Source organism: Watersipora subatra, chromosome 4, assembly GCF_963576615.1.
Source record: "Watersipora subatra chromosome 4, tzWatSuba1.1, whole genome shotgun sequence".
NCBI lineage: Eukaryota > Metazoa > Bryozoa > Gymnolaemata > Cheilostomatida > Watersiporidae > Watersipora > Watersipora subatra.
This window is the reverse complement of record NC_088711.1, coordinates 39486400-39558488: the sequence shown is the minus strand read 5'-3', so window position 1 is coordinate 39558488 and position 72089 is coordinate 39486400. Positions and strand designations below refer to the sequence as shown.

Genomic DNA, 72089 nt, shown 5'->3' with positions numbered 1-72089 from the left:
AGAGCCTCGCATGTGATGCAGGATATTCAGCTCTCTGCTTCCGACTTCTAGGTGTTCCACTGGCACCTCTTCTCCTGTAGCAATAGCACGGTACATGATGGCCACTGGTCCTTGTCCGGTGGCCTGTGTCTTTGCCAGCTCGCCCTTTGGTCCTGTCATCTCTGGTGTGGCCAGTAGCCCCTCGGGGAAACCTCTGGCACCCAGGTTCAATCCCGTATCCCAGGGTCCCGTGCGAGTTGCCGGCTGGCCTCCTGGGATACTCGACATTGCCCAGGGTTGATCTCGCTCTGTCAAGGATGGGAGTCTCTTCCAGGCAACTGGTCAGTATCTACGTGGTAAACAGCCCTTGTTCCCTTGCCAACTCCTTCCGTGAAGGGCCCATGTCCATCTGCTCCATGCTCGCGCATTGCCGGCAGTCCTTGCAGGTTTGCCTGCTCAACCCATCTGCGTTCCCATGGCGAGTCCCTGACCGATGCTCCAGGACGTAGTGGGACTCAGCCAAGATCTCGAGCTACCGGGCTATCTGGTTAGAGGGTTCCCTCCTCCTGCATAGCCACCGGAGTGACGCATGGGCCTTTCGTAGGAGGAACTCCTGGCTATACAAATACGTACGAAAGTGCTTAACTGCCTTTACCACCACAAACAACTCCCATCGAGTGATGCAGTAATTGCATTCCAAGGGGGTGAGGGTCTTGCTGTAGTAGGCAATGACCCTCTCGGAGCCCTCCTGTACTTAGGACAGTACAGCCCTGACTCCACATCCGCTGGCTTCTGTGGCCAGGATGTACTGCCTCCGGGAATCCGGGTAACCCAAGATCGGGGCAGTGCTGATACTATCCTTCAGCGTGTTGAAGGCGATCTGTTCCCCTTCCATCCATTTCCAGGGCTTTCTTTTTGCAGTCAGCCGGTGCAAGGGATGCACTATAGTGGCGAACTCTGGGATATATTGTCAGCAGTAGACGATGGTCCTGAAGAATCTTTGGAGCTCTTTTACTCCGCAAGGGCTCGGCCATTCCATGACTGCCTTCACCTTGTCGGGGTCTGTAGAGACTCTGTCTTGGCTTACTATGTGGCCCAGGTAGCAGACCTAGGGTTGCAATAGTTTGCACTTGGACGGCTTTAACTTCGGTTCGGCCTTGTGGAGTCTCTGAAAGACCTCCTCCAGCCGATGCAGATGCGTATTGAAGTCCAGGCGATGACTATAATATCATTCAGATATAGTAGCGGCGTTCTCCATTGGAGGCCATGTATATTGTGTTCCATGAGTCTTTGGATGGTGGCGGGGCGGACGTCAGTCCGAAAGGCAACACCTTCAATTTCTATAATCCGGACCATGTCGAGAAGGCTAATTTCTCCTGCGCCTCTGCATCCAGGGGTACCTGCCATTACTCGCTCACCAGGTCGAGCGTGCCAAAATAACGGCTGCCGGACAGGGCGTCCAGCAGCCCTTAGATTAGCACAATCAATGATTGAAAAACATATTTCAATCAACCAGTCGATTAGCACAAAACAATGATTAAAAGACATTATTTACTTTTTTAAATTATTTAAATATAAATGACTCAAATGGACAGCATTTTTTGCATTTCTAGTTGTTTTAACAATTATTATAGACATATTATCGTTTGAACATAACTGTTCAATTACTTATAGTGATGATCCTATTTCTATTTTGTAGATAACCACTTCATAGCAGAGAATGGCCAATTTATCAGCAATATTAATGCACAGGTGTTGGATGATTAGGAAGTACTGTAAGTGGTAAGTATACAACTCAACGAGGCAATAATAGGATGGCTAAATGTGTGAATATGGTAATATTGCTATATAATTTATTCTAAATAGAAGTAGCTCAATATCTGTTAACCAACAAATCAGTAAGCAGAATTTTGAGAAACGATTCTACACACAATGAAGACAATGCAATGAAGATGACAGTATTGAGCAGACAAATCCAGATTACAAGGAAAATTATATTGATTGCTAAAGACAACATGGTAGAAAATGTATATCAGTACCCACCATTCCTAACATACATCCTTTATTACAGTACTGAGGGATGAATTAGCAATGATTGGAATTAAAGATTAGAGACTGCTTCCTCTGTGGAAAAGGAGAGTGTTGAGAAAAAACTTTCTAGTGAGCACCTTAAGCATTTCTGATAAGATACGACAACTTGACTGAACTTTTGAATAACTTTTCCAATTTAGTGTTTATGAAACATTTTATCCTTCTAGATGATTGATTTTATGTCCAGAACCCCAAATTTACCGTACCATATTTGATTAGAGAGTTTTTATGTGTGAATTTTGTGTAATAAATATGTGCAAGCATTGTGTGTATATTTTGGGTACACTGACAGGTGAGCTTTAGTAATAGGTGCCCTAAAATATTTCCAAAAGTGATAACTTCATCACATCTTGACATCATATGTTCGCACTAATATATATATATATATATATATATATATATATATATATATTTATTATACTTGTTTGACTGCCTGAACAACATGTCATTTCAACTGGTTGAGTGTTATTGCTTTATTAGTAACAAGTGATTTATATTTATACTTTTTTGACTACCTGCACAACTTGTCATTTGTACTGGCTGAGTATTATTGCTTTATTAGTGATGATTGGGTTATATTTATACTTGTTTGTCCACCTGCACAACTTGTCATTTGTACTGGTTGGGTGTTATTGCTTTAGCAGTTATGATTGGTTCATATTTATACTTGTTTGACTAGCTGCACAACTTGTCATTTGTACTGGTTGAGTGTTATTGCTTTACTAGTGATGATTGGTTCATATTTATACTTGTTTTTCTACCTGCAAAACTTGTCATTTGTACTAGTTGAGTGTCAATTTAAACAATTTTAATGAGATTGATTTACAAATGATAAGAGATCTTTGTTCTGTTTCCTGATGCTTCTAAGAGTATATGCATATATTGTGTAGCTGCATGTAGGTTTCATATATACATTAATTTGTATTTGAAATGCTTTTCATTTTTTTCTCGTAATAAATTGCAACTTTGAAAAATTCTTACATATTGATAGCACAGTAGCTAAGCATATATCAGATAAACAATTAAAAAGTATCTGGTTACAGGACTATTAGCTATTAGTACAAAACATGCTAATGGGCTGAGCATTGTACAACTCTATGCATATCAAATAGACCTGCACGATGTTTTGGTTTGATCCGGTGGTTGCGGTTAGTTTATATTAAATCTAGCGGAATGCTTTACTTTCTGACATCGGACAAAACCGAAAACACCGGTTAACCGGTGTGAGTTTGAGGTGCAATTTTTTGGTGCGGTTTCGGTTTCCATATCATAAAAACTGTGCCCGCGTGCTTGGGCAGTTACACAGAATCTTCCATGGAAATTGACACTATTTTCTCTTGAAAGGTTTTTAATCCTTACTTTTCATATACGTAGATATCACATCTATTCTCGAAAGCTATTTATCCCTCCCGCTGCTATTAACGCATTTATGCGTTTTCTAGGTTCCACTGCCATAGACGCATTATTGCGACATTTCCAGCAATTACGTAGTAACCTGATGTTACATGTATTATTAGTTGACAACATAACCCACGGTCTTTAAGACTTTTATGAAATTGACAATGTTGTCCGAAAACTTCTCTAGAAAAATTAGCATAAGACAAAGAAGCAATTTTAAACTTTCTAACCTAAAAACGAACATTTTTTGTGAATTCATTAAGTGCCCGCGCGAGTCAGAAAACAGGTAATTAGTTATTTTGATGACATTATAGCCAATTCAGATTTTCGTGGTTATACAGATAATTAAAGTAGAAGCATCGTCTTTGATAGTGGTGAAAGTAATAGTTTTGTAAGAGTAAGGAACATTGTGGAGAATCGTTTTAGCTTTGCATCGATCGTAGCTTCGCATAGCTTAATCAACGCACAAAGTATAGACATGCCTGCCAACTCTCACGCATTGGGCGTGAGACTCACGAAATTGCCCCATGTCTCACGCATCTCACGCCCGTGGCACGCAATTGCCCCTTTTACCCAAGCAAACCTGGTTTTTTACCCCAATCTTCAAATAGTAATCATATACTTACTACTAATAAACAACTATGTATAAACCTATTTGTGGCATTCTCATCTTAGTCATCTATCAATAACCTCCAACTCTATGACATGTCCCATGTAGTTTCCATATGGAGTTATATTATCTTTCGCTGTGGTACACCAACTAACACAACAAAGAAAGACATTGAGCATCGAGAGCTGTATAAAATACTTGGTGGCAAAGCTAAGCGTGACAGAGGGCAACACATTTAGGACTTGGTCAAGGGTAAAGAACAAGAATTGATGCACATGAGAGATCTGAACAAAGATGGTACTGTTCTGGAGAAAATGGCACCTGGGTCGTACTCATTATGCGTGGATAAAGATACAGTGCTGAGAAATCAAGCAGCTTTGATTTTCCTCATGGAGACTGATGGGACTTCAAGTGGCATAGAGAGCCTTTTCTTGACATTTTCAGAAACGGGAAAGCTACTCTACTGCAAAGTAACCCAAAATGGTCAGTACAGGCCTAGCTTAGGTGTCTGTGGCAAGAGGTTTATATGCTTACTTTGCAGTACCAAATGCCACTCAAAGGGTTTTACATAGGCCAGAGAGCCTGAAGAAGAAGGCCAAAATTGGAAGACTACAAGCATCTGGTGTGACAGAATCTTTCTGCTAACAATGACACGTTATGCACAACTGTAGAAACATTGCATCGACTTGCGCATTTGCGTTTCATGTCTGTCCAGATTTATTTTGAACATTCATTTGCTCTTGATGACAAGCGTTAGTGATAAAATATATAGCAGTCACTTGTCATGCCTTTCTGGAATACTTGCCTAAGTTGAGATTAATACTCTGAGCTTATACATCATATATTATATAATACTATAACACAAAACTTAAGCAGTGAGAGTAAAATGATAGCTTATTATTTCTTATTATTTCATTGACATCTTGAATAGTAATACTTCTCTTATTTTTGTTTCATAGATATAATTTCTATGGCAGACCCAGACAAGTGGATAAACACTACTGAAGCTCTGCTACAGAAGCATGAGAAAGCTACATCTAGTGGCAAACATAAAAACAGTAAGATAGCATTATCTGTATTATGCTATGACCAATTACTACTGTTATGGTACTGTTACTCTTACTACTGTTACTCTTACTACTGTTACTCTTACTACTGTTACTCTTACTACTGTTACTCTTATTACTGTTACTCTTACTACTGTTACTCTTACTACTGTTACTCTTACTACTGTTACTCTTATTACTGTTACTCTTACTACTGTTACTCTTACTACTGTTACTCTTACTACTGTTACTCTTACTACTGTTACTCTTACTACTGTTACTCTTACTACTGTTACGGTACTTTTTACATAGGGATGAGACTTTATTTGTTTTATTCTAGTTAGTATCTCAGTAGCAGCTCTGTCAAATTTAGCAATAGGATCAGAAAGAAGGCAAAATTTGGAAAGATAGCTCGATGTTAGATTGGATCTCCCAAAGCCATATAACAGTATGGAGTAGACAACTCTGACCTAAACAAGTCTGACCTAAACAAGATTGAATTGGTTGCTAAGGACAATATGGTTGAAAATCTACAATTGGTGTAAATTATTCCTATCATATAGTCTTTATTACAGCAATGAGTGATGAGTCAGCAAAAATGGAAATTAGAGTTTTTTTCAAAAACCACGAAGACTGAGTCTGCGTTTTTTGTGAAAAAGGATGGTGACAAGAAGAGCTTATTATCAAGTGCCTGACACATCTTCGACGAGAAACAAAAACTTAACTAAATTCTTATGCAATGTCTGAACATTGGCGTTGTTGAAGTGGTTCATAAATACATGTAGATACCTTCATAACATAATAACAACGTAACAACACGGTATTTCCTCATGAAGAGAATATCGATTCTTTCTTACCGCAATCACTCTGGTTGGTGTAGGATGTCCCCCTGCATATCAGTGTGTCGTAAGTTGACTCGATTAGCCTATCATGGATATGCACCAGCAATTGTAGTGTTGACATCAGAGTTCATCATTCATCTGAGTGTCTGATGAGCTGAGCTGTTCTTTTCGACTCACTCTGAACTCGTTTCTGCACTGCATTCTTTTATTCACAAAGATTCTCACATCTTTACCAGTCAGAGATGACTGGTAAAGATTTGATTCTTCTCATGGCATTCCATTTCAATGTTTTTTTTCTGATATGATACGATTTCAATCGGTTTTCCGTCACAAAGATTTGCAAGTCTGTGAGGTGAATTACAATCTCACTATGCAAATTGTCAGCATTTGGTGTACTTCAAATCACATAATAATCATTTTACAAAAGTCACATTTTCTTTCTTATAACACCAATGAGAACCTTCAAAATTGCATTACTCTAAAACTTGGCAGCTGATCTATCACTTGTAGATCTGAGACAAAATTGCTCAGATTTCCTTTGACCGATTGGCTTTTTTGGAGTAATCATGTTGACACTATTATATGTAATGAGGTCACTCAGCTATTGATTCTGTTTCAGTTTTGCAGTTTATTCATTAACTGAAAATTTGCCATGCATTTTATTATCAGTTTATCTTTTGCCATATTATTTATGGTATGCGCATTTATTATAATCTAGCACTAAGATGCTTCACTAACAATTTATTTCTTGTTGCAAAAAGAGTGTTTTGACTAATTGCAAATCTACATCATTTTCCAGCTTATTTTAAATGTTGTATCTCTTACTTTACCTCTACTAAATGTTTATGTTACACCAATTAAAAGTTTTAAGATATTTCTTGTTTTGGTCTTCAATTTTTACATGACAGTTACAGGTTTTTAACTCTATGTAAGTTTTGTGATATGAACAAACTACATACAACATCTAACAATTATTTTGAAAATATTATTGCTAGCTGCTTGACTAATCTTCCACTTTATATCTATTCTCTTGGCAGAAAAATATATTTTAACCATTATTATATTAATATGACAAACTATTTATTCGATTTTAGCGGCTAACTACTGCCCTTTTTAGTTTTTCATTGTTTTTTTTATGAGAAATTTGAAAAACATTTCTGTTTGAAATGAAATTATTGCCAATAAAGTAATAAATATACATATATGTGTATTTTTGAGACAGCCCTTGAACCGCTTCTTCTGAGTTGTGATTGGTTCATACTTGTACTTGTTTGACTACCCGCACAACTTGTCATTTGAGCTGGTTGTGTGTCAACCTGAACCATTTTATTGTGATTGACAGACAAATGATTTGAAGCTTCCGTTTTATCTTTTTAATCCTTGTAGCCCCATATTCAAGTCTTGTGCATCTGCCAAGCTTCATAAATCCACTAAAATCATAAATTTGTGGTTGAGATGCTTTTCCTACTTTTTCGACTAATAAAATACATATGACTCATTTTAATTCAGAGTTAATTTAAGCAGTAAGCCATGCTGAGTATTTCTGTTACTACCTTCACCTCTGAACTTGAACATCCCAAAATTTATATTAGATTGTCTCTAATATGAAATACAAATAATAATATAACTTTATACTGCTTCATGAATTTAACATCCCTATTCATTTAAACATTTCTTTTCAATTCATTTCTATTCACATTCAATAGTTTTTCCTATTTTTATATATCACATTTATATCAAGCATTTGTTTTAACGCTACATCTAGTATTTATCAGAGGTTCATAGCCTACGGAGAAATTTAGATAACTTACTCAGTATTTTTAATGAACTCTGTGCCACCACATACAACTGTTTTATGATACAAAAGAAAAATTGGGAATAAAATAACTTTGCATGTAGATGACAGCCTGATAGCCCATGATGGCCAGCCCTAGATGCTCTCTGTGAGCAAATCTGTCGATCAACGAATTCGGCCCAAACCTTGTGTTGTCATCATCTCTACATAACATTTTGTTTACATTAATCTGTGCAAAGGTTTGACTCAACATAAAAAGTAATCTCCAACATAATTATGATGTTTAAAACATTTTTAAAGCATCACCATCTGCTGATTAAAAATAGAAAACTGATAGAAACTACAATATAACATTAAAATAATAGTAAATATATAGATTAAATTAATGTAAGATAAATATAGTAACAGTTTTGATGAATATTTTTATCCTATACTAAACCTCAATAAACCTATGCAATGCCAAGGTTGTACTTCTGTTGATGTTTCCGCTAAGGCAACATAACAATAGCAATTTTTTTATTAATTTATATTATATATATATACTGGTATATGTATATATATATAAATGCTATATATATATAAATGCTATATATATAAATGCTATATATATATATATATATAAATTATATATATATATATATATATACATTTAATATATTTAATATTTATTATTATTTAATATTATTATTTAATATTTAGTATATATATACATTTAATTGTTTTATGACGTTTTATATACTGCATTATTTTTTGTTTCATATAATTGAAGAGTTTATATTTGTTTTTTTTGTTTTTAAATGAATTAAACAAAATACAATGTACTTTGATAATAATATTTGCTACAATATACAACAGGTATGACGTCCATACTACAATAGATCACCTTCATATTTCGAAGTTTGACTGTACATATAAATTGCATGAGATTAATTATGAGAAAAGTGTATCTGATAAAATATCCAGACTATTACCAATAGTAGTCATATGGTCATATCTCATAGTCATATGTACATAATACTTTCCTAGCCTTGGGTACATGTATAGCTATAGTGTTCTTTAATTTAAATGAGAATACAAACGCCTAAAAATATTTCTTTAGATGGTTGGGGCCAGCGATTGTTTATACAAGATAAATATAAACAGATAATGCAAATACTATGTATGTACATAGTTAATGATTGTTAAGGAAGTGTATATAGAAATAGGCTCATAAGGTTAGGGAACCATCACTGCTAATAGATCATGTGACCTCAACTGGCTCTCACTGCAGAGGTATTAATTTGTCTATACACAGAACTTTTTAAAAGGTAGCTTTGATCAGCTAAGAGGTATGTTTTGTGTTATCATTAGCATGAGTGAGGCTCTCGTCTCCACATGACTTATACACTGTTCGCTAATTCAGTTAATTGTTGAGTTCACATAGTGTAGATCTATGTTGTTGCTGGTATTCAGATATCTTAACATGGTCAGCTATAAAATACTTCACTGTATACTTTGTTATACAGTGAAACCTCAGTGCTTGACTATAGTTTGTTCTGATTTGATTCTCGAAAACCAGTTTGTTCAGAAGCTGAAACCCATTTTTCTATAAAAATAAACAATGATAAGTATTTTAATTTGATTTCACTCCTAATAAATACCTAAAATATTATAAAATCATGGGTCTTTTTTACCCAGTATTAAGGATTAAAACAACACAAAAATTCCAAAACACACAACAAAAATAATCAAAAGTACTTTGAATGCCTTACTCCACTAAGTCGGAGTCAATTAGGCGCTTACCAATTGGTCAAGAACCGAAAAGTGTGTTTGGTTTGAATGGTTTGTTTTCGTTCTTACTCGGCATTGTCTGGCTCAGCTAATTTGACTTTCAAATCTGTTTGAACTTAGATGCATTTTTTACTGGAATATTTTAGTTGTGCACCAAATTATTCGACTAAGGAAGAAAATGAGTACTGAGGTTCAACTGTATTGAGCTATATTATATAATGTTGTATTGTAAAGGGCACTGCCTGATCTTTCACATCACACTAGCTAATTCCCATTTTTCAAGGTTCCAAATAATCACTCTTGATAGTAAAGTGCTTTAGTGTATATTTTCATATAACTCGCACAGTCGCGGCCAAGGGCTACTCTGCCATCGCCAAAAGTTGCCAGCCTTTTATATGGTTGGTTAATAAAAACAAGTATTCCTTAATTTAGTGTGATCAAACTCGTGATGGCAATTACATAAGTCGTGGTAAGATTTTATCTAATGTACACTGAAAATTATAGAATTACATACATGGTGACAAGATTTTATCTACTACACAAGGAAGACAATAATAAACGACTATATACACACAGCTACTGCTACGAGAATTATTAAAATAAAGTATAACTTTGTTTTTTAAAATGTAGACGGCAATGTCTACATTACTATGGCCACCATAGTATCACATATAAATATTGTGTTATATTAATTATTAATATTTTATTATTTATCCTATTATATTATTTATATTATGATTAGCTATTCAGTGTCAAATTTTGGTTTTCATCTCTCACAAGCAACCTTTATTCTCCGACTGGTACAATTATTCCGAGGTGATGGAAGGTGCTGATTACCTCAGTTTGTGAAGCATCGGTCCAATAAGCTAAACGCTATAAAGTTGACCTCAATATTTTCCAAGTTTCCAATCATTTCATTTGTTGAATACCTGGGCATAATGTTTTGATTGAGTTTGGAAAAAACCACTGCTATAGTTAAACAAAGTTAAAAGACTCTGACATCCATACTGCAATTTATCATTTCTGACATTTGCTGACAACAAATCTGTGAGTCTTCTTAAACAAATATCTGATATAACGAAGCTGATATTAAATAGAAAGAATTATAATGTGCACGAAGATTGTAATCGGTTCAAAGTGAACCCCTTATTTCAATAAATCGAATGTATATAAAATTATTCTTCCTTCATCAATTAAGAACTTTTGTTCACAATCGTAAGTAGACACAAACATTAATAGCCATGTCTGGTAATATGGTTTGACCTGCTCTGGGGTGTCGATAAACCATATCTAATCCTCCAGACCTAAATTTATCCTTCATAGTTGAACCGCACTGCAAATCAATAAGCCCGAGTACAACCTCAGCCGGCATATTAAAACGCTTCACTACAAATGGCGATGAAAAGAAGTCAAATTTGTTCTCAAGTTCACTGACTGTCTACTTGAAACCTCTGCTCAACATATCCGCAAATATGTCATGTTGTCTGTATTTTTGTTCTAATTAAGACTGGAATGATCAGGTGCCTTTAGACAAACAGATGTGAGAGAAATGAACGCATCACAATTAGAGAGCTGCGAATCCTGTATAGTGGCATTTCCATCTTAATCAAACTTATACTCTCATAGTATTGAATGACGACTATGTTATAGCCCTACAATTTAGTTGTAAGTTTATTCAAGTGTTATTAATATCAACCGTAAATGCAAGACTCTGCATTTGTGAGACTAGAAAAATGTGTTGTGTCTCAGTTATCGGCAACTACAATAGACCGAACAGCTAGAACGGCAACTGCCACAAAACTATCATACATATGACGTAGATTCTAACATTTTAATCAAGTTGAAGATAACCCTAGCTGTTAGTATTTTATTACAAACTTCTATCATTTCATCTGTGACCTTAAACAGTCTACAGTCTAGAATAAACAGTCTAGAATAAATATATACAACCTTAGTTGAGTACTAACCTAGTCCTAACTACTTACTGTTTACAAGGTGATCTCCACATTTTATCACCTGCAATGCTTACTAATATAAATTAGACATTAGATATCAAGGTATGAAAGTTGATTAATATTTACAAGCCTATGAATAGGCTGTTGATGGAGGAAGAATAATTGTTCCACTTCACATCCCTTCGGAGCATTTCTTTTGTTACTCTTATTTACAATCCTTTTATTCACAGCAACTCAACTCGGTTACTATCTAGTTTGAATTAGGTACGGCTGAGATCACAAGATCATCCATCGATGAACCATTGAATGAGCGCCTCTTTTCACCGGTATGTGTTCACTACAACGCTTCATAAAACTCTCTCTCTTTGTAACTAATTCTAACTCTTCGGACTGTTATAGACCAGCTCTTACTTTGGAAGTGAGCTCAATAACTGTGACTGTATTGTTTTTTTAGTAACAGGATCGTCTAAGACACAGGTAAGACACATAGAGGAAGGCAGGGTAATTTGTGCCATTTTTCGGTTTTTGATGTATGTACTAGTGTCTTTTAACTTTTTCACCCAAATATTTTTATGTATATAGTTTAATATGTTCTCTAACAGGATATGTCAATCAGTTTGAATAAAACTCACAAGGTGACAAAGGGTACAATTTCTTATAAAGCCTTATTAATGGCACAACTTACCTTGCATGCGGGGTAATTTGTGCCAGCATAAAACAACAAAATTGCATAATTTCTGGTGGCTTAAATGGTGACACTACACAAGTCAGTACTTCAAACACAAAAATATCTTTTATTCAATGGTGAAATCACCCAAGTCAATACTAAACATAACTTTATTTGCAGCCTTTTTGGTCCCAGGGATAAAAATAGGCTTTCCAAGCTATAGCACCACATCATTAAATGTAATCAATTCTAGATCATCCTCATCAGGGAAAGTGAATGATACAGCCGGCCCCTTTACGCATGAATTTAACTTCAAAATTGTGTTTTACGAGAGCATCACTTTTCTGACATAGAACTTGTTATGCTGTTTATCAGTCAAATTGTTCACCAGCACAAAATTCCCCGTTCTTAACTAATGTAGGCTGATCTAGGATGCCAGTTTCACCAAACTCATCATCTGGACTGTTTGAATCTGCCTGCAGCAATTCAATTCGCATATCCTCTTCTAACAATGACTTGGGTATTGGAGCTTTTGTAACTTTGCGCTTATTTGCTGGTGCTTCACAGTTGCTTCTTTTTTTAAAAAGCTTTCTTAGTTATTTTTCATTTCAGCTCTTTTCCGAGTTTTTGAAATTTTTCTTTGCTGAGCCCATGAAAGCAATCATCTAAAGTTTTAATATGGGCAGCTATAGAGCTCTCTGTTTTCATCGGTAAAAACCCTGTGAGCAACAGTAGTTCCCTTGTAGCCTTTTTGCATATTATTAGTGATATACCCAGCCAATGTCATTCTGTTTAGACCATACGCTTTGGCAGCATTTCTGATACTGGACACCTCTTCATGAACCAATTCTAGTTCATGAAGAGGCGTCCATGTAGTCCATTAACAGCCTTTTCTAGTTGCCCTATCACCGATATTGTCAACACACATTGTCTTTCTTTTGTAATTTTGTGTCATTTTTGCTATAGCAGTGGGAGTGAGCTAAAATAATAGAAGTTCACCAGTAAAATCCATATATAAACAAAATTTTATATAAAGTTATATGTTGCAGTAAAAGCACGGTGTAAGTTGTGCCGGCACAATTTACCCCAGTGTCAGTGGCTCAAATTAACCCGAACCTCCATTTTGAACAAAAACTGAAATTATAAAAAAGTATTACATAGAATAAGTTTACACAATGATGTCATTATACCCAACAAACATATTAAAAAGGAATAAATGGTTTAGTGTAACTTTTGCAGTTCATTCTTCAAAAAAATTATTCCTAAATATCATGCATCAAAAATACTTTTTACTAAGAAAATGACTAAAGTTAGAATAAATTACTTACCATGTGCTTTGAAGAAAAAAACAGGAAACAATATGGTCACTATCCAATGCTTGTTATGTGAGAGAAAAAACAACACTGTACATACAATTGTTTTTCCAAAAAGTGCCCTGGCACAAATTACCCGGTGGCACAAATTACCTCGCCTTCCCCTACTAGGTATTTGTGAAAAGTAGTTTTGAAAATAAACTGGACACTTTAGACACTCCTGTCATCTATGCAATTTATAGATATAATAATAATAATACAATATACTAATACAATATACTAGTATCTACAATAGTTAATCAATATAGTGATAAAATAGTATTGTAAAATTTAGCAACTGCAGTTCATTTTTAGCCACTTTGATATTATGAACAGCAGATGTCGCTAACCATGTCTGAGTTGAAATAGAACAAGGTTACATATTTTGTTTAGTTTCTTAGTGTTTGTGAACCCTTAATGTGTGGCAAGTTGTAGTTTATGGTTTATTGTTCAAGCTTACGACAACAAACACTGTAAAATGTTAATCACACTCAATCAGTAATTTAAGGAAATGCACTCAGAGATCTAAATTATGTATAGATCAAGTTTTAAGGATATACATAGAGCGACTCTCTAAAATTCAATTGCCTTCTAGTTTGATGCTATAAAACATCCTTTTAAAAGCTCTCTCTTTTTCTCTCTTGCTCTCCCTCTCACTCTATCTCTCTCTTTTTCTCTCTTGCTCTCTCTCTCCCTCTCACTCTCTCTCTCTCTCTCTCTCTCTCTCTCTCTCTCTCTCTCTCTCTCTCTCTCTCTCTCTCTCTCTCTCTCTCTCTCTCTCTCTCTCTCTCTCTCTCTCTCTCTCTCTCTCCCTCTCACTCTATCTCTCTCTTTTTCTCTCTTGCTCTCTCTCTCTCCCTCTCACTCTCTCTCTCTCTCTCTCTCTCTCTCTCTCTCTCTCTCTCTCTCTCCCTCTCTCTCTCTCTCTCTCCCTCTCACTCACTCTCTCTCTCTCTCTCTCTCTATCTCTCTCTTTTTCTCTCTCGCTCTCTCTCTCCCTCTCCCTCTCACTCTCTCTCTCCCTCTCACTCTCCCTCTCACTCTCTCTCTCTCTCTCTCTCTCTCTCTCTCTCTCTCTCTCCCTCTCTCTCTCTCTCTCCCTCTCACTCACTCACTCTCTCTCTCTCTCATTCTCCCACTTTATTAGAATAGAAGGGGCAGTTGATGATGGAGCCTCAAAACCAGTAGGGGTTTTTGTGGGTGATCTCATCCCATTCGAATGGAAATTAGTCTAGTTTCAATCAGATTATCAGCATATGCTCCTCAAATCTCACTTTGCTGGTGTGGCAGTCAAGAAAAGACTGCAAAGATTCTTAAGAGGCTCTACTAAATAAGTGAATTACACGCTTGTACTATTGGTGAAGGTGGGTGTCTAACACCTTCTCAGGGTTTTTAAGATTTAGTCTAAACTCTTTTAGTTGTCTAATGGTCAAGATTCCTTTGTAGTAGCCTTGACGCTTTAAAGCCCACATCTCGTGACCCTATTGCAACCTTGACCTATAAGTTTCAGAAAATTGGCCTAACTTTTTTTCTGTCAAAAATTTTTCTAAAATTGTCTCCTTTTTTAACGAAATTCGCCTAATTTTGTCGGGAGCATTAGCGCAAGTTTACTAATAATCTTTAGGTTTAATATTATCTCAAGTTTTTTATCTCAAGTCTTATCAGAAGAATTAGATTACTTGTATTACAGTCAGTGCGCAATGGTGGAAACGACATCTAAAGAAAACATAAGAGTAGTGTGAATACAACAGGCATATGAAGATATTCATATGACACAAAAGGCATATATCGAGAACATCCCTTAAAACAAAATACGTAAACAGAATCAGATCAAACTTGACCTGGACAGACCTGGCGTACAGGCGCTGTGATGCAGGAATTTTAGAAAGCACTCGGCGGTTGTCTAAATTTTTCTACCATCAAACGTTCACAACTCGGTATTCACAAAAGCGGATTGATGTAGAGAGCAAAATGGGCAAAAAAAAGCATTTTTGTACTCATTCCAAAATTGTTCAAAAAATTAAGAAGTTGGCAAAAAGGTTATTTAAAGGCAGTTCATATCTATCAGATATTATACATACCTCAACAAACAGATACATGCGCTCACAAGCTCACACGCACGCACCTATGAGTATACACAATTGTAATTGCAAAACCAATAGTACTATAGAAAGGAATATGACGAAAAAGAAAGTTCCCTATTTTACTCACCTTTTCTAGAAGTTTTATTAGAATTCCAGAATGAGTCGTTTGGCATACTGCAAGATGCTGAAGTTAACATAGACGAGGTCATTTACTTTTACCTAAATTTGAAACTACCGGTAATTTAATAACGGAAACAATGTTGATTCGCTAAAGAAATTTGACTCAACTGGTAACAGTAATTTGCACAGAGCATACAAACCAAAACAAAACTTTATCCGATACAACCTACCATATTTTTTGGAATCAAACAGGACTTTTGAAAAGCCAGTGGAGGTTTTCAAGTGATTGTCAATGTACAAATTCTTTCTTTGATCGCCGTTGTGAGCAATTATTTTTTTAATTTTTCACGTCTCTGCCTTGGCTGACATGGTTTTATTGATCATCTCTTTTCATTCTCTTTTTTAGATTTTATCGATCGATACCGTTACAGCTATTTCCTCCCTTACTTTGAAGTGTAACTGATGGTCGTTTTTCCACGTCTTTAAGGGTGTGATTAGAAGTTATGCTGCCTATCTTACTAATGTAACTTTGCCGTCGCCTCAAGAGTACTCTTGTTGGTTTTAATATTTGGTTATCAATACGATTTTATATCATGTATAATGATGAATAGGGCAAACTCTTTATTGACTTCAAGTCCGAAAAAATGACTTTGTTATTTTGGGAAATTGACTTTATTGACTTTAAATCAAAAATACATGGTTTTCTAATTAATTACCAAGTCGAGCTGTCAAAGGGTAGTTATAAAACATAACATCAATCTATGTAGCTACATATTGGATGCATGGTAAAATACTGTCAAGTAATTAGAAATGCTTTCTAATTACTGTTGAAATTGTTGACTTTGGCCAGAAGCTTTTCTAGCATGGAAAAGCTCTTCTCTACAGATGTTAATGTGGGTTGACAGTTTTTAACAGGCTGTATAGTAACAGAGATATATCTTCCCTTGACATAGGCATTATGCTGACAATGTCAGTTTCTCGCAGCTGCTTGGCAATTTATTCTCCTATCTTACATTTGTCGTCACCGAAATTCAAGGCTTTTGCGTCTTGGTAAGCTTGAGTGACAGTGTATTCTGAGCTCGCCATTTTGTGAATAGATTAGCTAGTCATGCATATTGGAGCTGTATCTCCAACAGCTGTTGAGCTAATGCTGGATGCTTGAGCTCTCTCAACTATAATTCCACTGGCATCAAAGCTCTCCATGATGGGGACTACTTGTGGAAATCTCTATGCATAATAGTGTGCTGCATCCAATCAACTTATCCATCTCGTAACAATGAGCTCAAGAAGACTACCAATTTCCGAAAAAGAGCTGTTCTTGTTTCATTTTGTCAAAGTAGCAGCTTTGACTATTGTAATGAGTTCATCAACAGCCATGAACTGGGCTCAAACTTAGCACTTAGCACCATTATGCAGCAGGCGTGCCATACAAGTGACATGAAAGGTGCGTGGATACAGCTGCTTGAGTGTTTTGCCTGCAGCTTGCATGTATCGGGCTGCATCTGATAAGAACAAGCAAAAATTTTTTTCCTGTCAATACGTAGGGATGGAATAGCATCATCCACTGCACGGCATATCAATTGACTATTTGCTGAGCATTGAAGAAAGTGGCAATTGAACATAAATGTAACTTTTGGTTGATTTGGAAGACTCACAAGGATATTCACATACTGCTTTCCTGATGTCACTTTTATCAACTACCATGAAGATCTTTTTTCCACAAAAACATTCTTTTAGTTTCTCTGCATCTGCACTAGCTAATTCACCAACTTAGTTTCCACATGTTGTTACTGAAGGGAGACTGTGATCAATGTTTTCATATAACTTACGCAGAGCTTTATTATGTAGCTTGTACAGGGATATATTCGCAAACAAGAAAGTACTTGTTACTTCATCAGAAAAGCCTGAAACTGCTGTTGGTAACAACTTTTGATTTGACTGCTTTGACTGTTCCACTTGTTTCTTGTGTTTGACAGTTTTCTAATGGCTTTCCATAAAAAATAGTTCAGAAGACTTTACCACACAACTGTAAAGTTTACAATTCAGCTCATTGCTTATCTCGGTGAACTCGGTAGGAAACTCTCTAATAATCTGAAGAGCCTTCCTATGAGCTGGTTGCTTAGCTTTTGACATCTTTGTTAGTGTAAAATTGAATGAATACTAGTCATGTAATTGGGCAGTGCATGCTATAAATATGTACCAACCAGTGGCTTGAACAGGTTTCATCATGCCATGCTGACTCATCCTATACATCACAAATAAAGCAAGAGGGAAAAACCACTAAATTGCCCAGTAGGAAAGGGGAGCAGCTTTATAGCAAATAGCAAATACCTTAGTAAGGGGACATTCCAAATTCCCAAAATGCATAAAAAGTGAAAATTGACTTCAAAATATAAAAATTGACCGGAAAAATAAAAATTGACAATTTATTGACCTTATAACTTGGCTATTAATGTGTCTACTCTGCTCATACATGGTATTTTTGTGTTTTAATGTCATAATGGCATGTAAAAAAAGTTGACTTCATTGACAAAAGTTTGCCCTACGGATGAGATTTATAAAACAACTAGTAGTTTCTTATCGCACACCTTTCAAATAAAGAGATTTTTGCAGGCTATCCCCAAACACTATTGCTCAATCACTTTCTGCGGAGCTTCACATCTAATTTGAAGAATTAAACTCTTCACTTTACAGACCATATTTTAGGCGGTGGACTTGGATGGAAAGTGTCAAAAAAATTTATATTTACAATATTTATTTTGGTTAAGAGCAAATGGTGGAATAAAATCTGAGCTGCTGGGCATGGATTTATTCCAAGTTTCACAACAGCGATGGCTAAATATTGGTTAGAACTAATGTGTGCAATCCTTTGCATCTTCACAAAAATGGCAGATCAGTTAAAAATATTGCAAAAGAATGTGGAGTGCTTAAACAAAAGTCTTGAAAGCCATAAAGAGGGTCAAAAAGTAAGATGTAATGTATTGTGTGTTGTTACAACCAAACTTTATTTCTTTTTTTTCAACAAACCAATCAAAATGGGTTTAACTATATTGAAATTGATATATGCCTCTCAGCTCCATATACAAGAGCCTTCTAAAGTTTATTATTTATTAACAAAAATCACATCTTTTTTGGAGTTGTCTTGTCGTTCCTATATATAAACATGGATATTTTCATAGAGGGATCGCGATCTCAGAAACCATAGTTAAGTCGCAAGTCATGAAATTGAGTTATCCAAATTTATGGAGCCTTATAGTGCCCCGGGGTTGCAACCCGAGTTGATAAGCCAAGTTTTATTTACAAACACGAGTTTGTAAAAATTAGGTGCAACATATTGGTATTACGGTAGCATAACTGTAGGTCTGGTTATATTAACAATGGTACACCAAAAGGCACCCGTTAGCTAATAGAAATTAAACTATGTATGTATGTACTGTAAAACTAGAACTTATGGCGAATTAGAGTGTCTCGGGTTTGCCAGCCGAGTTGATAAACCGAGTTATATTTAAAAACTCGAGTTTGCAAATATGACTCGGTTTATCAATTCAGTTAGCAAACCCGGGACACTCTAATCCGCCATAGCACTTTAATCCGCCATATGACTTTGAAGTTGCACTAATTGAATTTCTAATATTGTTAACAATTTTTTAAACACGTGCACCCGGCCGAATCAAACAGTGATCTTTTTTAATCTAATGTCAGTTTAGCCAATAGAAATCTCCATCCCTCGAAAAAACCTCATTTAAACCGCTGCTACGCTAAACAGGAAGTATCTAAAAATGGCATCCGGTAAAAGTAATCGATTCTTGTATATCGATTTTAAAGTTAACTCTGACATTTTGAACACTTTTAATGAGCACTTTTGTATTACAACTGCATGATGTCGAAAGCAGTGACAGTGAAGAGAGTGATGATGATATTTTCTTAAAAATTCTTATAAGATTATTATAAGATTTAATTATAAGATTAACTATTCAATTTTACAAGATCGAAGTTTATAGTTTTCGATGCTGTGCGATATGTTACTGTTATGTTCTCAAAGATTTTTATAAGATTATTATAAGGCTTAATAATAAGATTAATTGTTCAATTTCATAAGATTTTATAAGATTATGATAAGATTTAATTATAAGATCAATTATTCGATTTTATAAGATCGAAGTTTATAGTTTCCGATGGTGTGCGATATACTATTATTATTCTTTCCCAAAGATTATGTTAGTGATTCTATGGCTGTGCTCAAAATCAACAATACTGCCAAGCCGTTTTTAATATCTGTTAAATAATGTGCAGGTACATACCTGGTTGCAACTCCGTAGAATAAGCGTGCGCATGAGTTGCCGCATAGTAGCTTATAGGCCAATAGTGCTGAGAAGCCAATAAAGCCGAGAATCCTATACTGTTAATCTGATAGTTTTAACACCATTGCGATACCATCACTCATCTTGACTCCTTGTAGCGTCTCACCATTGCCGTAGACACCGTTAGGCTATATAAGACCTCAAAACACAATTACACAACATGCCCCTCTCCTAGAAAGAGGCCACCCCAGAAGATCCTAATTTTATATATTATCATTTCCAATATTATCAAATCCAAACCAATAAAGTTACAAACTTCTAAAATTAAAACTGCAAATTTCCTTCTATTCCAAATAATCTGTCATCTCCTTTGCTTGTCAATGACTCTTCCTGTGCAGCTAGGTCAAGGGTCTTGGACTCTTTTTGACTAGGGAGTTTTTAGCAAAACCTACAGTTTCCACCCTGGCCTTCTCCACACTCAAGCTTTCCTCCCTGGAATTGCCCTCCAGGCTTGGATTACAAGGGTTCAGCAGCCCTTTTTGCTTAAGCATAGGCACCAGCAGAAACGCTGTCTACCGCAGGCCTAACCTTTGCAAATCTAGCAGACAAACGAGCTTTTACCTTGGCCATTTCAGTTAAGACGCATTGGAGGACAACAGAGCTCTCATACTAGTGAGTCAACCTCATTTCTTCCTTCTCTAACTTTCCCATCTGCTCCTCAAACCTGCGCTGTAACCTCTCTCCTTAATCTAATATTTTTTCTTTTCAAATTTGTTCTTATTCAAAAGGTTGTCGCTTTCTATTTTGTGTAAAAACCCATTAACTTTGTTCAATAAAGAGACTTTCTGGACTTTCCCACTGTTCTTTACTACACGGGCATTACTAGCACTAGATCAATAAATTGATCCACTAGCTGACAATATTTCTAATTTTCTTTCAACTTGATCCTTTAGACTAGCCGCAATCGGTCTGAGTGTAAATAACACTTGGGTTCCATATTTTCCTTCGGGTTAGTTTTAAAAGTACCAAGACTTGTGTCTAAACCCTGAAAAATGTCATGAAACTCCTTTATATGGCCAAAATCATCTCTGCACATACTATTAATGTCAAGCAAGTTCAGTTGATGTAACTTATGTAATCCTAGAAGATTTTTCCTAGAACCTGCTGAAACATACACGGGAGTGTCGACAGACCTAAAAGGGATTCTGATTTCAGCTGTACAAACTCCAGCTACAAATAGAGAAGATTCATCTGTGCTACATAAACTACGTTCAGGTTTACTCCAAATCAGACCAAGTATTTTCCAAGTCTCTTCTGTTACCGTAACGACTTCTGCTCCTGTATTGAATGTAAACTCAATAATTTTCCCATTTACTTTTAAAACTCTTTTAATGGCACCACTACATAGCCCATCTTTATTGCTCTTCATGAATCTGACTTTATGTGGACTCTTTCTAAAACTCCCACTTTGTCTACCAGACTTGTACCTATCTCCTAATGGGCTTTCGCTACTACTACTACTACTAGCATTTCTCTTACAGTCAGGTCTAGACTCATGTCTATCACTTTACTTGTTGCAAGGACAATCCTTAGAAATTTGACCTTTCTTTGAACAAACATAGCGCCTAGCACTCGACCAATCCCTAACATTATGTCCTTCCCTGTTACAAGCAAAGCAGATAATACTTCTAGCAGAATTACATCGCTTAGGTAATGACCTTTTATAACTTTGCCTACCTCTCCACCCAGGTAAAAAGGTGTCAGACCTATTACTACCTAAACTATCTCTTCTAGACAGACTAAAATTAGAAATCTCACCACAAGACTTCCCACTCTTCCTAGAAGCTCGGCAAATGGGTGCAACAGAATTACTGTCACTAGACTCACTCTCTACTCTCACATTGTCAACTTCTGCCTCGATATCTCTCTAAGCACCGGTGATAATAGATTCTGATTTCCTAGCTAATTGTCTAGCTTTCAATTTGTTAAATAATTGTTCCCAAATTAAGTTAACCCTTTTGCAGGCATAGCGACATTATTGTCGTTTTGCAAAACTGACGCCAATGGGCAGAGCGACTATTATGTCGCCACGCAAACATTTTTTATAAATTGATTTCTGGTTAGCTTGTTGTGTTTTTTTATTTAATTTTTTTTACTAATAGTAAACCAAACTATAATGGTCTCTGTTAGCTACCAAAAATTAGCCGTTTTGATAAAAAAACGATCGTTTTCTAAACCAACGAAAAATCTGAAATAAAAGCGTATTTGAATAAAATGGAGATTTTTGTTTGTAGTTTGTTTATGCTTCTGTTACTGTTTTCTGAATATTATCCCAGAGTGCAACAACTTTCTTTTACTGTGATGGCGTCCTCCTAAGGCTATAGGGCATAGGCAAAGGCAAAGCTATAGAGGAACAATAATAAGCACATGATGTCAAAACTGTGGTGTAGGCCTCTGCAAGGGCAAATGCTTCCAAAATTACTATAGCTAGAGAAACACTTATATAAGAATTTGGCTTATAAATGTTTATTTGTATTTACCTGTATAATAAAAACATAATACACATATACAATATCATAAATAAAAGTGTATCAAGGACTTTTTAAAAATCAATTTGGAAAAAATTAATCTGCCCAGGGGGTCTCAAATAGCCCAAAAAACTTGCCTGCGAAAGGGTTAAGGAATCACGCAAACTATTCACTGCTAAAGCTACACAAAAGCGCTACCTCAAATCATCATTACCATCACCAAAGGCCATATCTTTACTCAACTTTTTCACTCTCAACAAGTGCTTTCTCTCTTTTTCTCCCAAAGCCTGTGAAACCGTAACAAATTTCATCGTTCTCCCAAAAACACTCTTCTCTCTCTAATAATGACCTCTCAAAAGATTTAAACCAGTCTGATAAGCATCTGCTGCCTGGCTCGCAATATCAAACCCTAAGCTCTTCAGTAATTCCAATCCTTTGCTACTAATAGCGCTTAGTAAAGCTAAAAGCTTAGTCCTTCCTGCAAAGAGTGGAACACCACCTTCAGTATTATCCATACAAAATGAAGTAAGCTCACACACAACCTCAAACTCACTAAGCCAAGAACTAGAGACATTTCCACTATCTAGACTCAACTTAGGGAAGGCACTAACATCAAGCTGTCTAGCAGCCATATTCACACACAACTATAACAACAACCACTTTCACCAAACTTAGCTATAACACCTATAGCACTGCTACGAAAATGCTACTCCACTACCAATACAACATGACAACACAAACCTATAAACAACAATCACCTACCCGAACACAATAACGTTATTAATTAATATTACCAACCCTCAATGATATAATAGAACACAGTATAATAACACCCCTCAATTGATTTATGTAACAACACAGTATCCTGTCTATGATGCCATGTTAAATAACGTGCTGGTACATACCTGGTTACAACTCCGTGGAATAATAGCGTCTGTGAGTTGCCGTGTAGCTTATATGCGAACAGCACTGAGCAGCCAATAAAGCCGTGAATCCTATACTGTTAATCTGATAGCATTAACACCATTGCAATAGCATGACTCATCTTGACTCCTAGTAGTGTCTTGCCATTGCGGTAGACATCGTTGGGCAACATAAGACCTCAAAACACGATTACACACCAATATCTGCAAAATTAGGAATAATTAACACATTTTGTGATAGATATACAACTATTCCCATGACAGCCAGCTGAATCCTGTTTAGATATTCAAATTCAGCATAGTTTTTTCTATGTAAATACAGAAATCTAGATAAATATCACAATTTGTTGATATGGGTTGCTATGATGTTTTTGAAATTTAAACAAAATTGTGCATTGGTTCTCGTTTCTCAAGCTTTAACACCGGTTTTTTCGGAACTATGTTTAGCACTGCTGGTGAACATGCATTCAGTTTATTGACCATAAAATCTGCTGTAATTAAGCGAGAGTCAAAGTTTTTTTGGAAAAATTGCTGCGAAAATTTTCTTCTTCTGCTAGTGTAGATAACTCGAAATGTTAGACACCCGATTTAACCATGGTTTCTAAGATCCCATATGGAAAAGAGGCACCTATGCAAATCATGTTTAAAATACTTCTGTAGGTCTGTCAAGCACTATAATAATTGCTAAAATTAGGAGGCTCCATGGAAACCTAATTTTTCAGAGCCTGTCGACGTGGTTTTTATATTGATATGAGCCTCCTAATTGGACGATATTAATCTATATATACAGACCATTTTAACCAAATATATAATAAATACATATAATAAATACATATATAATATTATATATGTTATTATATATGTATGTCTGTATATATAATATTAAATATATACCTGCGTATGTATGATATAAAAATAAGTTATATATATGTATATATTTACACATAATTATACATAATTATACTTAGTAATAATTCTCTTGCAGACCAATGATGGAGCAGCTAGAGTCACTTCTACAAGTTTATGTACACTCAAAAGGAGAAATAAAGATAAACTTGGCTCTATTAAGAACTTTCTTGAGGAGTGTATCTGAAGACAGACTGTTGAATTATCTTACAGAGAAATGCCTTTTAAAATGGGGCGCTATGCAGTATGCTGCTATAAAAGGATATATCTCTTACAATGCTTAGTAGAAAACCGCAGCTGTGCTCTACGATGTTTGCTAGACCCAGATGAACAAAGTATCCGACCCATAGCAGCTCAAGCTAATCAGACAAATATCATAGAATATGCTTTAAAAAAGCTGAAAGCAAAACCGGAAAAGATGAAATTGTTAACACGGGTGTCAAATAAAAACCTTAACCCGCTGGGTGACGCCATTTTAAATCGCAATTTTGATGCAATCAAGGTCATTATAAACCACATGTCTCCAGAGGAGTGCAGTGTAATCATGAAGCAAAAACTCACTTCTCTTGGAACAGTCCTTCATTTGGCAGCTTCACAACGAAATATGCTTGAAGTCATCGGCCTTATGCTGCAGAAAGTACCACAAGAAGATTTCATGGAACATCTCACACAACTGAACTCGACTGGAAACACGCCATTAATGATTTCAGTTTGCTTTTTTGAAGATAATACCATCTTGTCAACAAAAAATCAAAATTTTGAAAGTACAGAATTGGAAGATGGAAACTGCTGAGAAGATTGCTGCTACAAAAGGTTACCATGAATTAGAGAGATATATCAAAAGTGAGGTCAAAGGTTAGTTTAGATGCTGATAAGCTACTTGTAAATGTTTCAAGGTGTTTTGGTTGTTTTCAAACGATTCACCTAATTCAATTTGCAAACAATCAATCAATTTTAAGTTGCCGTAAAACCTCTATTTAAATGCCATGTTTTCCACCCGTACCCTATTATTATAGTGGCAGTCGAATAGAGGGGGCTTTCAAATAGATGCTTGCGTAGTATTTTTCAAATAGCTCGTCACAATTTTGGAAAGATAAATTTAACCCTTTCCAGACAAAGCGATGTTGCCTATATTTTTCACTCTTCAGGTAGAGTGATAATAACCCTTTGTCGAGGCAGGAAATCTGCTAACTTACTTCTAACTCGTCTATAAATCTAATTATAATCTATAAAGAAATATGCATTGGGAAGCAGAGAAATATCTTTACCAGCTGGTATCTATTGCTTGTTATTAACATGCAATGATACTAGGGCCTGTGCCCTGCTTTGCAATTTGTTAGTTTTTAATTTTTATTTCATTCTGAATTTGAAGAAATATTTTTATTTTATAACCATATTTAACAAGGTTGCATAAAAGCTCATAGTACTCATTTGTAAGCTTGCTACAGTTTGCAGCCAAAACTGGCTTTTTATGCGCAATAGAGTAAGAGATACGGGCTGCAATCGATTTTAAGCCGAATTAAGATAACTGCAAATGTACTATAATATTATGCTATAAATCAGCTAATTTATAAGTTAAATAATACTAAAAATTCCCCTGTCATACAGCCCACGACCAAAGTGATAATGGAAAAAGAAAGGGTACTGCCGGTTGAAAAATGCAATATTAGCAGTCAAATGGCACTGCAGTGTAATAGGAGAACTGCAACGGTAGCTGCAAGGGTAGCTGTAATGTACTGGGTGTGGGTGTTATTATGTACAACAAACAGCAATAATGAAAAAAAAGATTATGTGCTTATATCTCTTTCCTGCACTAGGAGAAATGCCATATTAGAAGTAAAATGGCAAGCTGCTGTGTCATATACACAGGCTGGGGGCTGTACATCATTGCTCACAGCAACCAATATCAAGAGGTTGTGATATTTATCTAAATTTCTGTATTCATATCTAAAAAATATTTGTTGAATTTAAAAGTCTAAACAGATTTTAGCTGGTTGTCATAGAAATAGATGTACATCTATAAAAAAATGTAGGCCTATTACTTAATTTTGCAGATATTAAAAACAGCTTGGCAGTACCGCGATGTTGGGCATAGCCGCAGTATCATCAACAAAATCTTTAGAAAAATAATAACAGTAGCATATTGCACACCATCGGTCACTATATACTTCAATCTTATAAATTCAAATGATTATTATTATAACTAAATCTTATAATAATTTTATAAAATCAAATAATTATTCTTACAATTAAATATTGTAATAACCTTATAAGAATCGTTAGAAAAATATCATCATCATTTCCTTTACTTTCACTGCTTTGGACATCAGTTGGAATATCAAAGTACTCATTATAAGTGTCCAAAATGTCAGAGTCCGGTAGAATCGGCAAAAAAGAAACGATTACTTTTCAGTACTTTTACGTTAATTACAGAAACCTTCGGCAATTGGACAATGCCATAGACTGGTGAAATGTGCATGTATTTGTCGTGAAATGCGCACGACTTAATGGTTCTACTCTCTGTCGCCCGGCCTTATCGGCGTTTTGTTAGCCGGTCTTAATTTTGATTCAAAAAGGTTTGTCAAGTTTCAATGGCGATTTTAGGGCAAATTAATCTGTCTATTTATGTATAATCCGATCAGATGGGTTAGTTTTAGGATATTTCGACAACCTTTCAAAGACTTGGTAACATATTTAAATAGGTTTATATGTGTTTTGTATCATTATTATACTTAAACGACTCTACACAAAAATGGTTAAATCTTTTGATGGGAGTTTGGTACAAAGGTTTGGTAACGGCTGTTGACGGATAATTTTTCGGGAGTTGTGTGCGCATATGCATTTATCATAAAGCTCCCAAACAATCGCTTCGCCGTGTTTGGTCATTGGATTAATCTATTAAATGCTACAAATATATATTCAAGAACAAATGACATAATAAAGCCATACTCATAATGCATGCAGAAACAAAAATTAACATTTTTGAAACAAAAATTAACATTTTTTAAACAAAAATTAACATTTTTAAAAAAGAAGTTAACATTTTTAAAACAAAAAGGTTTGCATCATTTGCTCAGTTAGCTGCATTCTGATTGCTGCTTGTGGTCCTTTTGGCTGTTCACTACTTTCCACAATATTTTCTGATCTTAACACTTCTGAACTGCTGAACTAGTTGGTATTAAGCACCTAAATAATTATTTTGGTAGAGCAAGTTTGTTACGCATTGCAATTCACACAAATACTGATCAACTTTTAGCTGTTTGGTGCTAAGCACAGTTTTTAGCCTAAAATTAGTCGTTCAAATACCATCGTAAATGTAAACCTTTTTTCACATGCGTCGAAATATCAAGACCGCATTAAACAAGGAAGTACTATTAGCCTGCTACAGTTATTAATTATCTTATGATGTTATTTTCAAAGTTTTAATGAAGAAGACTATAAAGCATTGAAGTTGGAAAACGGACTTTAATACGAACAGCAACAATGAAAGAATTAATTGTTATTGATGTAATCGAGTTAGTATTGGTAACATTTTGTAGACACTTTTACACTGATCACTTGCTATTATGGGAGTAAAGATCACAAATGTCAAAGTGGTGGTCAAATAAAGGTGGAATTTAGATAAAGGTCGCATTCAATTAGAGGTTTTATGGAGTATTTATTTTGGCTACACAGTGGCTGGTTTGGCATTATTAGTAGAACATAAAGTAATTTTATAAAATAACGTCATCTTTAACTGTGAAAATAAGATTGTCACTTCGCAAGCTATTATCAGCGTATTACATTTTTAAAAAGCAACTTTATATGAAAAATATTAATGATTATGGTCTTCCTTATATCAAACTGAAAAAATGATGGCTCATATTAACTTTAATGCACTGCATAGTGCATACATATGGATTGATATACATGTAGTGTAATACATATGGTTTGATATACATATAATATATTACAGTGGAACCTTGGTTCTTGAACGCTTCGGTTTTCAACCAAAAAAATTAAGATTTGTTCGTCTCGGATCTCGAACATAAATTCGGTTCTCGATCAAACCGCAGCATGCCCATTACAATTGAGTGTTCAGAACAGCTCTAGAAACAACATGGAAACACTCTGAAAAGCAAAGTGAAAAGCAAGTTACACTTTATAAATTCGTTACAAAAAAGAAGGAACCATCTGGGACAACGTCCCTCTACCGAAGAGATTTGCTAGAGAGAAAATTCCTCCAGTCGAGTTACCCTAAATTCTATTGGAAGAGGATTGTCCTTCAAAGTTGTGAAGTAAACATGCCATTGTTGTTTATAGTTCCTTTGTCACACAATATTTGATGTAACTGATCTGTTGTATTTTTCGCTGTTTCGTGATCTCTGCAATTTTTAGTATTGTATCTTAAAGTAAAATGTTTTCAATGTTTTAAGAGCAAAACGTACAAAATGTTTACTTTTTTTCTTTTTTATCATCGAAGATAGAAAATATTTTATTAAAATTAAACACAATCGATATCTACCCATTTTTATTTATATTATGTAGTATACAGTACAGTTTATGGTGTAAAAAATACTTTACAGAAGTTTGTTTTCTCGACTTGGAATGGATCAAAAGATACATACATGAAACAATTATACCCGAAACAATTATTCCCATTAATTCTAATGCGAATAATTGTTTCGGGTCTCAAACAACTCGGTTTTCAAACAAGCTTTTAGAACGGATTATGTCATATGACATACATATATGCCTTAAGAAGATCTGATTCATGGGTCATAGTCTCATACTTTTTAAGCATTGTTATTACATCATTCCATTTTATGACATTTTAGTTGTTAAATTTTGCTAAATAAATTGTTAATTTAGTTGTTGGAAAACATGAAACATAAACATACATTTTAGAAGAGCCGAATGAAGCCCAAGCAATCTTTACCAAACAAGAACATAGTTTGAAAAACCAGAGAAGTCAAACTAATCAAATTAGAACAGGATATACAACAAGCTGAGGCTAAGACAATAGATCAGCTGACCAGAGTGGAAGAGGAATGTGATTCAACTTTGCAAAAGATAGATTCTATCTGTAAAAAAGATGAGGATGTGAAGCGCAAATATGATCACTTGTTGAGTAAACATCAAGAAACAACCAACAAACTAGAACAGACAAACCAACAAATCCAAAGGAATAAAGAATCGCGAACAACTAGCACAAATTCAGATTATCTCGAAGGTTGGTTGTTAAACATCCACATTCGCCATTGTCAACAACTATGATCAAAATTACACATTTAAAGAGGCTACTACTTGTATAAAATATTTAAAATTAAAATTTGTATCATTGCTTTGTGCAGAATACTACCGATTGAGGACAGAGCCGGATGAGCTGAAGAGAAAATTAAAAATTGAGGAGAAGGAGCTGAAGAAGCTCGAGAACGATAAAACGAGATGCGAGCATGAGCTGAAAGCGTTAAGCCAAAGAGTAAATGTCATAACACAGGAACAAAATAGGCTGGAGAGAAAACTTGAAGAGTACAGAGACTTCATTGATGAGGTGGAAATAAAACTGGTGAAGACAAGACAAAAGATCAGGCGTTGTGAGGAAAAAATAATCAACATAAGAGACTCTCATTATAAACAGTCAAGCAGCAAAAAATCTTCTCAAGAAAATACTGACAGGGAAACTCAGGGTAATTTTTCTTGTATTAGGGTACATTATAATAATGTATGAATAGGGTTAGCAAAAAGATATAACTTACATTATGGTAAGTTAAGAGATGCATGCTATCAGTAGAGTAAGGAAAGGTATATTGGCTATCATTACGGTAGGTAAAAATATATAGCCTATCATTAGCATAAGTAAAAACAAATGCTATTAATGGGGTAAGTAAAGATATATAATTATGATGTCATCAGATGAAGGAAAGGTATATAGCAAGTTATTAGAGTAGGTAAAAATTCTTAGTCTGTCATTACAGTGAGTAGAGATGTATAGGCTATCAAAAGGAAAAAATCTACAGGGTGTCATTTATGTCAGTTAAATTATCTTGGCTATTATTAGGGTAAGTGAAGATATATAGGTGATCATAAAAAATGTAGATATATGTTGGCTATCACAAAAGTAAGTTAAGGTATATGGACTACACACAAGGTGAGTAAAAATATGTTAGATATAATCACAGCGAATAACTGCATATTGGCTATAAAAAGTGTAAGTAAACATATATAAAATATTACTTTAATATGTAAATACGTATAGATTGTTATTAGCTAATGTATAGATACATGTATACAGTTATGCATTAAAATAAGTAATGATATATAACTTATCATCAACTGATGAAAAGATATATAGACTATTATTATGATAAGTAAATATATATAAGTTATCATCAGCTTATATAAAGATATATGGACTATTATTATGATAAGTAAAGGTATATAGGTTATCATCAGCTTATATAAAGATATATAGACTATTATTATGATAAGTAAATATATATAGGTTATCATCAGCTTATATAAAGATATATAGACGATTATTATGATAAGTACAGATATATAGGTTATTATCAGCTTATATAAAGATATATAGACTATTATTATGATAAGTAAATATATATAGGTTATCATCAGCCTATATAAAGATATAGACTATTATTATGATAAGTAAATATATATAGGTTATCATCAGCTTATATAAAGATATATAGACTATTATTATGATAAGTACAGATATATAAGTTATTATCAGCTTATATAAAGATATATAGACTATTATTATGATAAGTAAATATATATAAGTTATTATCAGCTTATATAAAGATATATAGACTATTATTATGATAAGTAAATATATATAGGTTATCATCAGCTTATATAAAGATATATAGACTAGTATTATGATAAGTATATATATATATATATATATATATATATATATATATATATATATATATATATATATATATATATATATATGTTATCATCAGCTTATATAAAGATATATAGACTATTATTTTGATAAGTATATACCCTAGGACACTTATGTATTCGCGTCATCTAACTATCACATTTTCGCGGAGTCATTCATCTCGCGAAAATTTCATGAGCGAAACTAAACTATCATAACGAACGAGCAAAAACGCTAAATTAAATAGCTTTGCTCATTGATATCCACAATAAAATCGTCGTATTGGAAGTGCAGGTAACCTTTGTGTGTGGTTGGGCTCATTGGGCAATTTCTGCTAAACTCATTATAGCTATTACGCCGACTGAGCAGCGTGGCAAAGCAAATTGAGATAACAAGTTCTTTTGGAAAAGCAGGCCTGTATTCCCTGGTTGCAAATTGGGGCGGCTAATGTTAGGCGACTAGTTATGAGCATCTGGGGGTTTGGAGGGGCGGTATCAGCCCCCTCAACAGGTTTCTTTCATGTAGGGCCTCAACTGGGCATCTCACGTAAAGTTTTAAAGATTTTATCGGAAAGTATAAACATTTTTTTCTATCATTTGATATTTGTTTGTTTTAGGTGATGTGACTGCTAGGACGTTTTCAGATTAACATTGGCTAATCTTGACCGCAGTTGAAACGCTCAGCAAAAAGACATCTTTTTTCTTTTGAGTGTTTCAACAAAGATCAATTTTGCCGATTGTATTTTTAGGTCATCCGAAGGTTTTTTGCGTTTTTGTTGGGCCATTGCCAAATGGATGTTTGGTACAACTTGATCTTTTGCAAACCTTTATAAAAGTCGTTAACAAAAATATTTTGCCAATCATTATAATAATGACGCCCAAGAACTATTAAAAGTTAACGTTTATCTCTCTGGCTTGGAATAAAGTGATATTCTACAGCGATAAAAACTGTTCCCGTAGCCGTTGGGCAAATAACTGTTCGAGTTAATGATGTTGAGGTCGAGTTATCTAAAGCTGTTTACCATTACGTGGGAACGGATTAAACAAATCCGTTCGAGTTAACCAAGTGTTCGTGATAAAATTTTACATTTTATTCGAAGGCGAGTTCTCCGAGTTTGACTATACTTGACCGCCAAAAAATTCCTAAAAAGTTGGGGCGGCTCCGGCCAGCTGTCCCAGGGAATACGGGCCTGTAAAAAAGCCAAGACAGACGAGGAAAATGATGATATTAGTTTAGTCACTGAATTTGTAACTGATGAGAATGAAAGTCTGGTAGGGAAAGTCATAAAATTGAATACTAATTATTGTAGCGATGAAATTTATTACCAACCAAAAACAATAACAACCTTGAGCCATGGCCACCGCGTGCTATAAATACTTGAGATATAATATTGGTGCCACATTAGTCACGGCGGCAAGGGCAAGGAACTAGACATCATTGATAGTCCAAGAAATAAATAGCAGCAAGCGATCAAGTTGCATTGTCGATCTCGCCCACACATTTCTACCCGCGGTTCACAAATACAAACTAGTCCCAAATTGAAAAAGTTTTTTACTAGTGAACTGGATCTGAGTAATCCAAATATGTTTGTTCTACTGCATTTATTTTCACATCACTATAGTTTCGCACTCATCAGATCCGCGAAATTAAGTTGCAGCAAAATTTTACTCTGTGTGCTACTCACGAAACTAAATACTAGCGAAATATAAGTGTCCTAGGGTATTAAGATATATAGGTTATCATCGGCTTATGTGGAGGTATATAAACTAAAAGTTTCCCTGTCATACAGCCCATGACCAAAGTGATAATGGAAAAAAGAAAGAGTACTGCTGGTTGTTGAAAAAGTAGTTACAAAAGGTCAGAATTCTACAAAAGTAGAATTTTTCAGTTAGATGTTGTAGGCGAAGCCTACAACATCTACTAAAGAATTCTCTGAATCAGATTAATTGTTGTTATTATTTTGAGCAGCGTGTTGTTGAACATTAGCATTTGATGCTGATGGTTTCCACGAGGACCTTCTATTCTTCCTCCTCCGCAACAATTGGGAGACACATGGACGGCCAGTGCGACAACGTGGTGTCCTGGGAGGTTGTATGTCCATGATAGTTGTCAAATGGTTTTTAAATGAACTTCAAAAGGTCAATTATGCAAAACAAAAAGTTGTATAAAAATAAACTTATGTTTTACAACAATAGAATATATATTAATTCAAGCTGTAGGCCTAACCTACTGTACGTAATTTAACTAACAACAGCAATAATGAAATATGTTTATTATATCTCTGAAATGCAATATTAAAAGTAAAATGGTAACCTGCTGTATAATATACACGATTTGAAAGTTGTGTTGGAAAGTGGAAAGTTGGTTGTGTTGAATGTAGAATGGTTTTGCCAGCGATATGTAACAGAAAGCAAGAATTAGCATTAACGCGTCTGGAAGTTTTCTGCAAACTGGAGTAAAATAAAGAAATATTTTTGTCACAAAGGGGCATTGTAGTTCAGCCCTAGCTTGTAGATAAGATGTAAAAATATTTGGCTAATATTCTAGATAATTTAATGAAACCTTCGGTAATTGGACAAAAAACATAGGCTGATAAACTGTGTAACACATTGTCGTACCTGTAAATCGGCCCACGCCTCAAATGGTCTACGTTAATTAAAGAAACTTTTGGCAAGTAGACAACGCAATCATTATGTACGGCACTTCGATGCTGTAAATTCCAATGATTATTTTTATAATTAAATATTATAATAATTTTTTTATAAAATCAAATAATTAATTTGAATAATAAAATCGGCAAAAAAGAAACAATCACTTTTCAGTACTTCTAAGTTAATTACAGAAACCTTCGGCAATTGAACAATTCCTTAGACTGGTGAAATGTGCATGTTTTTCTCGTGAAATTTGGACGGCTTAATAGTTATACTATCTGTCGCACGGTCTTATTGGCGTTTTGTTGGCTGGTCTTAATTTTGATTAAAAATGGCTTCTCAAGTTTCTATTTCAATTTTAGGCCAAATTAATCTGTCTATTAATGTATCATCCGATCAGATGGGTTAGTTTTGGGATTTTGCGGTAACCATTCAAAGACTTGGTAATACATTTAAATAGGTTTATATTTGTTTTGTATTATTATTATACTTGAGCGACTCTAGACAAAAATGGTTAAATTTGTTGAAGAAATGTTGTTGCAAAGGTTTGGTAACGCCGTTAACGGATAATTTTTCAAGAGTTGTGTGCACATATGCGTTTATCATAAATCTCCCAACCAATCTCTTCGCTTTTGTTTGGTCGTGGCAATATTATCATAGTAAGTAAAGATTTCTAGGCTATCGCAAACCTGCTTAGATGTAAATTAAAAAACCAGATGCTTGATATTGAAGAATATGATTTCTTTCAAATTTTGAAACAGAAAGTAGTGAAATGCCATCAGCTAAAGCAGCAGATGGCGCAAAATCTGTTTCAAATATTTGGGTTATAAACGTCGGGGAGAAAAAATGTGACTATTATTCATGACAAATAGATTAATTTTGAGTTTTAAATTGTGAGTTTTAAAATAAACTTTTAGTCTAAATGTATGACAGACAATAAGATGCAATCGACCTTTTTTATGTTGCTGCTGCTAGAGAACTGTATAACTGGACTTTGTCATTTTATTATGCCAAAGCGTTCCATTATCAATTCTGATGGTTGCTTACATGACCATTAACGGTTGACTTGCAACAAAATTCACATTACAATTATTTGGTATCAAAAGATTCCTCATGTCTTACTCTGCTGTGTTGTAGGGGCAAAATATGTGGAAATGTGATTACAAGCTTTTAAAAGCTAACAACGAGCAGTTAATTGTAGCCATCTTGCAAACGCCATAGTTTTGAATCTTTTTATTTTGATGACGTTCTCAAACATTTTGACTATTGTTTAGACACGTGATAGGTATTATCACGTGAAATTAAAAGCCAATAAAAGGCTTGATATAAAATATATCTCGTAGCACTAGTTTATGACAAATACTTCGGGTTTTACTGAAAAACCCATGTCAAGTATAAATGCTCGCTACTTAACAGTTTTGTTTCGGCTTGGTCTAATCGTCTAGTCGTAATCTGATAATGTGACCCCTACTTCCTGCCAAACAGTGCAAATAATTTCTGCAAAATTTTTCAACTATCACAGTTGACCAACCGGCTCGGCATGTTTATCAGAGGATGATATGCAATCCTTCAAGCTAAAGTTAAAAAATTAAAATTTTTACGGTAGCTTTTGAGATATCAGTACTCAAAGTGCCAGCGTTATAATGACGATAAAACAGACACATAAAGACAATAGACATGGTTTTATTGAATGCGTGAAATACATTTGTGAAAATATTTCGACAAATGAGATTGCATGAAAATGTAAACAAAAGCCGTCATGTTCAATTATGTCCAATTTGAGCCGTCTTGAAAAGAGATTCTGATCTACGGCATTTTCGTGATGGCTGCGATGAGCTGTTCATTTTTTTAGCTTTCAAGAGCTTGTAATCTCCTTTCCACATATTTTGCACCTACAACACAACAGAGTAAGACATGGTAAATCTTTTGATACCGAATAACTGTAATGTGAATTTTGTTGCAAGTCAACCTGGTCTATATGGGTTAGCAAAGTCATTCTGAGATGATCATTAATGCTTTCAATTTTACCAGTGGCAGTTTTCCTAAAAAGTGGTATTGCCTTGACTTTACCAATCACATCACGCTTATCTGGAAAAAGTGTTTCCATAGCCTCAACCATGCATTCTTTTACAATCTCAGCATAAGAATAAGGAAGCAATGCCTTTGCTAGAATCTTTGAGGCTCATAGAGAAGCTTCTGTAGCGCGTTTATCAGTAGCTGTGAAAGAAACTAGCATATTTTCTGAAGAAGTTAGTGATATTTGAAGTTTATATCTATTCTGTTTACTTTGTGAGGCTTCCATTGTAACTTTGGGAATGGTTCGTTTTGTTGAAGATGCCATTGCTACCTCCAGTGCATTAATTGGCTCAATTGCAAATGGCATGTTCAACTAAGGCACAGCATCTTACATGTATATAAGCCAGTATAATGAAATCATGATGAAATGACTTCCTGATGAACCTTTCTGGAGCATTCTATTTTTGTCCTCATTAGGTAAGCAAAGGACGTTATTACGTCAAAAAAGCTACATGTACATGATGTCATGAATTATGACCCATGATGCATGTGTAGGCTATATATATAACGCAGTAGGAGTGCACTTGTAGATAAGCCTAATATGCCACAATGCATGTAGTTTTGTACAGCATATTATAAGGATATTTTTATATATGTCAAAAGATTTTGAATTTTCACAGAGTTGAAAGAGCTGCAACAAAATTTGCAAAGAGCCGCATGCGGCTCTAGAGCCGCACTTTGCCCAGCCCTGTTCTACATTATTAGTTATGGTGTACACTTTTTTTGGTAGCTGCAGTAGAAGTCCTTCAAATTAGTTTGGTGTTAGCTTGAATTATTTTAATGGGATTAACTTACAAACTAAAGGAGACCTTTGTTTCATCTTTTATTGTTTGTAACACAGTATGCATGTTGGAGTTGTTTTTCCTTCTTTTTTTAACACAAGTACAATTTCTAGCCAGTCCTACATATTGATAGTGCAAAAGCCCAGCTTATATCAAGTAAACAATCATATGTGATATAAACAGGCAGAGAAATCTCAACCAATAAAAACATACTATTGCTTTGAGCTTAGTACAACTCTATGCACTTCAAATATTTCAGTTAAGACTTAGTACAACTTTATGCACTTCAAACATTTCAGTTAAGGATATGTATAACTCTATGCATTTCAAACATTTCAGTTAAGACTTAGTACAACTCTAAGCACTTCAAACATTTCAGTTAAGGCTTTGTACAACTCTATGCATGTCAAACATTTCAGTTAAGGCTATGTATAACTCTATGCATTTCAAACATTCTAGTTAAGGCTATGTATAACTCTATGCATGTCAAACATTTCAGTTAAGGCTTTGTACAACTCTATACATGTCAAACATGTCAGTTGAGGCTTTGTACAACTCTATACACTTCAAACATGTCAGTTAAGGTTTTTTACAACTCTATACTCCTCAAATATTTCAGTCAAGCCGATGTACAACTCTACATGACAACAAAACAGCAACAGAGCATCAAACACATTATATATCCTCATTCAACAAAATAGGTAATAAATTAATAACACTTTGAGTGCAAAAAATCATGATTGCATAGCAGCATTTAACTCAATGAAATCAATCTGGAAACAGAGCTATATTTTTTACCTTGGACAAAGGAATAATTTCACAACTATACTAGTAACCCACAAGTGTTACACCCATTGACCTATGAACTATACTACATATAGTATATATGTAATATATATATACATATACACACATTATATATAAAGATAATATATATAATTTATATATTATATGTATATATAGTGTATGCACTATATTATATATACATATTACTTAGATACATTATATATTGCATATTATATATACATATATATAATATATATGTAATATATATACATATTATATATGTAGGCTATATATTATATATAATATTGTAAAGGCCTGGCTCCGGTAGCTGAGCCAGCCTTACTATCCTAACAAGCCGGTGCAGCCTGAACTCTGGGCCTTCCCCTTGTCGGCCTGCCTGACACACCTACTGGTCCGACCAGGCCGTGGCTGTTGCCCAATCTCAGGCTCGCTCAGGACCCTAATACAGCCTGCTCTCTGAGTCCCTATCGTTGGCTAGTCTAGGTCCCGGGCTAGCTTACTGCAGGGCCTGATCTCTAATGCTATTGCATCTCCGATCAAGTCCAGTCGCAGCATAGCTCAACCCTTAGCCTTCCTTAGGTATCTCTCAGGCAGTTCTTATCCAGAGTCAGACCAGTTCTGGTTGAATGGTCCTGTCTAAGCCACCCAGGCAGGCATGAACGTAATCAGTTCATGTGAGTGAAGTTTAGTCTATTTATTATTATTATATATATATATATATATATATATATATACAGTCAAACATGGATAACTCGAACTTCAAGGGACCGAGCCAAAGTGTTCGAATTATCAGAGCGTTCAAGTTATCAGAGCACTGTCACAAGTCCATATATTTACTTATTTATTAGTAGATACATGTACATATACAAACTATAATATAAATCAAAAGCACAAATGGCTTGTTTCAAATTAAATGCTTCTAATGTAAAGTTTAAAACGTTTTCATAAAAAAGTATAGAGATTTTTCTATCACTTGAGATTGGTTTGTTGTTTGAGGTGATGTTATTGCCAGGACGTTTTTCAGATTGACATTGGCAAAACTTGATCGTTGTTGAAATGCTCAAAAGAAAAGACATTTTTTTCTTTTGGGGTTTTACCCACGATCAATTTTGCCGTTTTTTCTTGAAGTTTATGCAGATTACCTTACTTTACCTGGGATTCGTTAAGAGAAACACTCCGAGGCAGTTCAATTAGAAGTTTTACGAGGTTTTACGGTACATTCTATATTACTCACGCTTTTTTAATAGATACTTATTGAATGTACACACGTATTCTGTGTTTAGGTCAAACGATGAATAGTTTTTTGTAGCTCAGACAACGTATACGGTACGTTTAATTACAAAAATTTTTAAGACATTTTAAACATTCAACATTCCGACGTTGATTCAACACGGAATCAACGCCGGAAAACTATTCATCACGGGCTAGCCGGGTCACGCACTCAAGAATTTTTGCCACGCACATACAAAACAACATGCGATTTTTGTTTTGTATGTGCGTGGCGAAAATCCTTGCGCGCGTGACCCGGCTAACCCGTGCTATTCATCGTATCGCAGTATAAATCAAATTTCACCAAACTTTTAGAAAAGTCGTTGACAAAAATATTTTGCCGATGGTGGTAATAACGACGCTTATGAATTACGAAAAGATGAAGTTTACCTCTATGACTTTGAATAAAGTGATTTTCTAAAGCGATAACAACCGTTTCGGTAGCCGTTGGGCAAAAAAACAGTTCGAATTAACAGTGTTGAGTTCGAGTTATCTATAGCAATTTATCATTACGTGGGAACGGACCAAAGGAAATGTTCGAATTAACCATGTGTTCGAGCTATCCGTGGACGAGTTATCCATGTTTGACTGTATATATAATCATGAGCACATGTACAACAACAGCATCAAGTTCGCAAGTATATATTATATATAATATATACACATATTACCTATTACCTACAGTATAGTTATTAGGTCTAAGGTTACATCATAATTCTAAAATGATACACAATTACTTTAATAGCACACACCTTCCGCAGTACAAAGTTAAGCCGTGTGTTAAGACTCTTTTTGTACAACTTACAGCGTGAAACTTAGACACAAAATAATTCTCACGGTCTTACATGTATGTAGATAATAATTTTCTCACAATTTGGGCTTGATAATAAAAAATAACTATATATATACAGTAATACTTCAACTTACGAGTGCTCCAACGTACGAGAAACTTGAGATACGAGCCAGCTTTTAAGCAAGTTTTAGCACTAACATACGAGCCATGTTTGAGATACGAGCACGTGAGTCAGTTGCCAAGTATGCCGGAGGTGTTTTATGAGAACAGCATCACTCTGTATTTTTCAACTGTTCAGGTTATACTTTTGTACCATGTTTTTTTTTGCGATTTTCAGTGCAAAATAATGTGAATTAAAAGTACTCTGCGCTGACCGAAAGTTTGCCAGTAAAATGAAAGATAATGCAAAGAAAAAGCGAATAATAACAGTTGACATTAAACGGAAAATTATTGAAAAATATGCAAAATGTGTATGCGTGACTGAGCTAGCTCAGCATTATGACAGAAATACATCCACAATTATCAAACCGAAGGATTATATTCAGGGCATTTAGTTCGCAAAAGGACTGGCCATAGTTTCTAAACGGCGCAGCGATCTTCACGACCGCTTATGGAGAGACTGCTCAGGCATTGGATAAACAATTGGCCGGTGACAGCGTAACTGAAACGATGTTATATGAAAAGGCCGGTGCTATCTAGCAAAACTATAAAAATAGACATTCTGACAAGCTGGCTAATGGTCGCGCATTAACCTTTTGTGACGACACCTGCGTTCGTCCTAATCGCAACATGTCGAAAGGGCGACAAAGGCAAACGTCTTTAGATAGGATCATCTTAAAACGGCCGGCTAGTCGTGAAAGCGAAACAAAGGAAAAATTAGCTAACCAGCGAGAAACTTCAAATCACGAATGCCGAAGAAATTTTAATTACGTTAAGTTGAAAATGAAAGTTTGCTTTTAGGTTTGCTTCTACGTTTGTCTTTTAAGACATTGATAAAATCCAAATTTATCAAAGTCAATTGTTGTAATGAAGAATAACTTATATCTCCCTTTCTGGCAAATGCTAGCGTTAGCTGCTATTGTATGTGTTTAATTTTACATTTTAATTAATCACATTTCCTGGCATTATTTTTTAATTGTTGCTTTTTGAAAGCATTCGGTAAATTAGGACAATGTTGTTATGGACAATGTTATGACAACATGTTCTTTCGGTTACAATATCTTGTTTTGAGTGTTTGATTTGCATTTTCAGAGTATGGAAACCAATCAATATATATTTAATGGTTTTATATATAAATAAATTGCACCAACATGCAAGTAAATTAACATACGAGCTCAGTCTCGGAACGCATTAAGCTCGTAAGTCGAAGTATGACTGTATATATATATATATATATATATATATATATATATATATATATATATATATATATATATATATATATATATATATATATATATATATATGTAGGCGCTATATTAGAGTAAACATTAGTTAAAAACATAACACTGTGAGTGCAGGACATCATGATCGTATAGCAGCATTTAACTCAATGAAATCAATCCTGAAACAGAGCTATATTTTTTACCGTGGACAAAGGAATAATTCCACATCTATGCTAGTAACCCACAAGTGTTACATTCATTGACCTATTAAAGGTTGACTTGCAACAAAATTCACATTACAGTTATTTGATATCAAAAGGTTCACCATATGTTACTCTGTTGTGTTGTAGGTGCAAAATATGTGGAAATGTGATTACAAGCTCTTAAAAGCTAAAAAACAAACAGTTAATCGCAGCCACACGAGACCGCCGTAGTTTGGATTCTCTTTCCAAAACGGCTCAAATGGGACGTAATTGTTACAAGATGATTTCTGTTTACACTTTCTTGCAACCTCATTTGTCGAAATATTTTCACAAATATACTTCACGCATTCACTAAAACCATGTCTATTGTTCTTACATGTCTGTTTTATCGTCATTGTAATGCTGTCACTTTTAGCAGTGATACCATATAACTTACCGTAAAAATTTGTTTAATTTACTAACCTTAATTCAAAGGACTACACATCATTGTCTGATAATCATGAGAAGCCTGTTGGTCACCTGTGATAATCGAAAAGTGCTGCAGAAATTTCACTTATCTTTAATTTCCTACGTCTCTGATGGCTGACTGGCTGATTAGATGTCTATTTGTAAGCATGCACAGTAATGAACTAACAGTGTCACGCTTTCTCCTTGGCTCTCCCAGAGTCATGTAGCGCACAGAGTTCCGCGGCCGATTGAAGCATATACTGAAACTCTCTAGTTTCCAAACAAACGGGCTGCGCCAACTGATTTCACCCAATCCAGTCGTCTGTGTGTTCCCACTATTTTTATATAAGCTATAAAAGAGAGACCGCAACAAAAAAATAAAAGATTGCCCATTTGTAGTTGCTCTAAAATTATATACCAATTAAAAAGCAACAAAATTACCTACAAAATATTATTTATAGTTTTGTAATTTAAGATAATATAATCCTTTTAAAGCTCAAATCAAAAAACAAGTCATACCTAAATTTGCATATGACTTAAATTCTGATAGGGTCATCTGCAACTAGTTTTTGGTTTGTGCTTTCAGAAAAGTTATATGTTTTGATGTTTGTGTAAAACTCTAGGTGCTGCTGTTAAACAAATATAACAACATAGTGGCTGGCAGCAACATTCATTTGAATACTGTATCTAGATTACTGTATGGAGATGCCTATCCTTACCCTGTGTGTCTCACAAAAACACAAGGTGCTTATTGTCTCAAACAAGAGCACAGCAGCAACATTATCGCACAGCAGCATTATCTCAGAAGGTTTTGAGTGTATATCACAATACAATTTAATTACAAAAAATAAAAACGTACAGCTGGGAGCTAGAACTGTAAATACTTTGCATACACAGCTCCATTTTTCACCGACCAACAAAACAATTTAATAAATTTCTGTAAAAACTAAATTAGGCATTGAATTATATATGTACCGGGGTATATGAAACAAATATATTTATTTTTATATACATATATTCGTATATTTATATATATAATATTTGTAATATTTGTATGATATATATATATATGTAAGCCTATTCATGCATGTATGCGCTTTGTTGGCAAATGATTTTGGTATTGGCGTGACGTAATAACTTATATAATGAATATAATATAAAATATATTATATGTATAATAATATATATATTGTATATAAATATACATGTACTTATATATATTTAGATATATATTATATATTTATAAATATATATTTATATATATATTATATATTTATATAAATCTCAAAGTTTGCGTGTTACTCTGTGATTCTGGACTTTGGTGTGTCCAGCTATAGCTTTTAAAAAAGTGAATGAAAGAATCCATATCGCAGAAATTTGATTTCGGAATTTCCCGTTCGCCAGGCAAATGCCTTACCAATTTAGCTACCCGAGATTGATGGATCCATTGGGCGATATATGTCGCATGGTAGTGAAAATACGCTACCACTCTCCATTACCACGCAACGTAATGTTATGCTTGCTCTCCGCGAGAGCAAATAGTTAGCTCTTATTAGTAAGCTTACTCTAATTAGCCATTGGCAATATGCCAGGCTATTAGCAACTGGCAGGCAACTACATTACCTCTCATTGTTTATAAGCTGATTTTTATTACGTAGAAATATAAATGAATATATATTCATAGTATCAATTATTACATCATATCAATACCAGAATCATTTGCCAAAAAAGCGCATACATATGACATAACTCAAATGTTCAGTTCTTATTTAACTAATGGTCGTACCTCTTGTATTATGTGTAGAGCATGACTCAGCGATATCCTTTGTCCTTGCCATGAATATAGTTTGACGAATCTATGTCTCTCTCTGTGGCGAGTGTCTGTGTGGCTTGGAGGACCACTACTGCATATAGTTAATGTCCTTTTCTACAATAGTAGTGGTTTCATGTGGCCAAGTGTCTGTCTTTCTTGGAAGCTATCCTCTCCTAGCTCACCACTAGCTATCTCACTCTCCACTCCTTAATTAACACTTCCCTCTATATAACTAGGGTAAGTGCTAATATTAGATTAGTATACTATAGAATTGCATGTTCCTGGTTGTCGTTAACAGTAAGTAAAGGTATAATGTTATCTGAGGTGTAGTCTGTTCAGTATTTCGGTATAGACTGACTAAGAAAAAGAAATGCACTTGCCATTATACTGTCTTGTCAGGTGTGAGTTGTCTGTCACTAGACCAACAATATAATCATGGAACAGCAACTCCGAATCTCAATAATTATGTGACGAGCAGCCCGGCACCGCTGGAAATAGTGATAATAAAATTATTAGTATCAGCTTGTAGGAAGTTTTGTCTTCTTTTAAATAGTATATAATACAACAACTCATTTTAGAGCAGCCACAAATGAGAGTTAATTTTGTTTGTTAATGTTGTGGTCTCTCCATTATGGCTAATATAAAATTATCCGACGTTTGGAAACTAGCATTGGGTTTCCGGTTTTGGTCACGGGACTTTGTTCACGAGACGGCTCCGAGCTTACCTGGTTGAACGGGTCTGTAAATTCACGGACAACTTGACTACAATTCATGCAGACCAGGGAATTCCCCCTTTGACCTCTAATAATATGTATAGTGTGGCAGCAATATGCTGACGCTAGATCTTTAAGCGGAATAAATAACAATGGCGGCGAAAGTGGTACGGGATTCTAGTCATGAAGAGTTTATATGCGCAATATGTAAAGACTTTCTGGATTCTCCGGTTAAAACTCGCTGTAACCATCTGTAAGTGCCATTCATTTTATCAAAACACAATATACTCCTTAAAGCGAGCTAACCTAAAGAAGCGACGTGTTGAAAGGGGTGGCTCGGTAATGAATTTTATGGCAGTTGTATTTAGCCGCCTCCATGCTAACAACCAGATGTTTTTCCATAATGCTTTAAATTATGCAATTTATTAAATTGAGATTGTTTGATCACGTTAAATAGCGACAAATATACTGTATCAAGCTTAAATTACACAAATAATTCCGCTATTACAAAATCACTGTAGGCCTACAGTAAATAATGCGATAAGCTACATTTGAGTTATGCAACCGATGCGCGGAGTTATGTGCATTGTATCATGAATCCTCAAAGTGGCAAATACTTTAGGTTATGATGTTGCGATTTACATAACTAAATATAGCAATATACATAACAATATTAGATGATGTACAGACCTGCCAACCCAAGAGTGGGGCAATGCGTGAGATTTGGTTTTGGGGCAATTGATGTATCAATGATAGTATATGTAAAATTGTGGAAATTTGGGCAAATATCTCACGCATTTCTCACGCATTTTCATTTTTTCTTTGGGGTGATTGCGTGAGTCTCACGCCCAAAGCGTGAGAGTTGGCAGGTATGATGATGTATAATTATTATAGGAAGAGTGCGGTTGAATGTTTTAGATCATACACGCGTGTAGAGTCGAACATTACTCTTTAGTATTTATTTGGGTGTCTTTTTCGGGCATGGCCAATTCAGAAGGCCGTGTGCATGCCCGCTAATATATTAGTAGTAAGTGCGACTCGCTATACAAAACAGTAATATGCCGAAATAATAATCATAAAATTCAATCCGCAACATCCTCTCTTATTTAAAGTACACAAAGCAACTAAATTAAGCTATGCGTGTCTCTAGATTGTCTACACTGCTGGTGATATTCTAAAACATGTGAGAGTAACATATGAAAACTTAGCGGTATAGCGAGCCTAAAAACTGACCAGTGAAAAGCTCAACAATACTAAAATAAACCATGTGCTGAGTATATAATATGAGTATAGCTTCAACAGGAGTACAGATTCAGTGGCAGGTAGTCACTCCGCTTACACAACATAATATGATAACCACTGTGGTTTGTTTTTTTTTGTCGTTCTGATCGACAGACAGGTACCTTCCACTCTGGCCCAACTACAGGAAGATCTGAATCCATGTCTCTTGTTGAACTTCTCCAGATTGTTCTTGCAGCTCATTATTATTTGGCTCAGCTGCCTCTATATTTCGGAGCCTTAAATCTCTCCTATTTCGTCGCATAAGGTCCTCATATACCTGAACACTATATGACCTTCCACTTAACTGTTTGAGGACTCTCGCTTCTTTCCATTCCCTGTGATACTGTCTGTAGTCTTTCACAAATACTGGCTCTCTTTCTTGCAGTCGTTTCAGATTCTTAGCGCTCTTATTATACTGCTCCTGTCTCCTCAAGCGTTTGTGCTTTTTCTCTGCATGGCTTATCATATCTTCATTGAATTTTCTACCTTTTGCGGGACTGTGGACCTGTGGAGTAGCCTCTGAGTGGGACTGGTAGACATACCTTCTGTTGTAGTGTTACGGTACTCAAGCAGTGCCATATATGGATCCTCACATCTTTGAAGTAGTCTCTTAATCATTTTGATGGCTTCTTCCACTTTTCTATTTGATTGGGGGTAATGGGGGCTGCTTGAGGTATGTTCAAAAGCCCATGACTGAGAGAACTTTGAGAAAATGTGTGACGTAAACTGGGGGCCATTATCACTGTGTACAATTACCGAAACTCCCCATCGGGCAAAAGACTTCTTAAGGGCCATGACTACCTCTTCCGTCCCTTGATGTTTAAGTTCCTCAAACTCTATGAAATCAGACATGAAGTCAACCACTATCACATAGTGGTGGTTGGCTTGCTCAAACAAATCCACCCCAAATTTTGTCCATGGCTTCATGGGGACATCATGACTTCGTAGATTTTCTTTAACTTGCTTAGGAGAATCTTTGATGCATGTTTGACAAGCTAAGTCTTAGGTGAGCCATGTGCAACTTTTGCAGCATTTCTATCTGCATGCTCAAAGGCACCACAACTCTAGTCCCTTTAAAGACAAGCCGCTGTTCGACTGTAAGTTCATCTCTAAACGAATGATATGCTCTCAATGATTGAGAAACAGTCCCAGTGTTTGCTAGGATCCAGGAGATTAGCTCTTGCAGCTGATTGTCATTTTTAGTAGCCTTCCATAGACGATAATATTCTGGAGTCGGGAGAGGGAGGTCCTCACGAGCCTCTGCCACCAAAAACACTTCTGAACGGGCTACCTGTGCTGCTGGGAGTTCCATGTGAGAGTCTCGAGACAGCATGTCTGCGGTTAGCTGCTCTTTTTCAGGTCTCCAATGCACTTTGAAACCTGCGTACCTTTGCAAAATGAGCAGAAAAGCTTGAACCCGCCTAGTTGCTTTGTGGATAGACTTTCTAAAGATAGCTTCCAAAGGTTGGTGGTCCCTCTGTACTGTCACGTCTGGGTGGCCAAATACGAACTAATCAAACTTGCTCATTGCAAAAACGATAGCGAGCATTTCTAGCTCTATAGGAGCATAAGGCATCTCACTAGTGGTTAATGAGCAGGACACATATGTCACTGGCTTTTCGTGCTGTAAAAGGACTGCCCCTAGGCCGGCCGTTGACGCATCTGTCTGAATGACTACTGATGACTTCACATGAAAGTTTTGTAATGTCTCGGCTTTGCTGAGCATCTCCTTCAGTTTAGAAATGCTTCCTGATGGGTATCTTCCCACACAAAATCTTTTTTGTTTACCAGGAGTCTTACAGGCTCCGACTCAGCTGACAGATTTGGAACAAACTTTGCCATGTAGGTCACATGTCCCAAGAAGCGCCTAACCCTTTCTGGTGATGTTGGTCGCTCCATCTTGGAAATGGTTTCCACCTATTTAGGATCTGGTTTTAGCCCATTTAATGTGAGCAAATGGCCAATATACGGCAGTTCGTGCTCAAGAAACTTACATTTGTCCCTGTTCAGTCTCAGGCCCCTTTTTCTGGCACACTCCAGCAGACCTCTCAAGTTGTAGTCATGTTCCTTTCGGTCTCCGCTGTACACAAGTATGTGGTCAGCTACTACTGTTACCCCTTCTAGTCTCACAAGAGTGTCAGTCAGCCTTCTCTGAAATTCATTTGGCGCACTGGATATGCCAAATGGCATCCTCAGGTACTTGTTGCGCCCATTTGGAGTCCAGAAGGTAGTTAATTCTGTCGGTTCATCTGATAATTTGACTTGTTGGAAACCACTCGTAGCATCACAGAGGGACAAGTATCTTGCAGCATTCAACTGAGGCAACACATCTTCCAGGGTTGGCATGGCTATATGATTTCTCTTGATGGCTTTTTTCAGATTTTGTTGGTCAATGCAGATGCGTACTGTTCCATTAGGCTTTCTGACAGGCTGCATATGGCTAATTCACTTGGCTGAGGTATTTACTTTTGTTATCATTCCACATTGCTCTAGCCTGCTCAGTTCTTTCATGACATCCTCTTTCATCGTCAGCGGTATCTTACGTAGGCGTACCTGGACTGTCTCACAGTAGTACCAAGCTCGATGTTGCATTCACCAGGCAGAAGTCCCAGTCTTTGAAAAATGTCCTCATACTCTTGCAGTAGAACATCAACTTCAGCGTCAGATATCAGGTTAACCTGCTGTGTCAGATGTATGAGCCCCAGATCTAAGCATGTTGCGGCTGACACCAAGCTGTGCTGAGCAGTGCTGATTACCAAATATTTAAGTTTATGCTTATTGCCGCTTCCATCCAAAGCTTTTAGGAAACACTAACCCAGAGGAGTACATACTGAACCATCATAGAAAGTTAGTTGGGTTGTAGTTTTCTGCAGTTTTGGTTTTCTCAGTAATCTGTGGTCTCTCTCAGTCAAAATGTTGCATGTTGCACCGGTGTCCAGCTGAAACTCCAAAACTGTTTTCAGTTGGCCCGTAGTAACCTCAAGAGAGACCAGTAGCTTTCCTCCTTGTCGTTTGATCGACAGACTGTTGCTCAGTTCTTCGTCCGAAGAGTAGTTCCAGTTAGCACTCGCCTGGTGGGTTTTTTCCTTTCTAGGTTTGTCTTCCCTTTCTTTCCTTGCTTGCCGCTTGGGTGTGCAACAAATTGAATAGTGATTCATTTTTCCACATTTGCGACGTTGTTTGCCATAGGCCGGACATGACCTGGGTGGTTGCTTTGTCACGCAACGTTGACATGCTCCTGCTGGATTCTCAGTGGGCCTCCTACTTTGTTTCTCTTTGTTTTCATGTGTTACCAGCTTGACTTCCTCTTTAAATCTACACTCAACCGCTTTTAGATCTCTATTTGCACTCTCAACCGAGCGACATATATCCAATGCTTCCGTCAGGGTTATGTTGGATTTTTTGGACAGTCGATGGCGGGTGCGGTCACTATCTATACCGAGAATGAGAGCCTGCAAAACTATGCGCTCATATATTTCACCTAAGTTGCAAAGCCTTGCTATGTTATGAAGTTCTGTCACAAACTCATCAACTGAAAGCCTTCTCTGTTTGGACTTCATTAGTTTATGCGTCATTGTCACCGTATTTATCCGAGGGGCACAGTATTCTTCAAACTTTTTGCAAACTGTCAAAGTTATCTTTATCAGTTGCTTGAGTCCATGTGAATGAGTCCAATATGTCCAGACCCCTAGGGCCAACCGTTTTCTATAGCATAGCTACATTGACCTTCGAGTCCGCTTGGCTCTTTTCCAATGTCGTGATAAATAAATTGAAGTTCCTTTTAAAAATTTCCCATTTCTCGGGGAGGTCAACGCCCTCCATCAACGGCTCGGGATATAATATTTTTTCCATTGTTGAATAAAGTCATTCGCACCACTAGTAGTAATGTTAGCTGTCAGAACCGCGCTTCTGACCGGACTGACCCAAACTAAACTGCACACGCACTCGTTACGCTCTAACTAAACTTACCTCACTCGGGGCACCATGTATAATTACGATAAGAAGAGTGAGGTTGAGTGTTTTAAGTCATACACGCAGGGCAGAGTTTAACATTATTCTTTAGTATTTATTTGGGTGTCTGTTTCGGCCATGGCCAATTCAGAAGATGGCTGTGCGCATGATCGCTAATATATTAGTAGTAAGCGCGACTCGCTATACAAAACAGTAATATGCCGAAATAATAATCATAAAATTCAATCCGCAACAGATGATTAATTTTTGTTGAAACATTTTTTTTAAATAGATTTAGTCAACGGTGTAAATAATGTCCATGATCTAGGATAACCCTACTTATAACTAAAAAATTAGGTTAATAGGCTTCAGCCAAAAGCTATGGACTACATGCATCTAAATTAAATCACATCACTGAATTGCTTGAAGTGACAAGCACAAATCTATAAAAAGCATAATCGCAACCCCTTATAATTTTATCTGTTGATTTTGCTTGGAAACTGGCCTGGATAAATGGGGCTGAAGACTGTTTTGGTATCCTGCCACTGAAAACTATCCTGCTTAGATCGAAATAGATCGAAAAACTGGCCCATAGAGTAGGACCAAAGACTGACTCAGCTGAATTAGACTGCAAGCTTGCCCACTAGAGTTAGACTGAAGGCTGGCCCGGTCCTATCCTGTCTGTGCTTGTCGTGACTACTCAAAATACACTAGTAGCCTACTAATCCTGTACACAGGGTAATTTAAGCTGAGCAACATAGTCTGAACTTTCCAGATGCCCAGTCTATTGAAACCTTGCCACCTCTGAAAACAGCTACTACTTTACGACAGGACACCTGTCCAGCTAGATTAGCATGTTTGGACGAATGCAGCTATAGTTCGCAGTCTTATAAAACACATATGCTACCAAGAGTCACACACTTGTCAAACCTACTTGTCATTGCCTCGTTAATGCTCGACAAACTATCGGGAAAGTTTGACAGCTGCAAACTTTCCCAGTGTATCTGCATTTTTTCCGTCGGTCAGTGCTATCGGTTCATGGTGCACATAGTTGATTATAAACGCTGAAAGGACAACTCCAGCGTATGGTAATGTAGTGTGAATTAGCCTTAAGAAAGGGATATCTCTCTCTAACAATCGCCTACTACCTATAAATACAATGCCTTTTTTGTTAACTTTTTATTGACAATCATGGCGCTGTATCGTCTAGAATGTTCTTACGTGATGAATGGCCTCTGGGATTTGAAGAAGTATATGTGTCTTCACTGCCATTGAACTTGTTGCCCACAGCCCAGCATTAAACTTTCATCACAGGATTCGTTAATAGATTACAGGCTATGAGAAGTCTTCAAAGCCATAGCATGTCAAGCTGAAGCCTTTCTTATGCACAGCCGGTCACCACAGATGCGTTGCCAGAGATATCTGGACAATTAAGGCCATTAGAGACTCGTCAGCACCATTCCTCTCACTGCATTGGAGGACGCCATCGCAGATGTTCGCAGAAACGCGCAGGTGCGAATGAGAGCCGGCAATAACCTCGGTTGCTGTGTGGCCGATGGCTCTACTAGAGATCTTTGACATGAACTACAGCCTTTAGTATCAAGTTGGCGCTCTCTCCCAAAGGCCCTTTTCAGGGTCACCACTTTGTTGAAGAGTCTGGTTTCAGCTATTATCATTTATTTCAAACTAACAGTTTTTATTCAAATTGAATTGTAAATCTCGCATGACTATGATAGTTATAATGCATCATCATGGATATATTCAGTAACTCTGGCTGATGATTAAACCTAGGTGACTTTGATGCAGATTACTGTCAGACATGAAATAAAATGATCGGCATGACAGCATCTAGCTACATGCGTAAAATAACATAGTCATCTTTTCATACCTAGTGACTTGTTAGCAGAAGACCAGATGGTCTTCGATCAAAGAGATAACTAATTCAATTATGCCTTTCCGTTAAAAATATTAGTTGCTCACTATGATGGCCGGTAGTTGTGTTTACAACTTAGTGCAAAGTAAATTGTTTAGAATAACTTACCTTGACCACGTTAAGTATATTCTGTCACCTAAAGCAGCAATTTTAAATGTTAGTTCTGGCCATAGTGAGTAAATAACGCAGCGATATTTGAAATGTACTTAAGTTAGTTCAATGTCAGCTCTTGTAGGTTGTAGGTAGGTTATTATTGATGTTCATAGGGAATAGGTGGAACGAAAAAGTTCAACATGAACCACTCGATAAATGTCCATTGAAATAAGCTGTCTCATGGTTGACCATTGACTCATTGGCCTTGCCCTTGCGATGTCTCATGAGCTCATATGTCTCTTCTATATTTAGAACTGTCCTTATGAAAGTGTGATGAGCTTGTTTTGTCTAATTTTACAAGTTCAATTTAGCAATTATTGACATGCTGTCAGTTATCACACATTCTGAATAGCGAAATCGCATGAATTGAAGATGCAGAAGGCAGTCTATCTCGTATAATGCTTATTAGTACTATTGCAAAATCACAAAACATTTTCTTATAGTCATATTGACTGTACAGAGCCAAAAAGAGAGAACGAACAGTCACATTATTTGTGCATATGAACTATATATAAAGTACACACACAGTCACTAAATGTATACACAGCCATAGTTGTACAAATCAGGTATAACTAGCAATGCGGAGTGCACACAAAATCACGTTTATTATGCATTCAGTCATACAAAGTTTTATGTGGCCATGTAACGTGCACTAGCAAGCATACAAATTGTATACCCAATGATGAAATTTACAAACAACTGTACCCTCAAACAGAATAAGTGTACATGTAGCTATGCAGATTGTACATACAATAATACTAAGTGTACACTTGCGTCAATCAGTGTACTCAAATTTAAAAAAGTGGCGTATTAAGCATGCATACAATCATACACGTATAAAAACAATTCCACTTTTATCCCTTTCTATATATGGGAAAAAATTCATAAGCATGGTTGTAGGCATGGAATTAATTTGGAACATTAAATGTGTCAGAGGAGGTGGACAAGAGAAGTTTAAGAACTTTATGCGCTAGAAGTTTTTTCATATTGGATTTGTCTCCTTCCGACAGTAGACTTCCTACAAATACATATAGCCAAAAATTTAGGTAATGGGCTGTTTTTTTTAATTTCTAGCACAACTAATTAAGATCAATTCTGTTATTACATAAGTGTATATAGCTAAAAATGGAGGAAATAGGCTGTTTTTATATTTCTGACCCAACTAATAAACATCAATCCTATTATTCCATAAGTGTATATAGCTAAAAATGGAGGAAATAGGCTGTTTTTATATTTCTGGCACAAATAATAATAATCAATTATGTTATTTCATAATTGTATATAGCCAAAAATGGAGAAAATTGGCTGTTTTTTTATATTTCTGGCACAACATAATAATCAATTATGTTATTCCATTTTTGTAATACTCAATCAAGTTTTTAATAAGTAAATTACTAAAAATCAGCCATTAATAAGCTAAACTATAGCATTGGTGATATTTTTTGGTCATAAACATAGACAGTAGCACTTGATGGCTCTAAATCTTTTTAATGGGTACTAAGAAGTAACGCTACACAAAAATGCACACAGAATTATGTTGGTAGCGAGTTTTGTTGTCGTGAAGAGTCGTCCGCTCTCTTAAACAAAGCTCTGCATAATCAACTGATTAAATTAACCATAGCTGTAATAACCGTTACCTATGTAGTATATCTTTTTTTGTTAGCCAGGCTTATAGTCAATTACGTATCGATAATGACAGAGATTAGCATTTGTCATTTACCTGTGCTGCTGCTCTGACGCAAGCGTACCTATGGAATATTATCGTGTTTATGTGTAAATTACTCCCAATGAAGATAAATTTGTCTGTGCCTGAACTGTTCTTTTGGTCCTCCTTTAAAGGTTGACTTGCAACAAAATTCACATTACAGTTATTTTGTATCAAAAGATTCACCATGTCTGAGTCTGCTGTGTTGTAGGTGCAAAATGTATAGAAAAGTGATTACAAGCTCTTAAAAGCTCAAAAATAAACAGTTAATCGCAGCCATCACGAAAACGCCGTAGTTTGGAATCTCTTTATTGTTATTGTTTTGTCACGTGATGTTATCACATGAAATGAAAGGCCAATAAAAGACTCTTGAAATATAAAACGTTTCGTAGCACTAATTTATGACAAACACTTCGGGTTCTACCAAAAACCCTTCATCAAATATAGATGCTCGCTACTTTACAATTTTGTTTCAGCTTGGTCTAATCATCTAGTCGTAATCTGATCATGTGACCCATACTTCCTGCTAAATAGCCGAACTTTTTCTGCAGCATTTTTCAACTGTCACAGGTGACCAACAGGCTCCTCATGTTTATCAGATGATGATATACACTCCTTCGAGACAAGGTTAAAAATTAAATTAACTTTTAGGTTAGGTTTTGAGATATCAGTGCTCAGCGTGACAGCATTACAGTGATGATGAAATAGACGTTTAATTACAATGGATATGGTTTTACTGAATACGTGAAGTGTATTTGTGAGAATATTTCGACAAATGAGGTTGCATAAAAGTGTAAACAGAAGCACATCGTGTTCAACTACGTCCCATTTGAGCCATTTTGAAGAGGGATTTCAAACTTCGGCGTTTTTGTGATGGCTGCGGTTAACTGTTCGTTTTTGAGCTTTTAAGAGCTTGTAATCACTTTTCTATACATTTTGCACCTACAACACAGCAGACTCAGACATGGTGAATCTTTTGATACAAAATAACTGTAATGTGAATTTTGTTGCAAGTCAATCTTTAAAAATTAAGGCTTGTCTACCCAATCATGTTATTTGTGTCCACTTCAATATTGCGTAACTGTCAAAGCCGAAACATGAAAAAAATAAATTCAGCAAAAATATTTGTATCTTCGCTTTTTATGAATTGATTTGTTGGGTACAAGTGTAGGCCAGCGCTTAATTACGGTATCTCAGTCTAACTAATGATTATGTAATTTGAACTAATTTCTTGCATTGATTTATGTGAAGATTTTTGTATTAGGTAGCATTGGAAATACAGGATTGTTTTAAACTATAAAAATGGAATGTCATGACAGTAATTTAGTACTTCAGTGGAAATGAGAAACATTATTAAAACGTCCAGGTCCGTTGTTTTTTTGAAAAACTATCAGCTAGGTAAATCACAGGTCAAAATATGCTGCATATTCTTTAGTGATAGCGATGACAACAATTGTCACAGGTTTAAACAGGTTTGACTCTGCTATTCGAAAAAGTTCAAGGTTGGTTTTACGCTTAAAGATGTAGTTGCGTCAAATTTAAGTTAATCTTAAAAGAAAGCTTTTTTTCTCTATCAGTTGATATGTTGTTTGTTGTGTTACGCGATCGCATTGCCAAGATATTTGAAGATTAAAACCGAAAAAATCTGATCGCCGTAAAAACGCTCAGGCCACCAAAACGTGCCCAGACTTGCCCAAAATGATGTCACGCGTTAGGCAACCTGTCTCTATCTCTCGTATTCACATCGGCTATTTGCGATAAAAGTCTAGTCTTACGCGGCTCTATTGGCATATATCTTATTTTGTATTTGCTCATGTTGGCTAGAATAAAATTTTAAATCCTGCTACAGATGCATTATTATGAATGTTTCAAAGGCCTCAAATAAAGAAAATTGAAAATTTGTTCTACTCACTTTCTCCAAATGTTGTGTAAACATTTGGGTACCGACTACCAATTTTACCGGTCTACGGTAAATCTGTCAAGTCACTTATGTAGAACGCGGTCTTTGTATCAGCACAGTTCAGCAGCTACCCATACTAACGATATATAGCCTCCCATAAGCCCCGCCCACATTATGTCGCCTATCCTTGGGGCGGAGCTGTATATCATTGCCTACACCGTCTACGTACTAGTTTCTTACTAGTAGTATTCTCACCGAATACTACCTAAGTGAAATAAGCAAGCCACGTCTTTGAAAAGAATATAAACAGGGATAGAGTTTTAAGGATGAGAAGTCTGCTGCAAACTGGATTTGAACTCACATTCTCCAGTTTTGCGGACATCCATATACCATATCAAATTCACTACAATATTCTGCAAATCATGTTTTGCATTATCTTCAACAATATTATTTTATTATATAAATGTTACAAGCAAAAATATTTTCATCTCGGCATAAAGCTTTTATTAAAAATATTCATCAAGTCGTGGCCACTCACATAGTATTAGCTGATACAATAAGACAAATTCATCTACTGCAACAAACTCAAACAAAACATCATGGCTTATGCAGCACGCATTCAAGTCTCTCTTTCCCCTTTATGGCAGTTTCCACACAGACAAAGCTTCTTCGGCTGGTGGGACGACATAAACATTCTGTAATCAGTAAAACAAATGCAAAAAATATGTCATTCATAGATGTGTCATTCTAAAGCGTATCTATTGACAGCTTCCAAATTGGGAGTTAAATAGATTGCGAGTGTAATTTTAAAAACGAATAAACATTTAATAAAGGCACAAGTACGCCAAGCCAACGATTCGAAGCTTTGGTTCTGGAGATTAAAGATTTGCAATGATCAATCGATTTTACCCACTTCCTACGAGTGAAAATAATTTGTAATCATGACTCTAATTTACCAAAGAAAATTCGAAAAAAATATTATAGCTAGGTAAAATGGCAGATAAGCTATGAAACGATGATTGGAGATAGCAAAGAATTATCATTTTATTAATTAGTATATGTATTTATGACTATAAAAAATATTACATTTACTAAAGTATAGAAGACTAAGTTAATTTACCTCTATTCTGTCTTCCTCTGCAGCAAAACGCTGCTGACGCCTGTCAGCTTTGACCATAGGCTGTCTACTCCAATCTTTTACTAAAGGTTGCTCAGATAACTTTGAGTAGCGGTCGCTCGAACTTGAAGCCATTTTAAAACTATGTATAACTTAGTAATTGTTGAAACGCGTTGAATCAGTAACTACGAGAATTAATTCCCTAATTATGAGAATCTTCGAGATCACAGACAACGCGTTTTACGAGTGATAACATTTATTACGGCCTATATAAAAATTTCGCGCGCATGATTGGCTAACGAAGCGACCTCATATTTATTGCTCGTGGTTTCGTTTCAGATACCTTGCTTGTGACGTCACAAAAGAGGCACCCGCTGGAACATGAGCTTTTTAAAAGAGGGCCTCATTCAAACGCTTATATATCTCTGGACAGGGTCAGTCTACAAAGACAAAAATGGCATCAAATTGTAGCTGATGTTTTAGCCTTTAATGGGTCTTAATTTCATTAAATTGAATTTTTTGACGCAACTACATCTTTAATCTAATAACCCTTTGAGCAATATCACAAGAAGTTGTTTTCTCAATTTCCAATTATACTTGCAAGAAAAGATGATTCCGGTCACCACTAAGATTGAAGGTGGTAGTCTAAATACTAAATGTCCTGTTGAGCCAGTTTTAAGTGAAACACCATGCTGCTAACCAATATGGTGTTTTGAATCTCCAAATTTTAGGATATTTGAAGCATCAATTTTGTGTAATTAAATAAAATGTACATCCATCTACTGTCTCAAACAGTCCTTTGATGACATATGGACAGATTTAATTTAAAGAACGTGTTGACATCATTTGAACATTACATATAGACCTAGAACAATTTTTCAAAAACCTATAGCTGAATTTCTTAGTTATCTTTTTGAATAAGGCTACATCTCAGTCGAGCAGATAGAAGTCTACATTTACTTGCATCTCCTCTAATTATTTCCGATAATAACACTGTTTCAGTGAGTTTGTAGACTTCTTAAAGGTTAAATATTCTAGCGATGCCTGGCAAGAATTTGGTGTTGAAGGTCATATCTTGCGCTGGTTTAGCAAAAGTTTATTGACGTCAGCGTAAATGTTCCAGTGATATGTTCGGCTCGTGCTGTGAGCTAAAGATCTTTACTCCAAGATAGAACAAGATCGGTTGGCGTATCGAGAAACCTGGTCGATCATGTTGTAAATAATTCTTTTCATACGCCAAATATCTGGTTGAAACCATAGATAATTTTTTAGCTGAAGCCAAATATGTATGTGCATTTTAGCCAGTACAAGGCAAGGGATGTTTCAAATGGCCACATTGCGGATCCTAATTAACAAACTGTTTAACAACATGCCAACAGTTTGTTTTACCTAGACATTGCCCAACAGATTTAAAGAAATGATTGATAAAACATCTTTCGAAAATTAACCATAATTCATAAAATATGTTCCAGACTAAATAGTGTTTCAAGTGTAATTTCTATTGTAGCCTATGTCTATTTAGACTGGGCATCTGCATTAGATTTTTTTATACTTTATTCAATAGATTAGGGGTGCCCATACTGCATGTAACTGCTGCCCAGTTTAGTTTAGGCTCTTACAATCATATTGAATTTTGTGTTTTCACCGCAGCGGATATTCAACAAATGTTTTGTGATAAATTGGCAGGTGTGCTACGAAAAATTATCAATATAATACCTCTTTAAAACTTTATTTATATTATTATTGACCGTTGTCCATCCGTTCAAGTTGTGGATCATAAAGCAGAAAGAATACATATCGGCTTAATTATTGTTTAATCGATTAGCTCAGCTTGTTAGAGAATCAGGCTGTCATGGATTCGAGTCCCATACCAAGCGTATGTTTTAAAAAAGACAATTATTATAAGGCTTCGGAAGGTAACAAAGAGCTTTGTGTGTCTCTTTACCAATCCTGTTTTGTAGACGCGAACTGGACGTAGAACTAAAAGTTTGTTTTTGAGACAGCACACAAGAGGTTAATTGTTAAAAATGTTGGTTTTAGTTTTGTGGGACTCAGTTTTCGGCATTATCATGTGTTAAATTTACCGTAAATATGAATGAACAACAGTCTCTGGGCATATGGGAGAGTGAAGGCGAGAGACTGGAGTATTTTTTGTGTGCCTATGTGTTGGGTGTAGTTATTTGTAGTAACACAGCAAAAACTGTGGCTCTCAGCCTTGGACTAGCTGGTTAGCGCTACTATTATAGCTGGATATACCCTAGGACACTTATGTATTCGCCTCATCTAACTTTCGCGTTTTCGTGGAGTCATCCTCCCGCAAAAATTTCTATTATAACGAACGAGCGAAAGCGCAGAATTAAATAGCTTTGTTCATTGATAGTCCAAGAAACAAATGGCAGCAAGCGATCAAATTGCATTATCGATCTCGCACACACAGTTCTACCTGCGGATCACAATTACAAACTAGTCCCAAATTGAAATTTGTTTTCTTACCGGTGAACCGAACCTGAGGAATCTAATTATGTTTGTTCCACTGCATTTATTTTCACATCATTATATTTTCGCACTCATCATAGCTGCGAAATTAAGTTGCGGTGAAATTTTACTCTGTATGCTACTCACGAAACTAAATACTAGCAAAATATAAGTGTCCTAAGGTATGTTCATTCATGATGTGAATATATGACATAACATCAGCTGTATATATTAATGTATGTGTTAACTATAACCATACATGTACACTTATGCGTCAGCTCATGATGTTAATGTGACTCATTTGAATCTGCTGAACCTTACTTTATATAGCTCTAAAATCTATTGACCCAGTGTGTATTGATCTGTATTGATAAGCATGTCAACCTTTCCATTATTTCTTTAGATTCTGCCGAGATTGTCTTCTCACATCTCTCGAGAACAAAGAGGAATGTCCGTTTTGTCGAACACCTGTGTCGATGACTCAATACTCAGTTGCAAAACGTGTAGATGATAGAATGAGAGCAACGATGCTGACCTGCAACAGGTGCCATCAGCAGGTGAGCATTTTCCATGAAAGATTGCAGAGTGTTTTCAGGGAATTACAAGAAATGTTGTCACTATATCACGCCCTATTTTTGCTCGACCCATGTTATCCGCATCAATCATTGTTGCTGATTTTGTCCTTGATTGTACGTTGATGTACCAGTTTCAGGCTCAAATTAACTGAAAATACATGTAGGTCTAACAGTAAGTGCCATGCATATGTATTTGATCTTTATTTGGAAACAAGAGCTGGATTGTTGCAAATCTACTATTCCGTATTACTTCATACATGGAATTAACTGGCTAACCAGTTTGGATTGGCTGGTTCTTTTTGGTTATATTTTTGTATATAATTAAAATTTTGGGTTCCTGTACACATGGTTATCACCCTATTTAGTTAGAAAGACCATTTTAGCTGTAAAAACTGTCATGGAACATTCACAATTCATAAATGGAGTGTACCATTTTTTACATGTTTGAATCAACTGACAACTCCATAGATTAGCCGCGCATTAATGTAATTTTTAGAATATGGCGCAGTAAATACGACACTCATGATATTGCAAGAGTATTTCGTTTGAGAACACAGGCAAGGGTTAATTTGTTAACCGCTCGTATTGGATACTTTGCCACAAGCTTAGCTACTAACCACCATATTCTGTTATTAGTATAACCACAGACCTGATCGGAATGAGTGGTGATTAGAGTCCCTGTTTACAGTACTTAGAGCAGATGTTGTTGCTAGTCGGAAGGAATGCTAACATTACTAAAGCTTTTTGACTTATTATTTTTACATTCCTTTAACTTTGTCTCAATTCAATTCAGCATTGTCTCGATTCAGCATTGTCTCGATTAAGCATTGTCTCGATTCAGCATTGCCGCAATTCAGCATTGTCTCGATTTAGCATTGTCTCGATTCAGCATTGCCGCAATTCAGCATTGTCTCGATTCAACATTGTCGCAATTCAGCATTGTCTCGATTCAGCATTGTCGCAATTCAGCATTGTCGCAATTCAGCATTGTCTCAGTTCAATTCAACCTTTCCTGCGTCTTTATCTTGTCTACATTCGGCTCAACGTTTTTTATTCGTATTTTAAAATTTTGTTGACGTCTGCTCCATCCCTTTATGTATCAGACCCTGCCTTGCCTGCACTCAACTCTGTCTGAATTTGATTTAATTTTTTGTTAGTTTTTAGTCGCTATTTTGTATCCGTTGGAACATCTTTAATTTTCAGACTGACTTTGTAATTGCAGTGCCCTTTCAACAGTTGACAGGCTACTCATAACAAACACTCATTCACTTATTCTCAAAACGCAACGCAACAAGAATGGTCTCAAATGTTCTACACATAATCCTCTTGGTTGTGCATAAAATGTTTGTCATTGACAATGGTTGCGACAATCGTCTACATGCACTCATAAATTCCGAGTTATCCTCTCCATACATTTTCAAAGTCGAGCTGTTCTGATGAATCTATGAATCTGATGAAGCAGCATGGTTGATATTTTTTACCATATCTGTTGTACGGGCAAGTAGCTGGTTAACATAGTATTCAATATTAAGATATTCAATATTATATTCAATAAATATTCAAATAAAACATACAGTATATGGTTCTAGTAAAAGACCGATACCCCTTTCTGTCATACAGCTATATTTTGAGACTCTTTCTAGTTCATCTGTCTAGTTTTTAAGAAAATAAAGTCGTATCACAGGATTTATCATTACTCAACAAGTAAGCACCCTGCAATGCTTTATGAAAATGAAAAATAATGCAGTACCTAATAATACTTACCAAATGTAACTTGATGTCGGAGGTCTTGGCCTTGCCATGGTATCTATACATGTCACGGACATAGAAGACACTTGAATTTAAATTTCTGCACAGTTGGCTCAACAAAGATTTAAATATATTGGGAATAAATCTCAAGCAGAGCCGACTGGCCCTGCTTAAAAGGTATTGCAGTGGAACTATTGGAAGCTGAATCCATAGCCATATGCTGATCGCAACTGAGGACAGATGTCTGGGCCTCTGCTGTGTGCATGCTTGGAGTTAGCTCTCACATGACCATAGCACACTTATGCCTATCTTAGCAGCTATAATGTCTCAGTCAGACCAATAGGGTCGCAGTAGATGTCTCTAACAGCAAACAGTAGGAAAACACTCATTCTGCTGAGACCAGATATGAGTGATTAAACAAACACAATACAATTGCCTCTAGTAATTACATATAGCAACATTGTAATTACTGGAGGCAATCAAAGCTGAAGCTGCTGTCACTATGTTTTCATGACCCAAATGATTTGCAAATTTAAGCCAATCCGCAAGTTAACCGCATCATGGAAACGAAATAAATCCACAAGCCAAGCAAGTGTTGTGATTCGCAAAACTTTATCGATTCTATCATGCTTGCGAATAATAGAAACAGCACATGCGAATGATGCGCATTAAAATACCATGACAGCTGTTTAATTTTAAACATTTTTCATACTTCCATAGTCCTTTCTCGATCAGGTTTCTTGTGTTTGCATCGCTAACTGCGTCACTAATTAACTTATAGCGTACAATTCCTTAGCTTTTTTCAACAAAGCGACGGAGTCAATCCGCATTCTGCGAATGTACATAGAAACACTTAGGTCACACGGTAACACAACTCCAAATCTGCATGATGCACTTCATGGGAACATAGTGTGTGTAATTCAGTTCCGTGTTCAACTTTCAAACATCGATTATGATGCGAATTTCGGGCAATGGGCAGTAATAATGAAATCGCAGTACAGACGATTGAAAAGCCAGCAGTGTCAGTTGGTCCACAGTATCAAATTCGAACTAATGTGCAGTGTGGTTCACATGCACTGTCAAGTTTTGTTGAAAAATTCATATAGTGCATTAATTGCTGGATTTTAGGTAATGGGTCAAGGAAATAAATACACTGTTGACAGCAGTTGGCAATTTGCAGTAGAAGTGTAGTTGCAGTAAATGTCTAGTATGCACTTGAAAGTTGTAATGCACTGCAAAATTGCTGCATAGTGCACTGCAATGATATTGCATAGTGCACTGCAATGATACTGTGTAGTTCATTGCAATGATACTTCGTAGTGCACTACAATGATACTGCATAGTGGACTGTAATGATACTGCATAGTGCACTACAATGATACTGCATAGTGGACTGTAATGATACTGCATAGTGCACTGCAATGATACTACATAGTGCACTGCAATGATACTGCATAGTGCACTGCAATAATACTGCTTAGTGCACTGCAATGATACTGCATAGTGTTCTGCAATGATACTGCATAACGCACTGCAATGATACTGCATAGTGCACTGCAATGATACTGCACAGTGCACTGCAATGATACTGCATAGTGCACTGCAATGATACTGAATAGTGCACTGCAATGATACTGCCTAGTGCACTGCAATGATACTGCATAATGCACTGCAATGATACTGCATATTGCACTGCAATGATACTGCATAGTGCACTACAATGATAATGCATAGTGCATTGCAATGATACTGTGCAGCTCTAATCACTCTTACTCAATATTTACAATGTTTTGAGAATTTTCGCAAATTGTATATTGTCAGCCACAAGTTTAATAATAATTGCTCCAATTTGATGTTGTATGTAAAAATAATTTAGATTTAGAACTTGGCTGCACTACAATTATAGCAACTCTTGGAAGGTATAAATATTCTTAAAAATAACCTTCGTTTTAGCAAATTCATTTTACGCTCAAAGTTATTACAATCAGGTACACATTATAGCTTGTAATGCAGTTTTTAGAAGCTGTAACTCGGAAATAATAATGACGTTATGTTACAGTTCAAGGCCATTAATGGAAGGGCGCACGACGCTGCCTGTGTAGATGTCGTTGTGCCCGAGCGCAAAGTGGGAAACCCTTCTGGCTTAGGGTAAGCTCAGGCAGCACTACTTTATCAACATCGCTTGAAGTTCAACATACTGTCTATTAAGGAAAGAAACGTTTGTAAAAGCTGCTGTGAGACCTTCACCTTTTGAAAATTCCTAGTGGCATGTTCCACTGCTTAAAGATAACTTAAGCGCTGCCCAAGACTCGTATAAGAAATATATATTTCTATTTCTGGGTAATTATATGAGCAAGTGCGTGGGATGCCAACTTAATTGTCGAATTTTCTAAAATTAAAATGTTTTCCTTTGTTTTGTGGTTTTTAGAATGGAAGTGAACAGGTTTGTGTTCCCCTGCGCGTATTGTGGTGAAAAGAACCTCTCCAGAGAAGGCCTCTTGAACCACTGCAATGTAAAGCATAGAAATGCGCCGACTCACAAACTGGTAAGGAACTCTATTCGCCTCTAATTTATATAATTTATATATGTGACTGCGTGTATATGTGTATTTATATAAATATACATACATTGAAACACATATAAATACATACGGGTGTTATATACACACGTATACTATGATTTATAGCATACATTCGAATACATACAAATCATGGCAAATCGAGTCTCACTTTTTCACGCATAGCTAGTTCAGCTTGACTCTACCAAACATTTATGTCACAGATTGTTATACTTTTGTTATATAATCATATTATATATTATATTGTTATTATTATATAGCAAATTTCTCATATCTTGTGTTACTACTCTGTCATGGTTTGTTATAAGCTAATAACCAGTAGGAACTAACAATGGAATAAAAACAAATAATCTTTGACCATTTATTATTTATTCCATTTGTACACACATTAGGTAGTGTACACACCACTTAAGGTAGTGTACACGCAGTAGGTAGTGTACAAGCCACGGGTGTACACACATCAGGCAGTGTACACACCATTTAAGATAGTATACACTCAGCAGGTAGTGTACACACAATGAGAAGTATACACTCAGCAGGTAATGTACACGCAATGAGAAGTGTACGCACAGCAGGTAGTGTACATGCAGCATGTAATGTACACTTAGTAGGTGGTGTATGCACAGCAAGTAGTGCATCACAACTTGAGAAAATTTTCATCAAACTCCAGTTTGCTGACTACCTGTGAGTGTACAGACTAATCTACATCGCTGCTCTGGCAGAAAGAGCAATTTATGGTGTGATTCCTTTCGAGTTACCACTAGTGGCATTTGTTGGCAATTTAACTCCAGCTCGCTGTTCACAAGTCAGGCCATTCATAGTCCAGTGCCTGTGATGCTGAATTGTAAAATATCAGAAAACGGCCAGCAGAAGCTTTTTTGATCATTTCAAAATGGTTAATGTAGCATAAATTAACTAAACTAAAGCTCTTGGAAGCTGAAAACTTGCCATTTCTAGTAAAAATGTTGAAAAACATAGTTATACTATTTCACAAAGCGCAGTCATGATTTCATAATTACTACGCCCTGTTTAACTATGAGTGATCCGGTTTGTCATTATTAAAGAAAGGAGGGCGAACAGGCCTGTATTACTTGGAGCGGCTGGGCAGCTGAACTTCCCCAACTTTTTAGTAATTTTTAATGGTTAAGTACTAAGAATTGCAGTCCAAGCTCACTCATTTGGAATTTCCAATTACTAATTACGAACGCTAATTACGCTCTAGTGCAACTAGCACTCTAGTAGCTAGTAGAGTTGCGCTCTAGTGCAACTAGCACTCTAGTAGCTAGTAGAGTTGCGCTCTAGTGCAACTAACGATGAGGCTCACTAATCTAGTACACTTATATTGGTTTTGTCTGCCACTAATGCCACTAATGTCACTAATGCAGTGAGTGAGAGATCCTTTTCTGCATTGAAGCAAATCAGAACAGTGATGAGGAGCACTATGGGGCAGGCTCGTTTAAATAATCTTCTAATATTATACATATATAAAGATGTTGAAATACATGTAGATACAGCAACAGTTGGGAAAGATTTCTGCCATGGACACATTGACAGAACAAAAGCTAATGTAATAAAGAAGTAATAGCTCTTGTGCTTTCAATGTTTTTTTTACAGAAATCTGTATTGTCATGAGTTTTATATCGTTTGTTGAATAAACAAAAAACAAAAGTTTTGCCTACCATGAACCATTAGCAATATATTTATGTAGATTTCGATGCTTACAATTGATTGCAATTATGCATACTTTGAGGGTTGTTGATGCCTAAAAGGTCCAGAGCTCCGGGGTGCCGCCCGTATCCCGTTGAAGAGGGGGCTAACACCGCCCCCTCAACCCCCAAGTGTTCATTGCTAGTCGTCTAACATTTGCAGCCCAACTTGCAACCATGGAATACAGGCATGCGTGCATAGGCTGCATGCATGCTTGCAAGTTGAAATGGAAAAACGCTACCTCATATGCCTTTCGCTGTCTGAAACAGAAAATAACAACTGTAACTTGATTGTTTTATCATCAAAGCGGCTCAGCACTGCTGAATCATATGCTCAGCAATATATTAACTATTATATTGAGCCACAAAGGAGTTTATCCAGACTCTACTTGCAATGATCTTCTAAGGGACTAGGAGCATCATCATCTGCTACCACCACCAACACCTCTCAATATGGTATCACTATCAGCTGCCGTGAGAAATGCTACAGCCATTTCACTCACAAAAAACATTACAATCAGTTCAAGGGAGAACTGAAGGGAGTTGAGTAATACTATCTCAAACAGCAATCTGGCACAGTTTAGTTTTGTTTAGTAAGTTTTGCTGCACTAGAAGAAGATCAGATGGTTGTTGTTCTAGTTAAGGTTTATTTATATATGAGATGCAACTAATTTACGCAAAGTACACAAAAGTCTAGTGTCACTGTATGTGTAAAATGATAAGTTCTTAAAAATAAATAAAACAACTATAACTTTCAAACTTCATATCACGAGAGAAAGGTTTTGTGCAGGACAACTAAATTAAAAATAAATGAAACAACAAAAGGTTTTCAAACCACTGTAAATTTAAAATTTCATAACATTCAGCGACGTGTAACGTTGTTTAAAACCTGAAATAATTTTTCCCATTAAAATAAGATTATGTAAATTTATTTTTAATTTAGTGGTCCTGCACAAAACCTTTTCCTCATGATATGAAGTTTAAAAGTGACAGTTGTTTGAAAAAGTTTAAAAACTTTTACAGTCGTTTTTATTTTCTACCTTAATTTATTTCAATTACACAAAACACTTTTCTCATGATATGTAATTTGAAAGTTAGAATGGTAAATGTTTTATACGGTATGTTAAATAAAAATAAATGTTCTGTCCAAAGACTTTTTATTACCTGGGCAACGCCGGGTAATACAGCTTGATAACTGAATAACCTATAATCAAGTTATCAATATGTATGTATTGTTATTTATCAAATCTCAATAAAAACCACAATTATTTGTTGAAGTTGTCTCCCTTGTGTCAGTAGAAAATACATTTAATAGCATAGCATAATGCATCTATTCACTTGTGTAATAGTTCAGTGACTAGGTATGAAATACATTGATATAATCACCTTGTATATAAAACAAAGTTGAATAGTTGTTTAAAAGACTTTGGGTCACCTTAGACTGCCACGCACACAATACAGGTGTAAATGGAAAATGTCGTCGCCAATAAATTTGACGCTGATTGAGTATTGGCAAGGTTGGCCATTCCGACAAAATGAATTTTTAAAGACATGCATTACAGCTATCTTTTGAAACAGTCAAACCATGTTCTGCTTTTGGTTTTTTAGGCTAAAAAAATTCAACAATTCAGCATCACAGGGACTGAACTGTTAGAGGTGATATAGACTGGTAGAAAGTGAAAAGTTTTTTTCTATTTATTACGTTCTTTATTACAATAGTTTTAGCATATAGTTTTAACATATAATTATAACATATAGTTTTAACATATAGTTCAGGGTGTACATTGAGTCTTCTACATACTTTATTTCAGCTCTTTATGTAATCAGTGAAGTGCATGTGACTGTTTGTTGAGCTGTAAAACAAATTAAAATTAAATTTCCTCTATTTCAAGAATTAAGAGTTTTGACTCTACAACAGTTTTGACATACAAAACAAATATCAAAATAGATTACTGTAAAACCTCTATTTGAGCGCTATGGTGCTATATTTTTTAGCCCTTCCCTTAGAGTAGCACTTTATTAGAGGTGGTGTTCAAATAAAGGGTGTCGTTGTATTTTTCAAACACCTCACAGAATGTTGAGAAGATAAATTTAAACCTTTTACTAGCAAATCAAGTGTCGCCTACATTTTGCACTCTTTTTGAACAGTGTGACATTAACCATTTTGGATGCGAAAAGATTCGCTAACTTACCTCCAACCTGTCATAGATCTCTAAATAAATTTGCATGAAAAAACTGATACATGTCTGTACCAATTGATATACAGCCAAACATGGATAACTCGCCCACGGATAGCTCGAACACATGGTTAATTCGACCGGTTTCTTTGGTCCGTTCCTACGTAATCATAAATTGCTATAGATAACTTGAACTCAACACTGTTAATTTGAACTGTTTTTTGCCCAACGGCTACCGAAACGGTTGTTATCGCTTTAGAAAATCACTTTATTCTAAGCCATAGAGGTAAACCTCAACTTTTCGTAATTCATAGGCGTCGTTATTACCACCATCGACAAAATATTTTTGTCAACGGCTTTTCTAAAGGTTTGGTGAAATTTGATTTATACCAAACATCCGCTTAACGAACGCCCTTCCGAAGCGAGGTAAAATGAGGTAATCTTTGCATGAACTTCAAAAAAATCGGCAAAATTGATCGTGGGTAAAACGCTCAAAAGAAAAAGTTGTCTTTTCTTTTGAGCATTTCAACAACAATCAAGTTTTGCCAATGTCAATCTAAAAAACGTCCTGGCAATAACATCACCTCAAACAACAAACCAATCTCAAGTGATAGAAAAATCTCTATACTTTTTGATAAAAACGTTTTAAACTTTACATTAGAAGCATTTAATTTGAAACAAGCCAGTTGTGCTTTTGATTTATATTATAGTTTGTATATGTACATGTATCTACTAATAAATAAGTAAATACATGGACTTATGACAGTGCTCTGATAACTTGAACGCTCTGATAATTCGAACACTTTCGCTCGGTCCCGTGAAGTTCGAGTTATCCATGTTTGACTGTATATTGCTTGCGATTAACCTGCAATGATCTTATAGCCTGCTTTGCAATTTGTGGGAGCTTTCAAGTTTTTCATTTTAAATTTGAAGGCACATTCTCATTTCATATCTCTATTTAATAAGGTTGCATAAAAGTTCATTGTACTCATTGATATATATTTGCTAAAGTTTGCAGCTAAAACTGGATTTCTATGTGCAACAGGAGCTTTTTATGTTCTGTAGAACAGGAATTTTGAGCGTCGATCCGTTGTAAGCTGAGTTCAGATTACCGCAATCGCGCTATCAAAAAATATGCTGTAAATCTGCAAATCTATAGGTTTTATAATAAAAATAATAATTTATCAAACCCTACAAATATTTATTCAAGAAAAAGTAACATGAACAAAACATAACTACAACACACGCGCAAACAAAAATTAACATTTAAAAACCAATAGTAACATTTTAAAAACAAAAATATTAGCATCATTTGCTTGGCCAGTTGCGCTCTGATTGTTGCTTCTGTTTGGAACCCTTTCATGTTCTTCTGGCTGTTCAATACCTACCACAGTGTCCTCTGATTTCACCCGTCTTCTGCACAGCTGAGCTAGTGGATATTAGCATCCCAACAATTTTTAGCAAAGCAAAACTTTTATGCGACGCCATTTTAAATAGACACTTCTAGCGCAAATAAAGAGTTATTGCGTGTAATCAAAATAGCCTCAAAATTTGAACCTCAAAATATGTAGTAGCACAGATTCGAAAACTTGTTTCTCGTACATCAAAGTATCAAAACCGCATTACAGGGAAGTACTATTAGTCTGATACAGTTACTAATTATTTCTATGGTGTTACCATCAGTTTTTAACGAAAAAGCCTAAAAACTTGAGAGTTAGAAAATGGACTTCAATATGAACGGAAGCAGCAAACAAATTAATTGTTATTGATTTATTCGAGTCATTATTAATAAGGTTTTGTGGACACTTTTTACTGATCATTTGCTATTATGGGTTTGTAAAGATTTTCCAATAGTGACAGTTAAATAAAAGTGGCATTCAAATAGAAGTGGCGTTCGATTAGAACTGGCGTTCAATTAAAGGGTGGCGCTCCCTTTTTTAACCCTATTCCCGTAGTGGCGTTTAAATACAGGTTTTGCGGTACCCGTGTATTCTCGAGGTTTGACTATATATATATATATATATATATATATATATATATATATATATATATATATATATATAAGTTTATGAAGGGTTTGGTATCATGTTCTCTGCAGGTCTGCTCCATCTGTGTCGCTTATCCGTGGGGGGAGACAAACAAAGCCAGTGGTAACTTGTTAGAGCATATGAATCTCCGACACCAGTTTGACTATGATTTCTTTGTGGTAAGTTTTGGGTTATCACCGTCACATTAAAGCTATATGTCGACTTTATGAAGCATTAGTTAATATTTGAAACTTTTTCTACAATTCATTTTCTAGCAATTGCTAAGAGTAGACCATCAGGCAAGTCATGGTGTTGAAATTGCGAATTTTATTTGTAACCGTCACACTTGCTGGGTAGAAAATATAACTATTCCCTGACCTAGTGCAGGACACTTACACCATCTACTCCACTAATTTGGTATTATTGGGTACCTGATATACTCTAGGTTCTGTGATCAGCTGTTGTTATTAGGTACCTGATATACTCTATGTTTTGTGCTGAGCTATATTGTTATTAGGTACCTGATATACTCTGTTTTGTGATCAGCTGTTGTTATTAGGTACCTGATATACTCTATGTTTTGTGCTGAGCTATGTTGTTATTAGGTTCTTGATATACTCTAGGCTTTGTGATGAGCTATGTTGTTATTAGGTACCTGATATACTCTAGGTTTTATGCTGAGCTATGTTGTGATTAGGTACCTGATATACTCTAGGTTCTGTGATGAGCTATGTTGTTATTAGGTACCTGATATACTCTATGTTTTGTGATGAGCTATGTTGTTATTAGGTATCTGATATACTCTAGGTTCTGTGATGAGCTATGTTGTTATTAGGTACCTGATATACTCTAGGTTCTGTGATGAGCTATGTTGTTATTAGGTACCTGATATACTCTAGGTTCTGTGATGAGCTGTGTTGTTATTAGGTACCTGATATACTCTAGGTTCTGTGATGAGCTATGTTGTTATTAGGTACCTGATATACTCTAGGTTCTGTGATGAGCTATGTTGTGATTAGGTACCTGATATACTCTATGTTCTGTGATGAGCTATGTTGTGATTAGGTACCTGATATACTCTAGGTCTTGCGATGAGCTATGATATTATTATTATCACCTGGTGATATGTAATTCTCTCCTCTGTGGAGATAGGCAAATCTCTGTAGCCTGTGTAAATAAATCTGATATACCTAGTGAGGAATATGTATCTGTTTGTATCATAGACACCAATGATACCATTTCACCCAAAATGGTCAATATCTCATTTGATGCCACTTCCATTTCTGAAATTACTCAACATGGACGAAAAGTTTTCTTGTTTGCCACTCTTCCATCTTGCTGATATGCTCAGAAATTAAATGTCTCACTCACTCGTTTGAGTTGATAGATTGTGATCGTCTTTTAAGCTTGTATTGAAGCTATCTAATACAATAGTTTAGGTGTAACTATTTAATACAATAGACTCTAGGTTTAACTATTTAATACAATAGACTCTAGGTGTAACTATCTAATACAATAGACTCTAGGTTTAACTATCTAATACAATAGACCCTAGGTGAAACTATCTACTACAATAGACTCTAGGTGTGATTGTTCAACCACTCTTTCAGGATTTGCATGAGGATGAAGAGCAATCCCTTCGCACTGCCCTTGAGGCCTCAGTCATGTGAAGACAGCGAGCTGGTGGCAAGTTCATGCGTACCAAATACTTTTCTATTTTATTATTCAGGTCATCTATTTAATCATCTTTATTGTGTTTTAGCTCACTTACAAAAGGTGATGTGTTGGAAACAATAATAATTTATATATATTTTCATATTGTCACGAATCAAAACTTCAGGCATGATAAATATCCACGTTCTTTGGCTTCTTCCTTATTTTACTTCACAAATTGAGACCTCAGCCATAGCAAATATAAAATCAAACTGGATGATCACCTCAGGTATAGTATTTAAAAGCCTAATATTGGTAATCAAAGAAAGCATCCACTTGATGAACATATGCATCTCTCAGACAGTAACTGAATTCTTTGCGGATAATTAGCATCATTACTGACTGAATAACTAGCATCATTACTAGGGCATGTGATCACACAACTGCTATAAACTGTTTGCTAAAATCATCATAGATCCCTTTGCCATGTGGGACAGCTGTGTCCTATCAAATAACCCATTAATACTCATTTCACTTGCATCTAATCCAAGCAGTCTTCTGATGTATCACGTTAGGTATACTTTCCCATGAATACATATAGTATTTTCATCTCATGCAAAAATTTTATGTTTGTCACTATATCACACCATCAGACACTTTTTATAACTCACACTTGCATACCGAATGGTTGTGCCGAAATGCATCAGTCATATTTTCTCATGTACACTTTAAACCATATAACGCTGGTTATTCATCAGGTAACCCTTTCAAATACATCACAGGAAAATCCTCTTTCGATATTTCAAAAAATATTCCAGCATTCGTTCATAAAATGTCGAGACTACCACACATGGCCATTCTATTTACCGTCATAAGGTAGTGGTAATCAAATTTAACTCATCAGGCCTGG

At 35.7% G+C, this 72089-nt stretch overlaps 1 protein-coding gene across 1 annotated transcript; it reads left to right on the top strand.

The window, feature by feature from the left end:
* The first annotated feature begins 44225 nt into the window (after positions 1 to 44225).
* Positions 44226 to 71342, top strand: LOC137394789 (E3 ubiquitin-protein ligase RNF114-like). Its single transcript, XM_068081558.1, has 6 exons — positions 44226 to 44451; positions 59117 to 59270; positions 63097 to 63185; positions 63466 to 63583; positions 69598 to 69705; positions 71137 to 71342. The coding sequence occupies exons 1-6, from the start codon at positions 44351 to 44353 to the stop codon at positions 71194 to 71196; spliced, it is 630 nt and encodes a 209-aa protein (XP_067937659.1). The 5' UTR covers positions 44226 to 44350; the 3' UTR covers positions 71197 to 71342.
* The last annotated feature ends 747 nt before the right edge of the window (positions 71343 to 72089 follow it).

Bases quoted from the DNA above. Each gene is read 5' to 3' on its own strand.
- LOC137394789 (XM_068081558.1), top strand. From the start codon at position 44,351: ATGGCGGCGAAAGTGGTACGGGATTCTAGTCATGAAGAGTTTATATGC. The intron at 59,271-63,096 runs GTGAGCATTTTC...GTTATGTTACAG, and splicing joins GCAACAGGTGCCATCAGCAG to TTCAAGGCCATTAATGGAAG. The intron at 63,186-63,465 runs GTAAGCTCAGGC...TGTGGTTTTTAG, and splicing joins GGAAACCCTTCTGGCTTAGG to AATGGAAGTGAACAGGTTTG.